Source organism: Ambystoma mexicanum, chromosome 3q (genome assembly GCF_040938575.1).
Source record: "Ambystoma mexicanum isolate Mex_15411 chromosome 3q, UKY_AmexF1_1, whole genome shotgun sequence".
NCBI lineage: Eukaryota > Metazoa > Chordata > Amphibia > Caudata > Ambystomatidae > Ambystoma > Ambystoma mexicanum.
Window position 1 is genome coordinate 107,879,712 of NC_090926.1, and position 72,089 is coordinate 107,951,800.

Here is a 72,089-nt window from a genome sequence, read left to right on the forward strand (position 1 = left end):
CCTCACATGAGATGGAATAACCAGACAACAGTAGCGGGAGGTTGTGTGTGGAACGCCTAGAAAAACCACCGAACCACCCCCGCGCCAAAGGAAGACAACAAAGGAAGAACCGCTCATCCTGGTAGAAGTCAACGCGTTGCTTCTCAAGAATGCCATCGAGATTGTGCCGTCCAACGAGGTACACAAGGGTATTTATTCAACATATAAGCATGCGCCCAGTGTTAGACTTGCGCCCTGCAAACACTTATGTAAAGCCAAGAAGATTCTGCATGACAACGCTACAAGAGTGCTAAAGCGGGGGGATTACATGGTAACATTGGATATGAAAGATGCCCATTTTAATATTTCAATGTTCCCAGCGCACAGAAAACTCTTGCAGTTCAAAGTAGCTAACCAGCACTACCGGTTAAAGGTGCTACCCTTCGGAATAGCTTCAGATCCAAGGGTATTCACCAAGGTGGTGGCGGCGCACCTGCACAGGGAGGCAATCCCAGTGTACCCCTACCCCGACAACTGGCTGATCACAGGAGAAACAACCCATCTTTGCAAACCAAACACGCAAAGAACCATAAACCTTCCCTTTCAATTGGGCTTCTCGATAAACGAGAAAAAGTCAAGTCTTGTACCAAACACAACAAAACAGATCCCAGGAGATGTATTAGATGCAAGAACAGGCTTAGCCTTTCCATCCATGAAGAGTGCAGAACATGCTTTGGTAAATAACCCAGTATCAAGCTGGTCTCCAGATAAGCATATGCAAAGCAATGCATTTGCTAGGCATGATGGCATTGTGCATATATCTAGTCCCACACGCATGTCTGCGCATGCGACCGATGCCGGAGTGGTTGATGAGACAGTGCTCTCAGGCAAGCAGTCAGTGGGACGATCTAGTGGTCGTTTCGCCAAAACTAGTTCAAAACCTACGCTGGTGGACAAGAGAACCTGTTAACGGGAAAACCCTGCCACGATCGGTAAGTGCAAGCGATCGTTGCGACAGACGCTTCACTCTCCGGGTGGTGGGCTCATTACCCTCACCACACAGCACATGGTCTGTGGACTCTCATCACAGCACAGAACCAGATCAACCTGCTGGAACTACTAGCAGTATTCAAAGCACTTTAAGCATTCGAGGCGCAGCTGACAAACCAGTCAGTTCGAATTCTAACACAGCACAACTGAGATTTTTCTACATCAACAAACATGGGGGCACACCCTCCAAGTCTGTCCAAGTTGGCACAGAAAATATGGAAATGGGCACTCATATGGGGGATATCGGCACCACACCAGAACCATCATCAACTGTAAAAAACCTAGGGGTCCTGATGGATAACAATCTCACTCTAGAGACACAAGTAAACTCGGTAATGAAGAAATGTTTCTTCCTCCTGCGAGCAGCAAAAAGGATCCTACCGTTCCTGTTGTTCGCCAACAAAACACTTACCATCATCGCTCTGATCATGTCCAGAGCAGACTATGCCAACAGCCTATACCTCGGCATGACCGAACGACTTCTAAAAAAACTGCAACGCATACAAAATGCAGCAGCCAGACTCCTCCTCAAGCTACCCCGAAGAGAACACATCACACCCGCGCTAAAAATACTACACTGGCTACCACTAAAACAACTAATAAAGTTCAAGTCCATGTGCATCACGCACAGAGCAATACACAAACAAGGCACAGATCTAGCACATACGCCTGGAACCAAAACCCTACAACAACAAAAAAAACTCGGAGGATCCTCTTTCTCCCACCAGGCACCCAAAACCTGGAATGACCTACCTAAGAATATACGGAACACAACAAACCACCTAGCATTCAGGAAACTCCTCAAATCATGGCTCTTCGCAGGTTAACCACAACAGAGACGCACCAGAATGCGCAGACATTAAAACAACGATGAAAATAACTCCAATCCCGGCCACTCTCAATCTGGACAAAAACTCAAACCAAAGAACTAACCACTCGACAGAACATAAGATATCATGGAAAATAGCCACAAAAGGAAGGCTCCAGAGACTGAACACATACTTAGACCCAGACGAAAGCCCTCAAGTGACTCACCCACTCGCACGTACCGGACGCACCATATCCAGACTGGCAGACACATTTAGATAGAATTGAGAATATTAGCATGGCCACACTTGGATGGAATTGTGGACATTGCCCTGCGTCGCATCTAGAGTTGACTTTGAATGCTAGCATGCCCGCCCTTAGATAGAATTGTGAATATTAGCATGTCCACATTTAGACAGAATTGAGAATATCATCCTGATCGCATCTAGATAGGACCATGAATGTTGGTATGCCCGCACCTAGGTGAAAGCTGAATGCCAACATACCCAACCTAGATAGATTTGTGAAATATTAGTCTGCGTCGCATCTAGATAGGACTTTGAATGTTAGCATGCCCGCACCTATGCGAAACCTGAAGACTAGCACAGGCCACACCTAGAATTGTGGACATTGGACTGCATCGCATCTAGATGGGATTGATTGAAGGATAGCAAGCCCGCGCGTAGATGAAACTTGAATGTTGACGTGTGCCACATTTGGAATTGTGAACACCAGCCTGCGTAGCATCCAGATAGGGTTGCGAATGATAGCATGCCCACACCTGGACAGATTTCTAGACGCTAGCTGGCGCCGCATCTGGATGGGACTGTGAATGTTGGCGTGCCCACACCCAGATAGAATTCTAAGCATTGGCCCGCGCCGCATCCAGATAGAGTTGTGGGGGTCAACTGCTGCCACACTGAGACAGAACTTCAAATGCTAGCATGCCAAAGGTCAGGTAACCCACTAACCAATATAAGCTCAAACTCTGCATACTTATCTCACTCAAAAAAACTCACACAACCATCTCTCGCACAACACGCCGCACGCACTTCACAAGACTGCAACAACACATAACCCTGACCAACAGCACACGCGGCCTGTCACCGATCCAACACCCGCACCAAAGCTCAGCATCTGGTGTATACCGAGTTGAAGCTGCCAACAGAACACAACTCCTCTCACTATCCTACTCCCTCTTCACCTTACTAACCCACCCCACCTTATCATTTACAGATCCGCCAGAAAGCCTGGGGACCAATTCCGTTGGTGACAGTGCGCGGTACAAATACCTTTAACATTTAACATTTAACATTTAAAACGGTGATTTGCGTGCCATTCTGCCCGCAAATCCCTGTTTTACAAGCAAATAATTCCCGGAATCAGGGCCACAAAGTAAATCACATGGTTCAATTTAAGCTGTCTTTAGTATAAAGGTGTGATTCATCACCTGATCGTAGTCATGGTTTGATTCAGCCATGTATCTTATTGTTGTACATATTGGGAATGCAAGTCGCATTTCCACTAAATATGCAACATACAATAAGCTATGGAAATCAATGGCTGTTTTTCAGTTAAGGAAAATGATTTTACTTTGTACAGAGCCTATATTTCGGAGAGGTTTGAATACCATGCTAGTAATATGAACAGTGCAGAAAAACAATACTGAATCTCCATGGATACACATTTCACACACTTGAAAGCAGCCTGCTTGATAAAAGACTGCGTGACTGCAGGTGAGAATTTCACTGTAAGGGTTAAATGGGCCCTTATTCCTCTTCTGACAGTCCTGCTTTTTCTGCTCCAGGACAAAGAAAATGTGAAGGGGTATTCCCGCCCTGTCAGGTAATAAGTGACACTAAGGTTGCTAGTGATGGAGGGGCTTAACCCATCGCCAGATGTACCTGGGCACAAGGGGCAACTCCAGTGCCCGTCCGGTTAGTCTGCGGGGTGTAATACCGGCAACATGGCTGCTTAGTTGCGCTTCAGTACTACTAGCAGCCAGCTGGGGATGTCTCTAGCATTGAAGAGGGAGGTCCACATGTAGGCTGTGCTGAGCTCCTGTCGGCCTTCTTTCTGCAACCGAAAGGTGTATGTGGGTCGGGGCCCCAGGAGCCGGGTCCTACCAGGGTTTGAAATTAAGCCTCGATATGGACCCTTGCCTGGGCACCCTGCCAAGAGCATAATCCTCCCTCCCTCTCCCGATGAGCTGCGACAGTTTAACACCTCAATGTGAAAGATTTCGTTTTTTACTCATGTCCCCAATTTAATGACAGTTAGACGAGTGCAACGAGTGTATTGTTAGTGGTAGAACTAAACATCAGCCCCACTTCCTTGCTTGTCAAATTGAGATTCTGGACAAATCGCTTTATTTTCTGGGAAGTGGAGAAATGATATACTAGGGTGTGACCCTGGGCAGATCCCTTTCAATGGTGTAATCATAGGTAAAACCAGTGTATGCAGTGATCCTGGGGAACTCGCTTTTTATATTTAGAGATGCAGGTGAAATCACTTTATATTTAGTGATATGAGAAAATGATTTCATGGAAGTGTTTTATAATGACGCAATCCCATAGGAAAATGTTCCATGAATCAGGCCCGTTATATCGTGTGTTCCTTGACAGACTATTCAGTGACTTATCTGTTTTCGGTGCTATTACCTTGTTGTACTTACCTCGGTGCAGCTTTGATGGTGGACTCATCAATAACATTACAAAAATCATCAAACGAAATGTAAAAGCACCCAACACTATTTCCAGCACTTCTTTCTATAAATTATATATGATCTAAATCGTGTAGTTTTGTCTGTGAACCTTGGCACGTTAATTAAAAACAAGCTTTTGCTCTAATTGATATTGCATGGCTTGCCATACGCTCATTTCCAAGCCAGTCTCTGTGGCACAGTTAGTGAATGTTGTGGCTCGTACCTGAAAGGTTGGGGTTTCAAACCAATCCTGCAACTTCAAATTTCTGAAAGTGTTGTGAAAATAATTACAATTATAATTGTTGTCGCCAGCCCTTTGCCCAAAACCAGGACAGGATTTTTAAATTAGGGGCCGGGGGGAGACATAAGGCCCAATTCCAGACCTGTCCCGGTTTTGCCTGGCCTGGTCACCCTATGTATGAGCAACTCATACATTGCAAGAGCAGGTGCAGTTCAGTATTCTGGCGTCTCCTTTCGATGGAATGCCATCATTCTTTGACCCGCTTCCGGATCACCACAATCCTATCTAGGCCGTCTCGCTGGACTTGTCAACATCTACCAGAAGCTTGGCAGTCGATTTTCTGCAAGATGTTGTAGTCACAGGAACAGAAGCAGCATGTTAGCTTTTGAGGCAATGCTGGCAGCTGGCCCCGCATTACTTCGGTAATGGTGGCATGTCGGGGCACCGCTCAAAAAAGAGGTAAGCCCAGAAAATCAGGAAAGTAACTGCCAAGCAGAGAAAATAAGATGGCAGTAGCATATGAATGAATTAATGATAAAACATGGATATTCCTTAATACCACAGTCTACCTTCAGACTCCCCGTTTTAAGCGACACCCATTTCTTAATCCACAAGGCGTCCAGGCTCGTTAACCATGCCTTTCCTTGCCACCTCGCAGCCTCTGGGCATGCCTTCAATCCCAGGAAATGCAATCATGGCATTAGGGTGTTGCATCAAAGGAGTTTGAACAGTGCATTGTTTAATGAGTATGTTTGCTAAATCATTCTGGCATAGGAGTGTGTGTCTGTTTGAGCAGCATGTTAAAGGATACGGAGGCACGTGTGAATGGGACAAAACCCGTGTCACATGTAATGAAGTATCCAATGTCAATTTCTCTAGTAGTCAATGGCATTTGAATGAATTCATTATCTTGTAGAATTTGATTGATTGCACATCCAGAGTCCCATCATTCTACTTCAGTGGTGTGCAAGCTTTGGCTTGCATTCATGTGTGTTTTGTACTGCAACTACCATCAGTCCTAGCCAGCATAGCTAAAGACAGGTCGCAGAACTTAGCTTTGCACTGCGCATTTAAACCAGCTAGAGGACCCCGTTATTTTAGTGTTTTGGAAAGGGTCCATCATGGATTTATAACTAAGGTTGCAACAGACCAGACTAATATGAAAGTTGTGTCTTCTCTACTGAGGAGAAAGAGAGCATATTTATGCAGTCTTCTCTCATAATTGGATTACTTTGTAAAATGCGGCAATGGCATTTGTCAATCATTTTATCTGAACTAAGGCGTTTTGTACTCTGTTTGGTTATAAATATATTTGTTGGCTCTACGATGTATTATGCCTTTTTTTTCCAATCGTAAGGCTACATTCCGTGTCATTGATGTATGCATTCAAGGTTTGTTGCATGTTGGGAAGACCTGTAGACAGATGGCCCGATTCATGGAATAATCTGTGCTGAAAAAAATGGCACTTGCGTGCGAAATCGCGCACAAGTCCCTGTATGTCGATTCATGGAACACAATGTGCGTGGCTTACCCAGGACTTTCAAGTAATCCTACCCAGTCCACCATGTCATTGCGACCTGATGAAAGCCTTGCGCGAGACTCCAAGAGAAGGGCCGGCCAAGCCTGCGCAGCCACCTAAAAAGGGGGCATAACACGTGGAATGAGGAAGAACAAGCGAAAATGTGGGCATTACGAGGGACGTTCCACTGTCAAACAATCGCACCGCCCATATGTGCACAAAACAAACGTATTCATGGAACTGAACAGGGAATGCTGGCGTGCGAAAAAGCATGCGCAAATCCAGAAACACCTATGCCATGTGAAAACAGGTGTAAACATCAATGAACATACTAACAAAGCCACGATGAATGCACCATTTGTTGCAGCAGTCATCTGGGACCCCCAAGGAGGAGGAGGATGTTCAGGGCCCAGATCTTCCACCCAAGGACCAGCCTTTTTGGGATGCCTGATGACCAGGTCTTTGGCAGGTATAGGTTCCCCCCGACCCTCCATATCATCCTCGACCTGGTCACAGAGTGGGAAGATGACCTCACATCACCCACCATGTGCTCCCAAGCACTGAGCCCCTTGCAAAAGATGCTCACAGTTCTGCATTTTTTGGCTGCTGGCTCATTCCAGCGCACCACCGCCATAGTAGGCGGCATCTTCCAGGCCACGCAGTCACGCTGCTTACAAGCGGTGTTGGAAATCCTAACTGCCCGTCATTCTGTCTGCTGGCATATCTATATGCCCAGAACACCAGCAGAAAGGCAAGCAGTGATCCAAGATTTGTATGGGGTGGCGCACTTCCCAAAGGTTCTAGGTGCCAGTGATTGCACCCATGTTGCGCTACATCGACCTCAAGCAACAGAGCACATCTACTGCAACCGGAAACATTGGCACTGCATCAATGTTCAGGTTGTGTGTGATGCCAAGGGCATCATTACTTAAGTATATGCCAACTATCCTGGCAGCAGACATGATAGTTACATCTTCAGGATGTCCCCACTACACCGGGCCCTGGAAGCTGGAAAGCATGGCAACACATGGCTCATTGTTGAGTATGAACAGCCATGCACATGCGTGCATGTTGCACACAGACCAATAGACACTGTCAACATATGTCAGTGACAGCCATTTTCACCTCTACGGTGGACAGTGCCTACCCTCTGAGCACATACATGATGACGCCAATACGCAACCCCAACACACCTGCCAAGGTAAGGTACAACAATGCCCATATTGCGACTCGCAGCATAGTGGAGTGCACCTTTGGAGTGCTCAAGTTATGTTTCTGCCCCCTTGACCACTCTGGTCGTGTGTTGATATATGCACCACCAGTAGTCTGCAGGATCATTGTGGCAGCATGTATCCTGCACAATGTTGTAACACGGCGTGGCCGTCCAGTGGACATGGTGGTGGCATCCCATCCACACCCACAAGCACAACGCTTGTGTATGACTGGGCAAAGGGCACATGGAGAGACTGCACATGCCCAGCTTGTGCAATCTTATTTCACCTAAAATCCTTCCCCTGTGGCGTGCACACGATCCCACCAAATCCTAGGTGCCATTCAATGATGACAATGGGCCAATCCACTGTGCCCACAAAACCTGAGAAAGTGCCCTTGGAAGTGCAAATTTGTGTGCATCCCTTACAACTAAAAAGACATTTATGTGTGTGTTTCCAAAAGTAACACATTTAAAAGGGAGGACACCACTACCAACCATTGATTGAAATCACCCTTTGTCACCAAAAACATCCCATATCACTAAAGAAGATACCTATCAAATGGGTAGGCAGCGATAAATCCAGAAACAACGTGTCTGAGCTGCAAGCCGTACATGGACCAAAAATGAACATGGACACAAAATACAACAAGCACAATGGCATGTAGCTGCACACATGTCCTAGAATGTGCATGATGCACACAAACATGTCCCTATTGTGGGGCGTAGAAAAGCAGTGCAGTATCTATCAGCAGGTTACTCAATTATGCACATGACCACAATAAACCCCATACATTAATTTTTTGCAAGAGGTTATTTACAATTGTGACAAAGAGGGCGACACACCAGAATTGCCACATCCAGACATGCAGCAGCTAAAGTACCCATTCCATAACGATCAAGATAAAAGTACATCTTTCCTGTCCCCTTGGGGGGCGCAGCCAATTATTGTTTCCTTGGCGTGCCTAGAATTCAGTATCTGACAAATTCCCTGGGAGCAAGAAGCACCCGGTGGACATATGATGTTTGGAGTAAGCGCTCGCTTTGCGTCTTTTAATTACCAACACCCACAAGCCCCGTGGCTCATTTATCTCGTGTACACAATCATAATAATTAAAACATAAACATTAGGGCGGGGTGAAGGACATATGCAATGGTTTTCCCTGGCTAATGCCACAAAACCACTCCTAAAGTTAAGCCAAATGACCTAGTCATTTGGTTAATTACCAGCATACAGCTTTCGTGCATTGCTTTTGCCGTCTAATCTTCTGACAATAGTTCTGAATCGTGGAATTAATTTGCGTGTGAAACAGGGATTGTGTGCCATTCTGCCCGTAAATCCCTGTTTGACAAATGGGGATTTGCCGGCGTTTTAGACACAAATACTTCCATGGATCTGGGTGAACCAAATAGACTGCCGGAGGGTGTTTACACCTATTAGCAGCAATAAATCTGCCTTGCGGGACCCTTGATGTGCTAGCCCGCCCTTATGTTTATGTGTTTATTATCTACTGTTCCTTTCCTCGCACTTACCTTTCCATCTCTTTCCGTGATGGCGGAAAGAACAGGAATCATTGCTGATTACTTTTTGTTAAGGTCTTTTGCATAAATACTGACCCCCCCCCCATCCCCCTCAGTTGGGTCTTCTTTTTCTTTCTTCGCATTTATTGAACGTTGTTTAAATTGTGTATCTGATTGATTTGTCCCTTGGACCATAATAAACACTCACTGGTTTAACAGAATTTCTTTCGTTTTTGTTCGGTGCTGGATGCCAACTTTAGCACCACTTCACATATTTCTTATACGGTGTTCAGTGTTACCTTAGAACTTTACCCAGCGGGATATCACTGATACCCTCACGTATTGTTCAGAATCAAGAATCAGTAGTAATGAATGAATCCCCTGAAATAGAAATGTTTATTTGTGGAAGGGGTGCTTAGAAAAATCTCCCACGTTCACCAACAACACACCCCTCCCTATCGCCTCCCCCTACCACCGTCGCTAGTGGTATCCCCCAGTTAATAATTTCCATTTCCGGCCCTGCTCCTATCCAAGTTTTTATTTTTAAAGCGCTCACAAAGCACGCGGGCATCGAGGCACTGTTACAAGAATTGTTTTTTTCATTTGTTTTTTTGTTGTGTCATTTTTTTTTGTCTTAGTTGCATATTTATAACGCGCTTAAATTCCCAGAGGTTTCTAAGCGCAGGCCCAGGGACCGAACCTGTGTTGCTTCGTGTCGTCTTGCTTCCAAGGCGAGCACGTTGCCGCTGAGCTATCCTCCCGGGACAGTTGTTGTAATCATGTTTCCTTATGAATGGGAACAAATTGGCAAATCGTAAATTCTGGCAATGATGATGATAGAAAAGGAAAGAGGGCTCTTACCCCACCATTCTGAAACAATCCCAGCCTGCAGCTCTTGCCTGTGATGTTATCTCATCCACCCGGTGCAAAGATTGGAATGGGGGTGCTTTATGGAGACGGTAAGGCTGGTATGAAGGATACCCCTCGCTACACCCTACCACAGAAATAGACAGAGAACTGGTGGCAACTGAGTGACGGTCACAAGGAAAGCGAGCCCACAGGTATTTGCCAGCCCCAGAAGTTACAGTCAGTCAGTTACTCACACCTGCTGGTGAGGGGGTGGAAGAAATGTCAGCATTCTGTGCCCTGATTGTCCCAAGCACGAGTCCTGCATTGTTTTGAAGTGGGCATCGCTGATTTGGTGCAAAAGCGTAGACGGTAATTTGCCCTTAATGGTAAAGCGTTTGTCCTATTCTGGTTTGCGGAAATATTCCACCCGTCAAATTATTGGTGATTTTCCAAAAATGCAGACAGTTGAGCGGGCATAATGGGGGCTTGCAGGTTGGCCTGGTGTGTCTCATTTGGAATGCTGACTTTTAGGACATCTACGAGCGCAAGTTGTACAGGTAAGTCTGTGAGTGCAACACTCATTGGAAGGCTCACGTATTGCCATAATACAATCTGAACAGACAGAATAATAGCAACAAGTTAATTGTGATGTGAAAAACACAAGTAATTTATTAACGAGTGTGAAGAGTGAATTGGTTACCATCACTGGAAGGTTCACCATGGAATTCCCGGGGGAGAATCTTACCAACAAAGTAACAGCGACTGCGGCATTCTTAATAGTAAAGTTTGATCTGTATGGAGCATCCTCTCCTAGCCTGCTCCATCATTCCGACACCAAGACACCAACCTGATGCATAGTTACCAGTCTGTGACTTGTTAGACAGGCAAATATTCAACCATGAAAGGAGTGCATCGGGTGCCAATGCACTACCGACCAACAATGGTCCAAAAGAGGGTCTTGCAGGGGTTTCATTTGCACAATTTCTATATATTGGACTGCTTGTTCGTATATGGGTGGGTATGCAGGAGTGGATCAAGGTTGTAGGGGGTTGGCATGGTGAGAGGAAAGAGGCGTAAGCGCAGGACCCCGCCCATTGAAAGAAAGAAGAACATCATTATATGGCAACAGTGAAATTGCCACAACAAAGGAGACCACATTAAAGAATTGTAGAGCTGAAGCCACATATAACCTCAAAAGAGAGCTTGCTCCCTAGTGGCAGCCCCCCTGTCTTCGAGCAGGCCGCCGACCCTAACATCGGGTGCATTCATGTATACGTGACTACCATGGCACTAAGTGCCCAACAAGAGGATGCGATGAGCTACGGCCCTTTGCATAATCTTGACCCTCCGTTAGGGTGACCAGATTAAAAAAAAAACGGGACAGGCCATAAACACAGAAGTAGGACTAAAGTAAATACAAATAGAACTGTAGTCATACTTCTATGTCGCTGGCTTGTTGTGGGGAGCGCGGAGGAGGGCGTCGGGGAGGGGAAGGGCAAGGAAATGTGGGCATGAAAGCCTTTTCACACCCCCATTCACGCAGGAAGAGTCGTGCCGGGACCCGATTTCGGGATTTCGAAATTGGGTCCCGGCAAAAACCGGGACCGTAGCCACTCACCCTTGCAAACCCAGGGCAGGGTTTGTAAAATTATAAAACTACCGGGACCCCGGGCAATTTCCTGGGACTGTCCTAGGAAAACCGGAAAACCGGGACGTCTGGTCACCCTATCCTCCGTCCCTGTGAAAATGAGGATTCCCTAGATGTTGACCGTAGGAGTGTTTACTTTAAGTGAATTATGGCAAGTACATCTAGTCTTTTTCATGTCCCAGCTGCCATATGTCAAGCCACTAGTTATAGCATGGTCTATATGGAAAGCAGGGCCTTTGCCATGGACTGGTGACGGCAGACGAGTCGTTCATATGTTAGTCATATGATGGACAAGTAACTGCGAGCCTTTCAGAGGTGTTGGCTAAAGGCAAAACATCCCAGTTTCCTTAGGGGTCAGCTTCTATGTGGCCGCATGGCATATTCATAAATACTGCCTATTTCACCACTACCATCAAAATTGTCATCGCCCCCTTTGTGTTTACACACAAGCTACCATATAAATAACGTCACACACAGAACTGCCCAGCTGTCTGCCTCCTGCAGACCACTGCAGCAGGCTGCACCTGCGCAGGAGGGCGCTGCTGCGTTCTAGTAGGAGGAGGACCCCGGTCAGCCTCTAGAATATTCCGCCATGTTCCTCACCAGAGCACACCATCTTCTCACTCTCGCAATACAGGCAGTCCAAGCAAACCCGTGACAATTCTGGAAGCCCCTTGAAAGGATTATATTCGCGGTGTTGCCCTATAGGAGCTTATTTATCCAGTAATGCAACCAAGCAACCCTAACGCGCAGCACCTGGCTCGTGTTGCCTGCAAGGGACCTCACATGGTTCTGAACATGTATTTCAGAAGCTCCGCCTGCCTCTTCCGTAAGTCAAATAATTGGTTATTTATAAAGCGCTTACTACCGAGAGGTCTCTATGCGCGGACCCGGGGATCGAACCTGTGTTCAGCGAGAACACAGCTCTGCAAATGCACCTCAAGCACTGTGACGAAGCCCCTAAATGCGAGTCCTCGCTCGGCTCTGCCAATACACCTCAGACCCACGCAAACAGCGTTGCTGTTGTTCCAGTATGGCGGCCCCCTGCGATTTCTTCCGGGGTGCAGCTGAGCCCTAACCTGTCACAAGAACACTTTAGCACACGAGACGTCGGCCAGGCTGCGCGCAGGAGAGCGCTGCGCTCGTCTCTCCATCTGCTGGTGGCCTTTCCCATACGGGGCTGCCATTTATGAACGCCGTATTATTGCTCCATGAAATGATGATCCAGTGCTCCGAGAGCAGGCGGGCTTCATGTATAAAACATGGCCGGCCTCGCCGTGAACGCCTCGCGCCGCGCCGTCCTCCGCGCGCAGGCTCATGCATAATGCATCAGCTCGCGCGCGCTCTCCGCAAGAGGAGTTGTAAAAGAAGCAAGCGCCCGCCGATTTATCATCGCGGAATGTACACTCAACGTTTCCAAACGGCGGTGTTTCTTGTCCAAGGAGCTGATCAGCCTGGTAATGACAGCCTGGGCTAACTCTGCAGGGGACACGAGGGCCACCAGCCTGCCTGGAAGAGGCAACCGATTCCGAGAAGGAGACTCAATGCAAGATAAAACGGTGTCAAGGCAAGAAGAGAGTCACCTTCGATAAGTGTCTCCGGGAACAATAGATCAAGTCCCCAACAGATCGCCGCCTGCAGGAACCATTCACCTCCTAGTATATTATAGGGTCCTTAGGAATCAAGAGATCATCTCCAGTACATGGCAGCCTCCCAGAGTCGTTTCTAATGATCACTTCCAGTATAGGCTGCAGCGAGAATAAGATTGTTACACTTGTCGTACTGAGTAAAGCAGATGATCAAAACCTATAATATCCATACAAACGGGTTTCTGATAGGTTACATTATCAAAACGTACATTAAACAAATATATATTTTTTTCTACCAGAATGTAATCATTCCAAGGAGGACAGTTGGGTTCACTGCTTGTAATCTTGGGAAATACCCCCGGGGAGAAAGGAGAATCTGACAAATAGCACCAGTGATGTTGATGGCTACTTTGCATAAAATTAAAGAGCCTATTGGAAATACATGGACAACTAGAGATTTTTCAATCACAAGTACATAATGAACATTGGGTTTGGTGCTTACTTCATTTATTTGCAACACTCTCTCTAACATTAAATGTTAGTAACCATGAACTATATATAAGCATGAACACAGTCCAAAGATGTGGATGTCAGTAAAACATTCCTGATAGATCTATTCATTGAGGTTCTAGGACCGTCGTGCTTCTTGTTTCTAGGGAATTAAAAAGGACCGGGCGTGCCTGAGTGTGAGTATGCCCACTGCCCCGATCACAGACATACTTAGATAAATATATGAAGAGGGTTCGTCTTTATTATAAAGGCTAGAGGCATGAAGGTTTATTACATATACATTATTGCACTCTTTCTGAAGAAACACTGCCTGTCTCATCAGAGCTACACCCTCAATGGCGTGCTGGGAGGATGTGGCACTGGCATACACCCTCAAAGGTGCGCTGGGAGGATGTGACAAAGACATACACCCTCAATGGCGTGGTGGGAGGATGTGACACTGGCATAAACCCTCAATGGCGTGCTCTGGGGATGTGACACTGGCATACACCCTCAATGGTGCGCTCGGAGGATGTGACAGTGGCATACACCCTCAATGGTGCGCTGGGAGGATGTGACACTGGCATAAACCCTCAATGGCGTGCTGGGAGGATGTGACACTGGCATACACCCTCAATGGCGCGCTCGGAGAATGTGACACTGGCATACACCATCAATTGCGCGCTCAGGGGATGTGACACTGGCATAAACCCTCAATGGCGCGCTCGGAGGATGTGAGAGTGGCATGTTGGCTGGATAATCTTGACGTCTAGGAAAGCATCCCACTGTCTCTAAAAACTGTTTGCTGACCCCCAACTATGAGTGACCGCTTTCGAGGCACTGATGAAACAGAGATTAGTGTCTTTCTTTCTAGAAATTGAACATAAGTGTCTCCTGGCTTAATTCCCTGATCTTCTTGTTCTTGGAGGCGAATTCGTTCTTGAAACACCTGGGAAAAACAGTATCTGCTTCATTTATTGATTAGTGAACCAGTTCTTTACATTCTTCGGATACAAACTCTTTTTCTTTCCTGGACACTTGGATATCTTAATTGTAGAAACATGTCTTTGTTGAGCAGATTAGAGCATACTAGGGCACTGCTGCCACATTCCAGGACACTCTGCAGGATGTCCAGATGAAGTCCTCATTCATAGATGGACTGGCCTCTCTTTGCTGATGAATCCTTTATCACTAGAGTGCATTCCTTGAACGGGCGATGTTTGTGGGCATTGACCCCACAGATTGGAACTATACGTTCTTTATCCTTCATTTCCAAACACCGTACAGCCTTTCTACAACTACTTACTTAATTACTGAGAAAAAGAGAGAAAGAGAGGGGAAGGAAGGAAGGAAGGAAGGAAGGAAGGAAGGAAGGAAGGAAGGAAGGAAGGAAGGAAGGAAGGAAGGAAGGAAGGAAGGAAGGAAGGAAGGAAGGAAGGAAGGAAGGAAGGAAGGAAGGAAGGAAGGAAGGAAGGAAGGAAGGAAGGAAGGAAGGAAGGAAGGAAGGAAGGAAGGAAGGAAGGAAGGGAGGGAGGGAGGGAGGGAGGGAGGGAGGGAGGGAGGGAGGGAGGGAGGGAGGGAGGGAGGGAAGGAAGGAAGGAAGGAAGGAAGGAAGGAAGGAAGGAAGGAAGGAGGGAGGGAGGGAGGGAGGGAGGGAGGGAGGGAAGGAAGGAAGGAAGGAAGGAAGGAAGGAAGGAAGGAAGGAAGGAAGGAAGGAAGGAAGGAAGGAAGGAAGGAAGGAAGGAAGGAAGGAAGGAAGGAAGGAAGGAAGGAAGGAAGGAAGGAAGGAAGGAAGGAAGGAAGGAAGGAAGGAAGGAAGGAAGGAAGGAAGGAAGCTGTATGTATGATATGCTGGGTACAGGTAGTACAAATATAAAGTCAGCTGTCAAAGTGAGCAGGAACGGGAGGCGCCTTTTAATAGATCCAATACTTTTTACAACCCTTTTCACCATCAAGAAGTGTTTTTTTTTTTTTTAAGTTAAAGTACACCTCTTCCTTTTACCGAAATCTGGTTCACCGTGCACTCACCAGGCCTGGATACCATCTCAGTCTGGATGGATTCTAGTTGTCTTGATGTTAGCCAGGCGGGTGGAGAAGGTCCTGCTAACACTAAGAATGAATATCTCCTCACACTCCACCTGCTCTTGTATTTCTGGAAAACGCGTGAAGTTGTCCTCTCAGGTAAATGCTTACACGCCGAGAGCTTTTCCCTCCAGGAAGGGGCGAGGACGCTGCCGGGGCTCCCCAGGACTGTCGCTGGGCTCGGGGATGGTGCACACGTGTGGGAGTCAGGTGCCAAGCATGCGGGCAGCACCCCCCACAACCTCCCAAGGACTCTGGCCAGGCCGCGTTAGAGCTTTTCCCCCCACAGTTAATTAACGTCCATGCCATTTGCAAGGGATGCTATTTTAATATCAGGTAGCTGTGTGCAATTTGTCCTTTTATGAAACTGGACATGTGTGCAGTTGTAGACGGCACCTTGGTCACTAGTCGCTTGGACTATTTTATGCACTTCTGCGAGTTGCTTTAATGAAACATATTAGAAGACTTCAGGTTTCACAAAACTGTTTTCTATGCATAAGAAAAGTGATCATGTCTAAGCTGTTTGCAAGAACCTGCTGCAGCTTCCGGTCGAGTAGAGAAATGAGTTTCAGATTCTCACAGAAGCTTCAAATGCATCCCAGGGGCTGCTCCTGCCTCTCTAAAAAATAACATCACACAATTTATCGCAGGAGGAACCTTTGGTCCACGTAGGACCACAGACTCATTATCATAGGCCCCTGTCAGACCAGAGGAAACACAAAGACGTTCAGTCTTTGGAATAAGTTACCCAATTCTGTTCATGATAGCACAATATTTTCTGTTTTCAGGCCCCTGTTGAAGTAGCACCTGTTCAGATAGTTGTTAACCGTGGTTCAAGCAGTCTTAAGACCAGCAAGTAGAGGCCACTGATTTTACAAAGGTGATATATAAATGTTACAACTGAGGACCACCTATTGCCATTCCACCTCCTTGGTTGTGAACTTGCCCCAGCTGCAACCCTTTGAAACATGCATTGCACCTTGCCGCCCTCCTGCCTACCTCATAACCCACTGGGTCACAGTTCCACTACTTTGTTTGGTAGCCTTCCACCACTGTATAAAGTTCTGTAAAAAGTAGCAGGTAGAAGCCGAAAAGGTTATATGAAAATAATAACCACATGGGGGAGGCCATTAGCCAGAATCACGATATCTGGAGTGTCTCCATTTCCGGTGCATGTGCTGCTGGTGAACGCATCTGAACCTTCCCATCGTTATCTAGTAGTAGCCACTATCCTTTGTAGGCCAGGTTACATTGTTGGGTACAAGCTACACATGGCTTCACTGTTAGGCGCAATGTTACATGCTATGTCCTCTAAAGGCTTTGGGTCCGATCCATGGAAATATTTGCACGGAAAATAGGGTACTTGGGCGCCAAACTGCATGAGTAATCCCGTTCATCGATTCATGGAATCGAATGCACAGGATATTCCCTGGACTTGAGTGGATTTCGTGCATGCTCGGCATGGCTCTGCCAGCCGCCCTAGTGCCTTGGTGGGACTCCACCAAGAGTGTGGGCGAAGCCTGCACAGAGGGCCGAGTAGGGGGTGGAACTCGGAAAATGAGGAAGCACAAGGGATTAAAGTGGGCGTTATGAGGGACGGGCCGCAGGAAGTCCATAGCACGCCCACAAATGTGCATGGAAAAAGCGTATCCATGGATGTGACCGAGCAACCTCTCGCTTGCAAAATGTCCACGGAACTCCCTCAATCTTTCCGAAGGCAGGCATAAGGACATTTGCGCATAGTATTTGCAGCACAGAGGTGAGTTTGCATGTCAGAATTAGGGGTTAGTGCATGCAGATGGAGTTCCGATCGGACTTAAGGGTGCGTGTATGCTGCGCAGTGAGGTGCTGGGGCGGTTTGCAGGGGTTCGCACACAGATTTTCTGAGGTTTACCCAATTTACTAAGTGTCATACGCATCTTGTCGGGGTGCCGTCAACAGTTGAGATGCAGGCTGGCTTGCGGGGGACCCCATGCACTGTTTGAAGGGTGCGTGCATCCGCACCAGGGTGAGCGTGCAAATGTAGCTGTTCTGGCTGTTTATGCTTTGCATGGGGGGCGTGTCCGGGGCGTTCCGGGAGCGACTTGCAAATACCATTACTTTTTGCCTAGTAAATGTCATGAATCCGCAGCGCGCGCATTTTTTCTCAGCATGTCGTTCTTGGCACCTCCCAATTGAGGGACAAATGCGTACTTTTCCATTAATCGGGCCACTGGTCTCTTTTATGGCTATGTTCTTTGGCTCAATGACACATGGCAGCTGCTCTTAAGGCCGGGTCACTTTCTGAGGCTACAATGTTCGGCACGAGCCACCTGCGGCTCTCCTGGAGCCGGTTCGGTTTAGGTTATACTGTTTGGCACATGGTCACTGGCTTCTCTGGACTTTAGAGCTGGATGTGGCACAGTGGCACATATTGGCTACATGAGCATTTTTTTAAAATGTAAAGGGTTAAGCACAAAGGAGGGTGGCCTCGACTTTTAAGAGTTTGGAATAAGGAGAGTGAAAATCCCACCCCTGAGTTTAATGGCAAAGCTACTCAGCCCGGTGATAAAGCGTGGAAGAAATGAGTCTCAGTGAGGAGAGAAACACAGTGTTATCCCTGCAAGAACAGTGTGCAGTGAAATATGTGCAGGGTCTGGCATGGATTTATGCTGCCCCCGCTGCCACTTTGCACCCCCCCCAACCAATAATGAGGCCGGATTTGATTTTTTTAGAACCAAAATGGGGCCCCGAGAGGCCCTGTAACAGAGATGCCCTTAAAAGCTCATTGCAGTATTGTGGGATGGGCACAAAATCCGGGTTCATTCAATTGTAGGTGTGGTCTAGAATAAAGGTAAGCCAGACATCTTTTGCAATGTGTTTACTGTTAAGAGAAGGTATCGCAGTGCACTTCATTGCTTAATAGTAATCCACGTCGTGCTTAAAACGGTAACTAATGCATCCATGGGCAACACAACAGAACAGCACAGAATGTATAGCGTGGGGTCAAGATCACAAGACAGCGCTGCACATCTTCACCTCCCAGCACTGATTCCAGCACTCACCATGGCCAGGGCGAGTAAATCTCCCAGCGCTGATTCCAGCACTCACCATGACCAGAATCGGTAGACCTCCCAGTTCTGATTCCAGCACTCACCATGATCAGAACAGGTAAACCTCCCAGTGCTGATTCCAGCACTCACCATGGCCAGGGCGAGTAAATCTCCCACCGCTGATTCCAGTACTCACCATGACCAGAACAGGTAAACCTCCCAGTTCTTATTCCAGCACTCACCATGACCAGGGTGAGTAAATCTCCCTGCGCTGATCCCAGCACTCACCCTGACCAGGGTGAGTACATCTCTGAGTGCTGATTGCAGCACTTACCATGACCAGAATGGGTAGACCTCCCTGTTCTGATTCCAGCACTCACCATGATCAGAACAGGTAAAACTCTGAGTGCTGATTCCAGCATTCACCATGGCCAGAACAGGTAAACCTCCCAGTGCTGATTCCAGCACTCACCATGACCAAAACAGGTAAACCGCCCGGTGCTGATTCCAGCACTCACCATGACCAGGGCGAGTAAATCTCCCAGTGCTGATTCCAGCATTCACCATGACCAGAATGGGTAGACCTCCCAGTGCTAATTCCAGCACTCACCATGACCAGAATGGGTAGACCTCCCAGTGGTGATTCCAGCACTCACCATGACCAGGGTGGCTAAAGGTCAGCGCTCCAGAGAAATTCTCTGTGGGGCTCCGGAAAGCCATTAAAAGGGGGCTGTAAACTCTGCATCACTCTGACAGCACTCACCTCAATCCCTGCTGGTTTCAGCTATTCGGCGGTGAGGCCCAAGCCTGGGGCCCGTAGCAAGCGGGGCCCATTGCCGTGGTTGGAGCAAGAGGCACATGTAAAGAGTCAGTGTGTGTGTGGCAGGGTGTAGATAAAACAGGAGGGGGTGCAAGCGGGCTACTGGTAGCACTTGCGAGCAGGACACTTGTGAGAGGGCCAGGCACACAACGCCATTGAGCTAACCAGGCTCAGCCCCCCCCAAAATGTGAATTAAGGGGAGGGGCTTCCACACTTTCTTTTTGTTAGACAAAGAGGGCAGGGAAGCCTTTCCTGAAACTGGCGGCATTAAAGTTTTGCTGTGTTTTTGCAGAAAAATGTATTTGCACAAACAAAGTAAAACTTTAAAGCTGCTAGTTTTAGGAAAGGCTTCCCTCACCCCTCAGCCTAACAAAAATCAAATGCACACATCACCCCCCTCGCCATTGGATGCGAGCCGACATATAACAACGTTATGTGTTCTTTCACATCCGAGGGGGGGAGGGGGGCTGATGTGCGGACTTGCTTTTTGTTAAGCAGAGAGATGAGGGAAGCATTGTTGCATGTTAGCTCATTATGTATGCATGTGTGCAAGGAGTGTGTTTATGTAATGTGTGTGTGTGCATGGTATGTTTAAATGAGTACGTGAAGGGGTTGGGTGTGTGTGGGTGTGGGTGTGGGTGTGTGTGTGGGTGTATGTTTATGTGTAATGCTGGGCTGAGGAGCACATTTTGGTGGGTAGGAGTTGGGGGGGCGGCCTGGTGGTGGGTGGGAGAGGGACGGGTGCGGAGGGGGGATTTCAGTAAACATGCCATTTTAGTGGGCATCCATGATAAATTAGGCATGATCCATGTTATGTGGCTAGAATGACATTTTGGTGCAGCCAGTCTAGCCATTTATTTCTGTGGGTTGACCTTTTTTCCTGGGCATCTCTTTTAAAGTAAGCATGATAAGTGTTATTACGTGTCTAGACTGACCCATGTTGTGCAGCCACTTTGGGCATGTTTTCTTATTGTGATATAGCATTTTTAATGGCAAAGTCACCAGAAGAATGTCTTTATGTGGGGATTACTGGTATTATGCCTAAAGTAAACATGAATATATGGGAACATTGGCATATTTTGGTGCAGCCAAATGGAAATATCTGGGCTTCCAGTGAAACTCTTGTAAGCACTGGCTACTTCTTTGCTCAATAGCTTCCTAGAGGAGTCCTCTTTCTTTGCCCTAATCCAATCTGGTTTCCACCCAGGTAGCTGCACAGAGACTGTGCTTGTTTTGGTAGTTGATGACCTTGCACGCCTTTACGATCAGGGTGGTGTTGGGGCACTGATTTTACTTGATTTGTCAGGCCCTTTAGACACCATTGATTATTCTATTCTGTGTGGTCGTCTAGGCGTGGCAGGCATCTTCGGCCCTGTGCTGCCCTGGTTTGGATCCTTCTTGGCTGATCGGGATCCATCACTTTCTCTTTCTCCTTATCAATCTACCCAGCTGCCCTCACGTGTGGGGTGGCTCAGGAATCAACCCTCTCCCCTGGCGTGTTCAACGTCTATATTCAGCCTCTTGCCAAACTCATCCAATCCCTTGGCTTCCGGTGTTACTCATATGCTGACGTCACGCAGATTGCTGTGCGTCTAGATCTCTCTCTATCTGGCTCTGTCCCTCCGATAAGGCTTTTTCTGGAAGCTGTGGGAAGTTGGATGAGTGACAATTGGCTGAAGTTGAATGTGGACAAGACTGAGGTATTGGTGGGTGTCGCCTGCCGTCTGCCATTCCGCTACATCTTTCTGGAGTTCAGCTTTTTTGGCCTTCTTTGCTTGGGCCCTTCCCTATCGCGGTTCCAGTGGTCAAATACTTTGGATATAAGATCTCACCTTCTTGATCCGCCAAGCCCAAGAAGTCAATGCTGTCTGTCATTCGTGCCACTATAAATTATAAACTCTTTGTACGGTTCTCCCCCATCTGCCAGTCCATATCCGCGCTTAGAAACCACTCGCTGGCATTAAGAGTGTTATAAAATAACAATTATAATGATAAGTGCACTCCTGTGGTAGCCTCTTTGGCTTTTGGCACTATGGACTACTCCAACTCTCTTTTTCTAGGTCAGCCAGCACATTTAATTCAGCGTCTGCAAATTTTGCAGAATTCTGCCGCTAGAGCTACCGGGCTCATGGCTCTCGCCATTGGCTTCCCGTACTCAGTCGTATCCATATTGAATCCATGTGTATTGTTAATCGCGCCTTTTATGGTAAGAGCCAGGGTTGGATTGACCCCTCGGCCTTTCGGCCCATTGCCAGCCCGAAACCTTCCCTGGGGAGTGGGGGCTGGTGTCTGGACATCCCTGGGCCGGCTAGGAAGAAAAAAAAATGGAAAAGGAAAATATTTTTTTTCAAATTTATTTTCCACATTTTTTCAAAAAGCCTTTCATCCTTCTTAAGTCGATAAATGAGTACCAACAGAGGTTGGGTGATATTGTATGCATATTTGTTCTATAAAAAAGAGCTTAAGTGTAAGTGCTATACAATAACATATTATCATTTGGCCTTGGACATCTGCTTGGATTCACAGTCATTTAGTGTACTTAGGAACAATGCCATTTGATGCCACTTCCTGTATTGTCAAGGGGTGAAAGGTCGTGTTTCATAGCTTACCGGGATGTGACTTTGGTGTGGGGTCAAATGACATAACTTCCGGTGATGTCATCAGAGGTCAAGGGTCGTGAGGCGAGGTGTGGGCCACTTTTTTTAGGCGAGGGGTGGGCCACTATTTGTTGGGTGACCAGGCCTATTTCTTGTCCCAGTCCAACCCAGGTGAGAGTGCTAATATCTTCATTCAAAGTCCTATCCATATGTTCCTTTTCGAGCTCTGCCCTCTCAAGACGCTCTTCTTGTTAAACGCCCTCCCCCCGCCCCCCCCTTCCGGCTACCTCTGCCCCCCGAAGTTTGGTTTCGGCCCTGGAGATAGCCGTCAACAGATAATTTATCAGAATGGCACGTAGGGTGCATTTGTTAGATGGGTTTGGGCGGGGTACATAAAAGACGAGTGTGCGCAGCTCACTTTTTTTTATAGTGGGGTGCGGACGGAGTGCAAGACTTTCCTATCTAGATAACACGCGCGGGTGGTCGAGAACCCACATCTGCTGCGTGTGAACGTGATTGCAACAGCTAATGGGGAAGGCGCTTGTCCGGAGGCTGCCGGCGCCACTTGGCGGCTGTTTAGAGTACTGCAGGTACCTCCTGCTCATCATCACACGGTGCAAGGTTCTCAGTGTGAAGACTGGACACGCAGACATCTCGGTACCGGTTGCACGTTTCATTGAGGAAAGAATAGATGCAGCAGGTGACAGTGCGGGCAAGTCCACGTGCGCTCACTTACTCGCGCTTGGAGCAAGGCTGGCCGAACTAAAGGTTCCTCGTTCAGGACCACATGTCGAATGTGCACGGACCAATACGGATGGTATGAAAGAGCTGAGTCATTGCTTTGAACCACCTTTGCTCTTTGCACATCACAGAAATCAAAGCACACGGCACTCGGATTCAAGAAAGCAAAAGCTAAACACAAGTTATAAGTCGTTCAGTAGTGCCTCTTCCATTTCCACTACTTCTGCGTGCTTGAACGTGCAAATGTATATTTGTTCTGTTATTCTCGTCGTGCAAAGCAGGAAGCTGCACACCCGTGACAAAGAATGACTCGGATCAGCGGCTATCCTGCCGGCCCCTTGGAATGTGCCCTCATTCCCCTCAACTCTTGTTTATAGCGCGCACTGCACACCACGTCCTTCTCTGGAGTGTTCTGAGCCGCCCGTCCCTAGCTTTACAGCTCAGAACACTGGGCATGCTGCTGCTTCATCGGCCAACATGAACGACGTGGAAATAAACAGCACAGCTCCGTTGCAGCAATTCAAAATGACATGCGCTGAAAAGTAGACCCAGCGTGTGCACGACTTATGGTAACTGCATATTCCGCCAAAAAGAATCGTGAATGATAAAAGAGTGATTGCTCAGAAAATTGGGCATAAGTTCGTACTAATGCAAGGTTCAGGGCCGGCCTTAGTGGCAGCAGCGAATTGGCGCTCTGTCCCCTCGCCGCGCGCCCCTGGTAAACAGGGCCCGGGGGGGGTGGGGGGAGCAGGATGCACCACATTTTTTTATTTACCCCCCCTGCTAAGGCTCGGAGCAAGGAGGTAATCACTGGAATAGGACGCTCATGCTAATGTATGAGCGTCCTATTCCAATGCAAACCGGCTCGCTCCCGCGTCGGAGTGGGGAGGTAATCATCTGAATAGTTTGTTGATGCAGCACCGCAGACGCATTTAATAGCAAAAGGGCGTATGCCAAGCCTTCTCCAACTACGCCAGCTCGGGGCAGCCCTTGGAAAACTCCCCCGAGCTGGTGTGGCATGAAGCAACAGGCACCCTGAGGGCGGCATGGTGCCCCGGGTGGTCGTCCGTCCGGCCCGCCCTGCCCTAAGGCCGGCCCTGGCTAGGTTACATGGAATTCAGTATCTCCTCCCAGCATCAGTATCAGGCACCAATGGTCCTACCTTGCTGTGTTGTGACATCCTTCAATTTCACTTCCTGTGTTGTTGCATATTTTGTATGCTAATTATTCCTACCAATTATTTTTTAGTACTTGAGACGGTATCAGGTAATAATATTGCCATATATATGGTTGCCGTAAATAATATCGCCGCAAAAATGTCGTGGCGATATTATTTGGTTGACCATATATATGGGGACGGGGCAAAAAAAACAAAAAATGTAAAAAAAAATAAAAAAATAAAATGTGGGGTTTGCAGGGGTGTCCCCCGCATGTTCCATGCAATAACGACGCCACAAAAAAAAATTTCGGCGAGATTTTTGCATGGCGAGATTTTTGTGGCGACATTATTACATGAAACCCTTGAGACTTGTGGCTCAAGCTAAGGAATATTTCATGGCAAATGCTATGCCTGGTACATTCCCGTACTGCGCACTCTGGCATATAATGCAACCAGACACGTGCTCATACACCGCACCTGTGCAGCTGTAGATGCTGTTGTTATGTTGATCAGCATTTGAATTGTGCACATCTCCTACTGGGGTGCTGCCACACTGTTGGCTTGTGTTGAGCCTGTAGGTGGAGCCTGATGTCTGACTGGAAGTGTGCATTGCTGCAATGCACCCTGTGTGTATTATGTAGGGCAGGGCTCAAGTCGAGGGACCACTCGGTTGGACAGCATCCACCCACTTTTTTGAGACGGTGGACGCCGTCCTCCCCGAGTGTTTAAGAAAAACAAATATTAACAACAGTGCTTTGGGCGAGACGCCTCCCGTCTCTGAAACAAGACACTTGCCACAAGACCGCGGCAATGCACAAGGCCACAGAATCGTAAGAGGAGGCGGTGGACAATGTCTCATATTGACATTTTACCATACAGGAAACGTTTTTTACAGGTTCTCAGATTTAAAAGGTGCATGCATGTTATACTTGAGCAGCAAGATGATATGAACATCTGTTCGATTGGCAAATGCTTTTTTGTCGTGTGTGGTTTTCAATCGTAAAAGACACACCTGAATGAAATTTGCTTATTTAATTTTGATGTCGCACAATGTCATTTCCCACTGCGCGTCCAAGTCCCCACACTTTCTTTTTTTTTTAGGACTCCAGTCCTGATGTTGGTTGTTGTGTGTTAGGGCCAGAGAGGCGCTGCACTCATGATACAGAGTTCTTCTTGCTGAGTCTAATGCACAACAGTCCAGGTGTGAAAGATGTTAGGCGCATGATAGGATGGAAGCGCACAGTGCGAGGTGAGTGCATCCTGAAGTATAAGGCCCAATACAGGAGGATTTCTTGTACATGGCAATGTATGTGGAATGCAGCCTGAAAACAACAGTGTATGGAAGTTAACTACTGTAAAAGAGGCCATCATGGTGTTACAGCCACTAGTGTGGCCTACCTACCAGCTACCGTTAGCCTGAATAATAGGAAGTTTATTTTCATTTTTTATTTTATTGTTCATCGCACGAACCTAGCTCAAGATCAGCGGAGGCTTGGCATTTTATGCAGTAGCGCAGTACTATAGGGGGAGGGAGAGAGGGATTTCTATGCGTCCAAGGTTAAGGGGTGAAGCTCAGCTCCAGACTTCAGCTCTGGGTCATGTCACACTCAAAGCCAGGGGAGGAACTGGGCCAGAACAAGATGGAGCTGCACTCTGACAAAAAAAACTGTCTTGCCAGGGCACCATTCCGTGTAGACACGAGGGCCTATAACTGAATGAAAATGTTACAGGCAGAGGAAATACTGTGGCTCTGTCCCATGTCCCATTCAGAAAGAAAGCTGCATCTCTGATGCACACTGCATTCAGAGTGAACACTGCAGCTCCAAGCCATCTTGTAGCCAGGATGAATGTGGAGTCTCTGATCCCTCTTACAGTCAGGATCCATCTTACAATCAGGATGAATGTGGAGTCTCAGATCCATCTTGCAGTGAGGATGAATATGGAGTCTCTGATCCATTTTACAATCAAATGAATGTGGAGTTTCTGATCCATCTTGTAGTCAGGATCAATCTGAAGTTTCTGGTCCATCTTACAATCAGGATGGCTGTGAAGTCTCTGATTCATGTTACATTGAGGATGAATGTGAAGTGTCTGATCCATCTTGCAGTGAGGGTGAATGTGGAGTCTCTGATCCATCTTACAATCAGGATGAATGTGGAGTTTCTGATCCATCTTACAATCAGGATGACTCTGAAGTCTCTGATCCATCTTACAGTCAGGATGAATGTGGAGTCTCAGATCCATCTTGCAGTGAGGACGAATATGGAGTCTCTGATCCATTTTACAATCAGGATGAATGTGGAGTTTCTGATCCATCTTACAATCAGGATGACTCTGAAGTCTCTGATCCATCTTACAGTCAGGATGAATGTGGAGTCTCAGATCCATCTTGCAGTGAGGACGAATATGAAGTCTCTGATCCATCTTACAATCAGGATGAATGTGAAGTCTCAGATCCATCTTACAATCAAATGAATGTGGAGTTTCTGATCCATCTTATAGTCAGGATGAATCTGAAGTCTCTGGTCCATCTTACAATCAGGATGGATGTGAAGTATCTGATTCATGTTACATTGAGGATGAATGTGAAGTGTCTGATCCATCTTGCAGTGAGGGTGAATGTGGAGTCTCTGATCCATCTTACAATCAGGATGAATGTGGAGTCTCTGATCCATCTTACAGTCAGGATGAATGTGGAGTCTCTGATCCATCTTACAATCAGGACGAATATGGAGTCTCTGATCCATTTTACAATCAGGATGAATGTGGAGTTTCTGATCCATCTTACAATCAGGATGACTCTGAAGTCTCTGATCCATCTTACAATCAGGATGAATGTGAAGTCTCAGATCCATCTTACAATCAAATGAATGTGGAGTCTCTGATCCATCTTACAGTCAGGATAAATGTGGAGTCTCTGATCCATCTTACAATCAGGATGAATCTCAAGTCTCTGATCCATGTTACATTGAGGATGAATGTGAAGTGTCTGATCCATCTTGCAGTGAGGGTGGATGTGGAGTCTCTGATCTATCTTGCAGTGAGGGTGAATGTGGAGTCTCTGATCCAGCTTGCAGTGAGGGTGAATGTGGAGTCTCTGATCTATCTTGCAGTCAGGGTGAATGTGGAGTCTCTGATCCATCTTGCAGTGAGGGTGAATGTGGAGTCTCTGATCTATCTTGCAGTCAGAGTGAATGTGGAGTCTCTGATCCATCTTACAGTCAGGATGAATGTGGAGTCTCTGATCCTTCTTGTGGTGAGGATGAATGTGGAGTCTCTGATCCATCTTACAGTCAGAATGAGTGCTGGTGCTCCTACCTATGTTAGAGGCATCAGAAGCCTTTGCTGGGAGACCACTGTGCTTGACACCCAACATATTACCCCTATTAGCCGCGTGTTCTTGGTGCAATGTGATCTCATGCCCTAGAGTGTGGCCTGCAGAACTGTACCTACTCCGAGTCCACACACTTTAAGTGTCAGGCTAGCGTAGATTTGCATATTACCCCTATTAGCCGCGTGTTCTTGGTGCAATGTGATCTCATGCCCTAGAGTGTGGCCTGCAGAACTGTACCTACTCCGAGTCCACACACTTTAAGTGTCAGGCTAGCGTAGATTTGCCTGTTTGTTCCCCCAAATTGCTAGCAACACCCCCGACTGAGCCCAAACACCCTGCACTTCTAAAACATACAGTTTCAAAGACATGTTTGGACCCGTTGCTTTAAGAGATGTTCCTGACATAGCTAGAAAGCGAGGAACCTCGCTACCCTGTGATGTACGCAAAAACGTAGTTCAACTTGGCGCAGGTCCTCGAAAAGACCACAAGCATGGCGGGAGATGCAATAAACTATTGCAGCAGCCTAAATGATGATCAGGAAATGACATCAGTGGCTACAAAAAAAGAACTGCGATCTATCCACGACTGATGGCTCCTGGCAGCCCAAGGAGAGAGCACGGCTCCTTACCGGAAATACTCTATGCAAAGAAAATAAAGGAGGACCAGAACAAAGCCGATTCTGTCCCGCAGTTGCACACATACATCAAAGCACCTTAAGCACTCCCAGCCTATCTAGACAAGCCACGCCCCAGCCTATAGTACCACTCACGCGCCACCAAGTCTCCAGCTGGGCAGCTACTCTTATTTCCCCTGGTGTCTGTGGCAGGCTTCTTCCAGAGACTGCGCCCTCTCCTCACCCAACGTTTTGCCCAGGGCGGGCCTGCGGGGTGGCAGTTCTACGAGGCAGGGCTTTGGGGCAGACTCCAGCTTCAACCCTGCGATGTACAAGCTCACTGTCTCACCGCAGCTTCGCTATTTACATTTCACAGCCTCGGTGCTTCTTTTCTGGGGGTTTTCATCTCGTTTTGCTTCTAGAATTCTACTTCCCTTTGCCCTCCCCATGTGTAAGGAAGGGGGGCTTATTTCGCAAATAATTGCCCTTATATCACAGCCCCTTTCCTTATCTTCCAGGTGCGATGGTTTACCCCGCTTTAGCGTTGTACTTCTCCTGTATTTCTAGTGAGACCATAGAATCTGGGTGACACAAATGATGCAGACATCCAGTTTTTGGAAACTCACAGACAGTCATTATTTGAAACGTACAAACATTTTTGAAACGATATGAACCCGGGTTTTGGGTGCCAAATCAAGCGCTCAGAAGCGTTTACAGCAATGTGCGTGGAGGGTGAAATTGTGGAACCCCAATGCCGCCTCCCTTGGGCTTTCTGTCACCTGCGGGCCCGATGCATGAACAGTTGTGTCCTGTCCCATCTGAGCGTTCTAGAGGAGGGTCCATGTGTGGCAGCGCCCTCCCTGAGTCAGCCTGGCTGGCAGACCGTCCATCTTCCCTCGCCCAGCGAGCGGCGCGCGCAGGAGGCAGCCCGGCCTTCCAGCCGCGTTCATCCTCCAGACCGAGTCCTCGACGCCCCGCGCCTGATCCAGTCGCAGTGCCGTGCCGCTGCCCCGCCCCCCTCTTGCCGCAGGAAGGAGTCTTTACGATCCCGCAACAGACCTGTTCCGACACCTCCCTCTTTCTGTATCCCGGACCCCACACCACCCTTCCAGCGTTCCGCCTGAGGGCGAGGGCACACACCAAAACAAAACCCCTCAGATAAATAAACAGCTGACGGCGGTAAAAAGAAGGCGTGAGGGGCCATTATCTACTCGATCGCATTCCGCGGGGGTGGAGGGGGTGACGGCGAGAGGCGGCAGCAGACCTAACTTGTGCCCCAAACACTGCACGGCCTCTTCACAACAGTGCCAGACCCCTTCATGCCACCGGGACGCCTCACTCAAGTCCTGGACTTGGCTTTTACATATGTTCGTTGTATTCACTTGTAATTTCCGCAGACTACAAGCCCCAGAATGCAATCTGTGGAGAAAACAAAGCCCAAGACGGTGGGCACGTCTTGTCGATGTTTCTCTTGGGCGATGCCCATACACGAGAACGTGGACACTTTTTGACTTCGATGTAAATGGCGATAGTTCCCTCCCGTCTGAGATCCCAAGGCCGTGAGAAACATCTTCGCTTCAGGAGCCAGGCCACATCACACAAAACCCCGAATCGTTTTTCACTTGTGTTATCCATATACTTGCAGTGGACGAATCCTATTGGTTATTTGCCCTGTCTTTACACAACTGAATGACATTGACTTCAGTGAGACCACACAGTGTCTTTATTAGAATCGGCATTAACCGTGAACATTCGTGAACTTGCATCTACCCATCTTCTTCTTTTCTACTAAAGGCCAGTCCTGATACTATAATAAAAACCACCCGTTATTCTCCATAAAGAATGCCCTAAGCCACGCTTTTTGCAGCGATGTCCTCGCCCACGCCCCGCGTCCTTCCTCTCTCCTTCCTTATCGGTCTGAAATTGAGCCACTGCATTCTGCATTTCTACCACCAGAGGGCAGCCTGCACCGTCCCTGGATTCCTCTGCCCTGAGATGGGAAATTATGCCAGTAGCATATGCCGGGTATAACAGCACTGCTGCCCAGGTGTTTCAGTGTTTCACTCGATCAGTGGTCGCCTCCTAGGTGGGGTTTGGCTTCTGGCAACTAGACTAACAAATACGAGGAAACTATGGAGAGCTTTCCAGCTTTTTAGTTATCGACCCAACAGTGAAATTCATTTACTTTCAAGTTCACAACAGAATGCTTTATGGGAATTCGGCCAAATAGTAGGAAAAGGTAAAATACATCTTGTAAAACATTTGAATTGAAGATTAAAAAATAGACCTGGACTGCAGTGCCTGAACTTGGACCCGGCCGCTTTAGGCGCGTGGAATACATTATGGCCTTGGAGGATAGCTCGGGGATATGATATGATAGGTTATTTTGAAGGCACTTAATGCCCAGAGGTTTCTAAGCGCGGATAACACATTTGTCTTGGAAGCACGACAACACAGAGCAACACAGGTTCGAATCCCGATCCTGTACTTAGAGACGGCTCTGGTTTTAGGTGTGTGATAAAAGATTAATTATTTAATACAGTCTGAAAACCGATGACTGGCCACTTGTTTTACTCACATTGTGGACCAGCCACGGCCTCACACTGGGCACCACTCCATAATCTCACAGCGATGATACGCCACTGATCCCACACTGGGGAGCATTATCTGTCTCGTCACTCACTGGCCTCACACTGGGGACCTGCTACTCATCTCACATCTCTAAGGCCGATCAGCAAATCTCACACTAATGGCTGCAAAAGCGGACCTCTCCCAATCAAATGAGACCTGGATCGTCAATATGCACTATATCTCGAACTCTGATCTACTCGGTATCTTAAAAAGTCGATGTTAAAAAATAAATTAATTACTGTGGCCTATGACAGCGCATACACATTCTATGGCATGTCACAACCAAGGCAAGCGGCGCACAAGCATGGCATCCCAAGTGCATGCCACAAACACGGTGCACCAGAATAAACGCATGCCATGATCCGGGCAAACCGTAACGGAGGCCGGCCATCACCAAGGCACCCCAGGATCAAGATGGCACAAGAGCAAGGTGCCGCACAAGCAAGGCACAGCACCAACAGGACACACCACAAATAAGGCGCATAACAACCAAGGTACAATGCAATGAGGGCATACCACAATCAGAGCACCTCTCAGAACGGGCTCACCACAAGAAAGGAATCATCAATCTTGGTATGCCACGACCTGGACAGGCCTTGATTGGGGCATACATTGACCAGGACCTAAAAACCATAGAAAGGCAAACAACAACTTAGCTAAACTATTGCAAAGTCACTCCAGAACTAAGCCCCTTCACAATCATATTGAGCCATTACCAACGTATGTGATGACCAAGGAACCCCACAAAGAAAGCACTGAATGCTCTGGCTACACCACACCCAAGGCAAGAAGCCCCAAAACAAGGAACACCACGAACAAGGCACCATAGGCCACCGCACACACTGACCAAGTCACATTCTGAACAAGGCATGTCATTACTAGGCCATGAGCAAGGCATATGCCAACCAAGCACCCCATGATCAAGTCACAGCCCAGCCCGGGGACGCTATGACCAAGAAATACAAGAATCATGGCACTCTGTGACCAATGTACCACGGTATGTTACTTTCAAAACACGCAATGCGATGACGAAGTCAAATCGTAACCCAAGAATGCTACAACCATGGGATGCCATAACTGTGGCGCGTCATGTCGGGAGCGCTTCTTGATAAAGGCTGGCAATCACCAAAGAACCGCTCCTCCAATGCAAGCCCTTACCGGAGTATCCCATAATCGAGATCAACGTGATTCAGACCAGAGCAACCAAGGCACACAATGACTAAATGCACAAAGAACAAATTAGGCTATGGCCTTATACGACACAAGCAAGGCATGCAAAGACCTATCTGCGTCATAACTGAAGCACTACAGGACCGCGGCACCCTACGAAGAAAACCACGCTTAAGACACAGTACAGCCAAGATGTTGCCTAGCCAGGGAGATATACAGCCCAGCCACGAACAGCAGTGTGCAATCATAAAGGCATTCCACTTCTCGGGCATATCACAACCCAGGCATGCCACCATCATGCCACACTATGGCTAATGTGCCCCATAAACCAAGGTGCTCTCCAAACAACATGGAAATCCGAAATGGATTGTTTTATGTCCCAGTCATTCTGCAACCAGCGCGGGACAAAACCAAAATAATGAAACAGCCAAGGCACGCTATGACCAATGCACCAGACTACCAGGATACACCACGACGCAAGCACCCAAAATGCAGACCATGACATGACATGCAAAGCCATGCTGTGCTACACCCAAAGTCTGCTGGAAGAAAGGAATTCAATAATGAAGGCTACACTACTATAGATGCGATCCACAACTAAGTCAGACGAAGACCAACTTATCCCAATTCCAAGGCATGACCAGGGCATCCAAGGATCAAAGCGTATGGAAACCTGAGCACAACACACTCATGCGCAGAGCAGGCATGTGGACATTCAGACACATCAAGGGCAAGTCAGGCTATTCAAAAGAGAGCCCACGAGCAAGGTATGGCAATGTAAAGCCATGCCATGATCAAGGCAAGCCACAGCAAAGACATGCCGGCATCGAGGCAGCATGCAAAGAAAGCAAGGCACACAATGAACAAGGCAATTCAGCAACCTGGATCACTCCACTTCATAACAAGGCATGCCAGACTAAACGCACACCAAGGCATACCACCACAACTGCAGCGCATGACCGAGGCACCCCACAACTAGGGGACTATTTCAAGAAGGCACGCCACAACCAACGCGTGACCCCACCAAAGCATGCCATGACCAAAACATGCTATGAAAAAAAGCATGTCATGATCAAGCCAAGTTACAAGCAAAGCGAACAGTGACGTGTTTTCCCCCTTATTAAGCAACATGTCAATTGCATGCCACGGCATGCCGTGACCAAGGCTTGTATGGGGCCTGAACCCCAGGATTCCCACAACGAGTGCCCCTAATCCACTAACTAGCATCCATTCCTGCTAGGCTGTTGGATGACAATTTGGAGTAAGCTGAACCACTCTTTACACTATGTAGCCAGAGACACCCCGAAAAATGTATTATGGACAGAGAACAGTCGTTGCCCTGAACAATTTGTAGTAGTTGGATGTGCTGCATGCCCGCCAATTGATAAACAAAGTGCTGTAATTGGGCAGGATTTCGCTAGAGTTTGAATCTGGCAAACATTTTCTCCACATGTTCTGAATGCAGGGAAACCAAAAGTCCATGCACAAGCTACCATAATGCACTGCACCTGAGGTGATCAGCTGTTTTGTGTTAGGGTTTGTTTTTAAACTAAGCAAATTCAAGTGCAATTAACGTCAGGTAGCTGCAGAGCCTAGCAGCCAGTGTATAATTCCAAGTGGCGATTGTCTCTTACAATGTGTGAACGGTGGTTAATTTCAAATGGGATGGGATGCGTAAAGCTGCATGACATGTGACACTTTGCAAAAACACAGTGAAAGGAAATGCATCTGATTTTAGCCAGAGTAATTTTTTCAGGCTCCCCATAATCTGCATTCTGGTAATCTGGGCTCCCTTTCAGGGTGCAATAAAGCAAGCTAGAATCATACTTATTTTTAGTCAAATACATTGTCAGGTTGGTTTATTATGTGATTTATGCACGCTTCAAATAATTTCTCTGAAAACAATGTGTTAATGTAGGTATGTGTTTGCTACACTTTTGACAAGCCTGTCACTTGCATGACATGACTCCGCCAACAGCCACACTCCCCACCCTCAGGTGGAATACCAGAGTAATGTTGTTTTTTTCCCCTCCATTTTCAGCACTGGATAAGCAGCCAAGCATTGCATTGTTTGTGGTTTGACAAGGCAATACTTTGCATGTTTATTGATTCTGGGTATTCATTCGTGCGTTGACTGCTGTGTTGTCGTGTGCTGGTCTTGTGTTATATATGTCACGTGTTAAATGGATTATCCACCCCACATACAAATGGCATCGCTCATGCATTGGACGTGGCATTGGCTAACTCCATCTTGAACTTTGACCTTTATTAATGTTAGAACTTAAGAAGCGGAAAGGGACATGTTTTAGAAATATGAAAAGCTTGTGACACATATAAAACTACTGACGGCCAGATGGAAAGGAAAATGCTGGCCCTCCAAGAAGCTCGCAGTCGAGGGCACACTGGTGTGTGATCTGTGCTGTATGGCCACGTGCTGGGGGTATTCTGAGTTGCATGTGGTCAGATGTGACGTGCACTTATGAGCAATACAGTAAATGGAGCATGTGTTGAATTGGCGACATTTACAAAGGCATGTTTTGTCCACGTGTAGTATATGGTTGTGTTACACCTCTAACACGTACCATGATGTCTATCATGTATGTCTTCTTACTTTTACGTGCACTTTATGCAGGCTTGGACTGACCTGTAGGGAAATGCCTGAACGGCATGCGCAAAATGCTGTGGTGGGCCTGTGTTTCTGATCAAAGTGGGCCCGTTGGATGAGTTGCTTTACAGTGTAGCTAGAACTTATGACCAATGTTATAGAACACATGTTCATTAAAATGGACAATTTGCAACACATTTTGCTAAGAAAAAACGTGGGCTACTTAGGCAATATGACCCGAGGAGGGGTGGCGGGCATTAACGGTAGGGTAATGTCCCCAGGGCCATAGTTAGAAGCCCAAGCGATTTAACAAAGCTGTGGGGGCATTAACCTACTGGTAATGCGCCCCCTCCAGGGGTATATTGCCCTCAGTACCCCGGCACATCGTAACAGGGTACTAAGAGCAATGTTTCTGAAAGTTGAGAAACAACGCTATGACTGTTTCTCGACTGGAGAAAAACAAAAAAAAAATGGCCACCCGGGATCGGGGAGAAGGGACTAAACAGTGGCCATTCACAGAAAGAACTCCGGGGCGCGGCTGTGCGCGGAGCCTTCTCGGGCAGGTAAGGCCCATCCGAATGCCAATGAACTTGCTTTTTACAAGCTCGTTGACCCTTGCTGCAGGGTACTTAATGCTCAACAGTCTCTCACAAAAGCGATGCATTTGTAACTGCAGGAAACTTTCATTTGTGCCTCGGCTATTTTTCTCCCCCAGTCCATCCAGGGCCGGCCTTAGGGCCAGCAGCGCCCTGGGCGAATTGGTGCCCCCCCCCCCGCCTTCTCCTGCACGCCCCTGGTCAACGGGGGCAGGGCGGAGGGCGGGTGGGGCCAGGGTCTGCCACTTTATTTATTTTTTTCAACCTCCTCGCTCCGGCGAGGAGGTAATGTTATGAATAGGGTGTACCAGCACCCTACTATTATTAAATGTGCTCCGCAGCCGCGGCCGCACATTTAATAATGAGGCACCTGTCACGCCTTCTGCCACTACACCAGCTTGGGGGAGCCCTTGAAAGGCTCCCCCGAGCTGGCCTGGTTTTATTATTAAAAGTGCCCGCGGCGGAGGGGCGCATTTAATAGCTACAGCTCGCCTACCACACTTTCTACCACTATGCCAGCTTGGGGGAGCCCTTGAGAGACTCCCCTGAGCTGGCGTGGCGGGGTCTAATGGCGCCCCGGGCGGTCGCCTGGCCCGCCCTCCCCTAAGGCCGGGCCTGAATTCACCCCTGACTTTCTGGAGAAACCGCCCTGATACTCTGGCTACAGGCGCCGTGTACTTCCTGACTTGAACGAGCACCCATCCCCGAAAGATATTAGTAACATAGAACCAGCACAAAACGGGGTTATTTAGAGGTCTAATTTTTATCATCTCTGGATTGACTGGTGTCAAGGAAGCATTGCCTCATCTTTCAACCAGTAGGACAATCCGTCAACAGAAACGTTTTACAGCACCGGTACCCGTACTCTCGAGGCTCTGTGCAAGAATAATGGTCAGAGTGATCGACACTTGCATGGTGTTGCAGTCAATGAAAAGCAGTAACGTCCAATAGTGCAGGTCTCACTTTTCAACACCAGGAGGTGCCATTGCACTGCACTTATTTTTTTAGTTCCCAGTGATAAGAAGGCGGAGCTGGTCGAGATGTGAAAGATCTGATTGGTGGGGCACGGAACATTTCGTCTTCTCGCTATCGTAGACACACCCCCGTCTACTTTTAGTGGGCCGGGCATTTTAGGGGTCCGGGAGTCCCAGAGGGCCTTTTTATTTCTTTACGCAAGAAACTCTTCTGCTTAAGTACAACACTTTTTGTGGAATATTTCGTCATAACGTCACATTTGAGAGCATTCGCTTTTCCTTCCGTGGGCAACAAAACACCGGGAAGGGGCTGCTGTCACCTCTGCTCAAGCCTCGCGTGGACCCAGTTGACAGCAGGAGCCCTCCGCAGCCTGGCCTGCACATCGGCCAGGACCCCGCGACAGGCAAGCAGCAGTGAGCGGCGAGCAGCGCTCACATCACCTCTAGAGCTTTGCTGAGATTTGGGCAAGCGTTATCCGACTCTGCGCGAGGAGGCCGCGCGCGCCTGCGGATTAGATAGTTGATGGGAAGCACCCATTTGACCGGGGGCGGGGGGAGGTGAGAGAGGGAGCAGTCTCGGACTGGGAGATGGGGTCGCCTGGACAACCTTACGGAATGGTTTCTCGGGACACTATAAACGCACCAAAAGCAGTTTATGGCGCGCGTGGTTACGTACAGCATGATTTCCACTTTTGTACACGCACCCCTGTAGGACTGTTACGCATGCAGGACACTGACCCGTTACATTTTTCCCTGGGCACTATCTGGGGATTTCCAAGCCCCTCTGCAGCAAAAAACACGCAGCCCACCACCCTAAATTGCACCTTTAGTGACATCAACCGAAGTGACATCCCAGCAAACAACATCAGCAGGAGTGCCATCAGACTGTCGCGCTGTAGGACATCATTGAAGTGAAAATAAAACAAGTGTCCATGGGTAAGCCAAGCGCCAGATATCTTAGTGGTGTGCAGCCTATGAATGGCCGCCATTATTGCACATGCAGTATGCAACTCTATAGTCTAGAAACCCGTGAGAGCATTCACTTCCGGGGCCTCCCAATGTGGCACATAAGACGCACTGAAATTGCGGGATCACACACTTTCGTAGAGTGGTGAAATCAGGATTTGGGACCGGTGTGTGATGTAAGTTAAAAGTTAAAGGTATTTGTACTGCGCACCGTCACCAACGGAATTGGTCCCCAGGCGCTCTGGCGGATCTGTAAAGGATAAGGTGGGATGGGTTAGTAAGGTGAAGAGGGAGTAGGATAGTGAGGGGAGTGGTGTTCTGTTGGCAGCTTCAACTCGGTATACACCCGGTGCTGAGCTTTGGTGCGGGTATTGGATCGGTGTCAGTCCGCGTGTGCTGTTGCTCCGGTTTATGTGTTGTTGCAGTGTTGTGAAGTGCATGCGGCTTGTGCGGGAGATGGTTGTGTGAGTTGTTTGAGTGAGATAAGTATGCAGAGTTTGATCTTATATTTGTTATTAGCTTACCTGACCTTTAGCATGCTAACATTCACAGTTTTGTCTAAGTGTGTCACTTTTTGACCTTCACAATCCCGTCTAGATGCTACACAGGCTAATGTTCACAATTCCAAGTGTGGCACATGCCAACATTCAAGTTTCATCGAAGCGCGGGCATGCTATCCTTCAATCAAAATCCTATCTAAATGCGACACATGCTAATGTTCACAATTCTAAGTGTGGCATATGCTAGCCTGCAGGTTTCACCTAGGTGTAGGCATGCTAACATTCAAAGTCCTATCTAGATGCGGCACAGGCTAATATTCACAATTCTGTCTAAGTGTGGGCATGCTAACATTCAGGTTTCACCTAACTGCGGGCATGCTAACATTCAAAGTCCTATCTAGATGCGGCACAGGCTAATATTCACAGTTCTATCTAAGTGCGGGCATGCTAACTTTCAAAGTCCTATCTTGATGCGACGCAGGCTAATATTCAGAATTCTATCTGAGTGTGGACATGCTAATATTTACAAATCTATCTAAGTGCTGGCATGCTAACATTCAAAGTCCTATCTAGATGCGGCGCAGGCTAATATTCACAATTCTATCTAAGTGCGGGCATGCTAACATTCAAAGTCCTATCCAGATGCGACGCAGGCTAATATTCACAATTCTATCTAAGTGCGGGCATGCTAACATTCAAAGTCCTATCTAGATGCGGCACAGGCTAATATTCACAGTTCTATCTAAGTGCGGGCATGCTAACTTTCAAAGTCCTATCTTGATGCGACGCAGGCTAATATTCAGAATTCTATCTGAGTGTGGACATGCTAATATTTACAAATCTATCTAAGTGCTGGCATGCTAACATTCAAAGTCCTATCTAGATGCGGCGCAGGCTAATATTCAGAATTCTATCTAAGTGCGAGCATGTTAACATTCAAAGTCCTATCTAGATGCGGCGCAGGCCAATATCCACAATTCCATCCAAGTGCAGGCATGCCAACATTCAGGTTTCACCTAAGTGCGGGCATGCTAACATTCAGGTATCACTTAAGTGCAGCGCTTGTTGACCCAGACAAGTATGTTGGTATATAATGCAAGGCAACTTCTACAATCCTGTCATGAATAGGTTCAGTCTGGTAGTCATAAATCTTTCTGAGTATACCTGGTGTGAGTCTATGACAGTCTATGTTATTGGGAGGGAAGATAGAGTGGCAGGGGTTTTCTGGAGTAGAGTGATTGCTCCACTCCCCACCCATGCCACACTCACAGTTCTTGTTGGCGCCTGTTGACTGCTTGCTTCACTGGCTGCCCCTGCGGACACCTGCAGACACATTTTGGAGCCGCCAATGTCGGAGCCGCCCTTGGCCTTGGTAAGTGGGCAAATTATTACCAGATTTAGGTCATATAAGTGTTTAACGTCTCAGGTTAAAAATATTAGATATTTTATTGCAATGCCTTGAAAAGTACACAAATGGCAGAAGAAACGAACCCGACCATCAATAAATTGTTACAGTAGCATGTTGAACAAAAAGGAGATCATAAGGGCTTTAATGTTCCTCATTCTGACCGAACATGACAGTGGCTGCCCGTGGGTATGTGAACCTAAACAATCTCTCTGCGGTTTTAAACTTGTATCCACAAAGAAGTCAACTGCAATGCAGTATGAGTGGCGTTATTTCACACAGCATGCAGCGTTATGCTCCCCTCCCATTTATTACCCCCTACCATTTGCACCTCTTAAGGGACAATAGTCCTTCCACAGGCACTGGGCGCCTTTGCCAGCGACCTCTAAATGCTCTTATTGTAATGCTTGGCGGTCACAACGCAAGACCCATAGATTCCCACTTTTCACAGCGGGCTTGAGGGTCACTTATTCGTTTCCCACACGCTCATGGGCTGCACTCCAAAAATGTGCTTTATTTGCACAGCTCCGCCACCAACCTAAAAGTATAAAATGTACTGCAAACCCACCACATTGAGGACAATGCATTAGTATTAAAAAAGGGCAGGATTCCCTTTTATTTACCTTTTTGTTATAGTGTTTAATAGCATATATAAGTGTATTTGCCCCATTAGCAACGTGGGCGGGGGAGCCAGCCAATTAGGTTGCTAGGAACACGGGCAGACACTACCAGTGAAAACCCGCGCTCCAAGCCACCTGATGGCTGGCTCGCCCACCCGCCTTCTTCCCCCGCCAACCCTGTTTGTTTTGGTTCCCTATCCCATCCCACTTACCTGATTGCGGCGGCGGGGATTACAGCTGCAGCTCCTTTCCCTGTGTCACTGCCATGGAAATGAAAGAGGGGCTCCGTATAGAGCCCCGCCTGCCAATTCCCTGGTGGCCATGTTGGTATAGTATTTTCGCTCAGTGAACGGGGCGCAGCGAGGCATTCCATTCACAGAGAAAAATAACTATTTTTTTAAACCATTAGCACCCGTGTAGCGCACTACACGGGTGCTAATGGCGATATACCCCTTGGTGGCTGGGCCCACCCTCTGCGTAACGGCCGCCACCCTCGTTAAAGGACCCTCGCTTCGCTTGGGCCCTTAACTTGAGCAGCAGGCCGTTACCCACAGGGTGGGCCTGCCACCTCGGGGCATATCAACTTGTTGGTTTGGTATGGTATGCCAGAGGTCTGGGGGTTACTACAAGCTTACCCGTTCAGCTCCCAGGGCGCAACAACCCTCCCCCAGTAACAAACTGAGGATTCAGCCAAGGACAAATTAGAACTGTTGTTTATTACAAAAACAGACAGGGATCATACAGTACATTCAAAACTCTTCACAGTTACCGCTCCCAAGCCCGTGTCAGGCTGTTTTGTTCCAAAGTATCGTCACAACATGGGCCCTTCCCTGAAAAACCTATCACTCTTTCTGGTTGGCTGATCGGAGTGGCAATCCGTATAGATTGCCCCTATGGATCTTACTTGATTTGCTCTCTCATGTCAGGTGGCTGGCCTGCCCCTTCCCAAAGAAACTATCTATTACAGTGTTGCAGGGTCGCAGGATTATCATTGGCCCTTGCTCTCAATCCACCCCTAGATTTCTGTTCCCTGATTGGCTAGGAACTGGTCACCCGAGGCCTGGGACACAACTCTGTTCTCGGCGATCTCTGCACCTCTTCAAGGTGATGAGAATGACTATGTGTTCCTAATGTATCTGTTAGCAGTAGCACTTTTACCTGTGAGAGTGCCCTCAACGTTGCAACGTTTTTAATGATCCCATGTTTCAATTCATGTCTGTGTTGCTGAGAACCCCTCTTTCCACCGCGGGTGAATAACCATTTTCTAGCTGGACTGCATCACGTGGTTGAGGACGACGAAATCCAGCTCTTCTCGTCTACAATTTATGAGGATTTATTCTGTTTATCTGCAAATGGATCCTTGTTGTTTTAGGTTTGGAATGTGTTGCTTGTCTCTGAGCTTGGCAGCGAGCCCGGGCCTTCCTGTTCTGTGCAGCCTGGTTCTGCTTTCACTCATCTCTTGTCCTGCGGCTTATAGACTCATGTGATCCTCGTTATACTTTTACTATGATTTCTACATATCTATTCCATGCTATGTTTTCCATGGGTTAGTCGTATTTGGTCCTAGCACGCTCCTTATGTGATCCTGTAGTTCCATAAGGTTAGTTGCCATAAGCATCGGCAAGCTTGCTCTGCATCTCTTTGTTGCCTTACGTTCAGTGTTTCTGCACTTAGCTAAGGAGACAAATAATAAAAGCTTTTGACAGTATGTATATGTATCTGTCCTCTACCTACAGAACTGTGTAAGCATGTTCTTTGTGTATTCACGTATGTGTTTGTGTAACTTTGTGCATTGCTGCGTGTGTACTTCGTGGCTATGTCGTGGTGTCACTAATGACGTCAGCACAGTGGTTTCCCACCATTGGGCAACATCATCCATCGAGGCATTTGGGTCCATGACCAATGTTGAAGCACCTGTAGCCATAAAGACATTGATTGGATAAGGGTTGAATTGAGAGAATATCTTTCCGAATACGTGTCAGTCACTGGTCCTCCTGTGGGCTGTCCGAATAGTGAGTGACTTTGTGCTTTTGTGACTCTTCGCGCCGTCATGTTCATGGGGGTGAGGAGGGGCTTTCCAGGGACCCTCTCTTCAGCCTCAATTTAGGTGGCATTATACAGACAATCGCCATACCATCGCCCAAGCCATCACAGGATCTAAACTGGACTACTGCATGGCCCTACTCTGCAGCACGACCGAAAAAAATAAACTGGCTACAGGTCACTAAAAACAATGCCCTCCGGGTAGCTCTGGAGTTAAGCAAGTTTGACCGCATCTCTAAGGCTAGGAAATCAGTCCACTGGCTCCCCATCAGAGAAAGGATTACGTTCAAAATCCTCTCAACCACTCACAATAGTTTGTCTAACAAGACTCCACCCTACCTTGCCCAGAAAATCTTTCCTCACACGTCATCCAGACCCCTGAGATCTGCCCAGAGCCATTGTCTGGTGAAACCCAGATTCAGACGGAAAAGAGCAGAGGGCGCCAGCTCCCCGGTCGTGGCAGCTAACCTCTGGAACAACCTACCCTGGCACCTACGCTCTCAACTATTCTTCCACTGCTTCCTGAAACATCTAAAGACCCACTTGTTTAAGTAACTGAATACAACTGTACCTAACATGTCTGTAACCAGCACCTAGCTGTGCCCACATATACAAATGGAAAATAAATAAATAAATACAAATAAAGTTCCTTAATTGAATGTGATTTGTGGTTAGTTTGACAGACAAGCAATTGATTTTATTAGCATCACTCTGCATTGTACTTCTGGGTTACCATTTGATATGTATTCAAAACTGCTGGGATTGCACTTGAGCGCCTTGTGATCTTGTGCAAAACTGTATTGGAAGTGTATGTTCACCAGCAGTGACTTTTTTGATAATATTGGAACATCAGTAATGACGGGGCTATATCTAGTGACGGGGAAAACACAGTTACATGGACTTGCAATTCATCAAATAGTAAACACTTGTATATCAGTAAATGGCTATTTGCAGAAATCCGAAATGAGCATTTTTTCCAACCCAGCCCCACCAATAAATTGTGTGCCTGACCCCAAAGCACTTAAATCGTTTTTTTTGTTGTTTTTTTTTTTTTTAGATGTGACAGCAAGGCTGTACACTTCTGGGCTGCAAAATGAAAGCTGCAAACTGAAGGGAACCTAAGCAAAGCCATTGTACAGAAGCGAAAGGCGCGTTCGTGTAAAAGGCTCATCGCTTCAGTAAGTGATGATGGCCTTTTTCTCAGCGGGTTTCTGGACCCTGTTTGTGGCCTCGAGGGTTTGGTCTTTTATTGTGGGCCGAACCCACGAGTCGCGGGTCAGTGGACATTTCTGCAAAACCCCAGCGGGAGCGCTGTGCTTCCCTGTGATTTGGACTACCGCACATGGAGAAAATGTGCAGTTTGCTGAGCTACTTCACTGTGCAGCTTCCATGTTTGGGCACCAATGTTCCTGCACAAGTATTATATCAAATGCAGTTGCAGCCCATTTACCAAAAAACTCCCTCTTGGGAACTACTCGGGCGGTCACAAAAGGAACAATTTGCCATTTGCATCTGTAGGCCACTATTTCATTGGTACCTGAGTCAATTTTATCCCACAGCCCGACCCTGGTTGGAGGGTACCCAAGGGGCCCAGTGGGTAAATATTAGGATTCGCGTCAGGCCGAGTGAGGGCACCCGCTTCACTCCCCACCTCCTTTTAGGTGAAACAAATAATGTATTTTTTATTTATTTACCTCGCATTTCACAAGAGAAAAGCTGTGCACAGAGGAATTTAGCGTGGTGAGAGGAGGGGTCTTGGTAACAAAAGGTCAATATTTCGGGGAGAGATCAGTAAGGGAGACTATATAAGAGTTTTTTCAGACATTGTAATGCATAGAGCCACGCTGGGGGGGGGGGGAGGGTGGCGGGGGGAGGTCATGTTGCTTCTGCTTAGAGCGCCAGTCATTTAACATGGGTTCCCGTGGAGCCGCCGGCCTGTAGCAGGGCCTAGAAGACGAGGCTTCCACCGGAATCCAATGTTTTTCCACCAACATAAAAATCGCATGCTGTCAGAAACCGCAGGCGAAGTGGGATGGGGAGACAGACACAGCCACAGGCTTTGCTAAGAGTTTGGGGGGGGGGGGCTGTGGGGGCTATAGCCCCATATCTTTTGGTTGTAGGCCCGAATAGAAAAGCTCAGGGACTACAACCAAAAGGCTAGCTAGCCCCCAGTCCTGCCAGTCCCGACATTAGCGCAGCCCCTGATCTTTTCCAGACCCAGCAACACCCCTGGGCACAGCAATGCCGTTCTGTGCTCCCACTCGGCCTGCCAGCGCAAAGGAAATACCCCAGAGCTCAAGAGGTGATCAACCAGGCATAGCACTCATTGGCCTGTTTTTTGGACTCTGGGGGATTGGAAACAATCCCATTGACCGTGGGGGTGAGGGGGGGAGAAGGGAAGGAGCAGGGACACCGATTAAGTTCAAAGAGGTGTGTTAGAGAGCTATTTTGAGGGTGGTCGCAGCACTGAGGGTTGATAGTTCGAGAACCTTCTAGTGGAAGTTGGCAAATGACCTGAATGTTGAGGCCACGCAGAGGAAAGGTTTGTGCTGGGATCACTGTGGGGAGAGGGGGGTGGGTGGGGATGTTTGAGTCACACACCTGCCGTTTTCAGAGGTCACCCTTCACCGCGTGCAGCGCCTGGCCGCTGCCCGGGACATCACCTTGTACTCTTTAGTCATGCCAAGCAGATTCCCTGGCATCGCTGCCGCCGCATCTTCCCTCATTTCCAATTCTCCACAGGGATCGCTTTCCTCCCCGGGCACACAAAACAAATCATTTCTCTCCGCAAGGACATGCCGACCATCTGTGCACAGGGAGATGGGCTCCGTGGCGGCGCGTCTTGCTATGCAGTCAGCAGGTGCTCCGCGATGGCTGTCGCGGGCATTAAGCCGTCTCTTTCACCGGTGCCCCCGACTCAAGGGTACAGAAAAGCGGCTACAGAGATCATTAGAACCCTCTCCCCTGCCCCAGCAGGCACTTATCTAGCCGCCGCCGCCGCCCCATTCCCCTCTTTATTCCCAACTGTCTACATAGGGAAACACATGCTACACGAGTGAACAGTGTTGTTGGGCATGGAACCTGTTCTTTACGGTGGATATTTGAGCCAGTGCAGCAGCCGTAGTTCACTCTCGACATCAGTTACTTTTCAAAACATGAGAATATAAAATACTCCCGTAGGTCGCTATGAAATGAGTGGCAGGTGCATTGAGGAAGAATTGGGGAGTTACACTGTGTAACAGGACCTCTCTACTGGGGTCACTGACAGGAAAGGCCTGACACATTAAAAGGTGGGTGTGTTTATACTAACGCACAGCAATTGGATGCACAGAGGTGCAATTGGCAAATTACTAGTATTTCATATATATTTACACAGGTAGTTCCAAAATACCTAGTCATGGCTTTAGGCCTCATTACGGGTCTGGCGGTAACCCTGCCTGTGCTACCAACGGGTTGCCACCAGACCCGTAATATTTTACTGGCGCCTGACTTCCCGGTGCCACGCACTCATTACGAGTCCGGTGGCTCAGGAAGTTAGGCACTGGCAAATTGCAAGTCCCCATTCCCATCGAGTCGCATAGAACTCTATGGGAGTGGGGACCACGGAAGCACCGGAACCATTGCTAACGGTGCTGGTGCTTCCATGATGGGTCTGCCTACCGTGGCCGCTGCGCCTAGCAGGGTCTGACCTGTCGGGCACAGCGGCCACGGCAGGCAGACTCAGTTTGCCGATCCGGAAACAAGGGTGCCGGTAAGCTTACCGGCACCCTTGTTTTCAGACTGGCAAACTCGTAATGAAGCCCTCTATATATTTTCCTGGGTTATATATATTTCACGGGGATGATGAAATCTCCATACATTACTTTCGATAATTAAGGCTCACCCAATGGGAAGCCTAGAACATCAACATGCTGTGTTTTGATTTTGTCTTCAGATTTCATGAACTCTGCCAGTTGATACATACTCTGGGCTGGACAATGCACGGAACACTAGTCAACCAAGTTAATCAATCTCCTTGGTGTAACCAGTAGCTGGGGACTAGTGTAACCACTCCCCTTTGTTTTATCAGCAGCTACCTTCACAGGAAAGGTAAACAAACATTCTGGCCAAAGCTGACATGCAGTCCCTTCTCCCTTTCCATGACGGCCATTTACACTGAATGGAAGGACTGGACGGTAGGGGAGAAGATGTCGCTGGCTTCAGGTAAGTGAGTTTGTGTAGCAGGGATTGGGTGGTGGGTTGGGTGAGGGTGGTGCTGGGGCTGTGGGGTGGGAGCTTGTACTGGTGTTTGTCAGGGGGCAGGCGAGAGTCGAGCTGTGCCCTAGGGGTCAGAGGGTGGCCTCCCGCTGCTCATGGGGCTTGGAACATAGGCAATAACTTAAGTAAACGGCCTCTACCTCATAATGTCCCAACTGAATTCCTTACTAATTGTGCTGAACTAGTTGTGTCTAATAGATTCTTTAAGTTTAAGGATACTTATTTTTTGCAAACCAAGGGAACAGAGATGGGCTGTACTTTTGCCCCAAACTTGGCAATTATTTTTGTTTTTATTTGAGGAAAACCATGTGCTCAAAGCCACTAATCCTTTTGCCAAACATATCAAGTTGTACCGTCGTTACATAGATGACATCCTGCTGCTTTGGGAAGGAGACTCCGCCACACTGGATTGTTTTATAGTCTGGCTTAATCAGGTGGATGCCAACTTAAAATTCACTTTTGAATTGTCCACCTCCAGGATTGCTTTCCTTGATTTATCCATTTTTGTTGAAGAAGGGTTTTTACAAACAGAGCTGTAAAGAAAACCCACAGAACGCAATACCACCTTGCAATTTGAGAGTCAACACCCTAAAAGCCTATTACGGAATTTGCTGTATGGTATGTTTTTACGGTTACAACGTAATTGTTCCAACATCACTGACTTCAACAAACATGCAGATGTATTACAAGCCAGATTGTTACTTCGGGGTTACCCCAAAAAATGTGTTAAACATTCAAGAAAAAGAGTGCGATACATCAACCGGGATGCCTTACTTACTGCACAACCTAAAAGTACAGAAAGAGAACAGATAGTCGGTGTATCCACATTTTGTAAATACAGTGAGACCATTAAGGGGATCAACTTCAAGAATTGGAGGATTCTGAACTCTGCTGAAATTAAAATACAAAAAACACTCTATCCTTTCAAAAAAGCAAGAGTCTGGCACAGAAGCTCACACGAGCCAACAGATTACCGTTACAACGTAATTTGGTCAGGGATGCTAACCTCCAACCTGTGGTAGATCATTACCCCTGTACGACTTGCATGGCGTGTAGATTCTCCAAAAAGACGACACATTTTGTGAACGAAGGCAGGAGATGGGATTTGCGCGCTTTGACCACTTGCAAAAGCAAGAATGTAGTATACGCGATCCAGTGTCCGTGCCACTTGCTTTACATAGGTAAGACCACCAGAGAGATTCATGTGCGCATCAATGAACATCGTTGAAAGATCAGGATGCGCTCTCTCACTGCCCCATTGGTTTCTCATTTTATTGAGATGGGTCATGATGTAGATTCATTAAGCTGGTTTTGTATTGAAAACATTTCAGCAAGTGGACATGTGGAAACAATCAAACAAACTGGCCTATAAAGAACAGATGTGGATTTTTAATTTAAAAACTCTCCACAAAGGCTTGAACTCCATGGCAACTTGGGAGTTCAATGCCAGATAGATAGTCTCAGCTCTCTATGCCTTGTACCTTCTGGGCATCTTCTCAGCATTTAGCACTTACGTCCACGACTATCTAATCAAGTTGGCCTAGTTTTTCCTTTGCTGGCATATATTAGGCATCATGCCATCTTATATTAATTGCGCTTGTGCTGAGGTGGCTCTCTCTTTTCCATTAGTTTGGGGCATATGTTTAGCATCTAGGTATTATACTTGCTATTTTTGCATCTAATTAAGGCGGGCTTGATTTATAATCTTTTGTCTTCTTCCCAAATCAGCTCTATTTGTTAGCATTCTCTCCTCTTGCCCCCATTTATGGGTAATATTGGCTGGGGCAGCCCCACATGAGTTTTATGCACCACTTGCACTGAATATCCAGCCTTCTTTCTTTGTCTTTTGATACATGCGCATGCATCGGGCCCTTCATGTTCACATGACCAAGTACGGCCACGTTGTGCCGTATTAATCACGTAGTTCACGTGAGTTATAGAGGTCCTCTTAGAGGGCTGTTGCACTACCAGTAGCACAGCACGTCTACTGAGTGTTCCACGCTGGATGCCTCATTTACTGACAGCCGCCATATCTGTGCATGGACTAGCTTCTATGTAAGTACGGCATATTTGTAATTTCTTTGTTTAAGCAGTTAGTATTCTTACATAGTGTTAATAATTTGTAAAAACTATCACAGTACTTTGCCGTGGGGTGCACACTTGCGTATAGACTGGCTCCCATGTAAGTGTGCGGCTTTTGCAATTGCTTTCTTGATGCAGCAGTCAGCATTGTCACATAAATAGCTTTAATACAGTGGTCTGCCGTGGGCGGCTCACTTGATTCAGAGGTTTAAGGGTTACGCCTTGCGTTGGTGTCTGAAGACAGTCAATCTGCATCACTTTTCCGACTGTGCCTGTTTTATGTCATTTGGCTTACACTCTGTATTCGGGCTCGCGGGTCTCTAGTCTGTTTATTATCCATGTTGCCTCTTTGAACTAGTAGTTTGTTAGGTTGGCACATGAGAACATGAGACTCCGGAGGCGAATGTAAATAATTAAACAAAAAGGGCGCCCTCCGTTATGCTGAGGGAGCTTTTATGCATCTCTTGAGCTGTCCAGTTTTAGAGCAGTATTCTTTCTGCTCATTTTAATGTTTATGCTGATTGGCCTATACATATTTTTTGTTTAACAGCACATCAGGCCATTTCATTGCACTAATCATCAAGGTGGCCACCCCAATACATCTATTACTGTAGGGGGCAGCCCATAGCAGCGCCTCTCCAATTGCAGGTGAAATCTGGTCTTTTGTGTTAGGACATTCTTGTCCATTGCAGCATTTTCCTAGGCTCATTGTTTGCCCCAATTGCCTCCCCTTTTTTCCTTTCATCTCCTGTTCCAATGCAGATTTCCTTGTGGTCAGATTCCAGCCTATTGACCCTTTCCTCCATCCTGCTTGTGAATGGCCATATATATGAAGTTAGTTTTGCTTCACAAATTGAGCATGGCTTTTACTTTTTTAGTGGACTGGCTCCTTGTTGGTCACTCAAACCTTTCTGCATTAATGGCCTTTTATGGTGCAACCACTTTGTTTTTTTCAGCACGTCTCTAAGGGTTGGAGTCTCTTGCTCTGATACTGGGGTTGTTTTTTGATTCTTTACTACTTCTCCTGCACACATTTCCATTCAATACTTGGTCTATAAAAGGTGGCACATGCTGGCAACATATATTTCTTCTTGATTTTTTAGTTTAGTTTTTAGATAGGGCACTGCTGCATATTTATGCAGTATTGCTCTTTCTTTGCAGCCTTTCGCTTTGTATCTCCTGATGAAGACGTTGTTCAATATACATTCTACGTCGAAACCGGTTGAGCTTACTCCCTAGGGATGTGATCTACACAACATTTTATTTTCTAGATTCACCCTTGAGATAGATTGTTTTTAATTGTTTCTATTGTTGTTTGTGAAAAAATGTGAAATACTAAAATAATCAGATGGGACGTGAGGAATGTGTACCCCACCACCTACTGCTAATCAATTTTGTCATGTTTTTTAGCTATTCTTGTTTGGTCGAATGTCACTTAGTGTGATGTATGGTTTGAATGTTGCACTATGAATGGTTGTTGTGATGGACTCATTTTAGGCAGTGTTTATGTTTTCTTATGTTGTTGTGTTATGTGATATAATGATGTTATGTAAAATAATATGTAATTAATTTACTTTTCTGCAAATATTTTGTATCATTGTGAATAAAATTTGACACACTTTGGTGATTAATATAGTTTTGCTCTTTGGACATTCCTTCAGATTTGTGATTCATAATAATACTCTGGTCCAGAGTACAGTCTTCCTTCCTGCTTCTTTCTGTTATTGTAATAACTCAAGTAAAGCCTGCATTCTGAGCTTCCTGATTGACTGCGAGGTCCCATGACACCCCCTCTGGGATGATAACACCCAATATTGACTTTATATGAGTTTTTGGGGCCAGATTACAGAAACGTTGCACTGGTGCAAGTGCAGTTGTGTCGTATAAGCATGAGGGCAATTTTTGCCCTAGTGCAAAAAAACTATTGGCGTCATATACAAAAACGTTTGCACAGTGACAAGTGCCATTTTTCATGGTATAAGCACTAAGGTACCCTTGTGCAAAAAGCATGCACCTTGAATGCATTTTTGCCATTCCCTGTTAGCCCTGGTGCAAAAATGCATTTAAAGTGCATGTTTTTTTGCACACTTCTGCTCCCACACTAAGAAAAACACTATTGCGCCGAACCACAATAAAGATTGCACATGCAACTTTCTGAACCTAAAAATGAAGAATTGAATCAGTCAGATATGCAGCTGGACAGCTCAGTGAAATCACATGTATATAATTCACCTATAGCCGATGGGGTATTTGTGTACTCGTATGCCTTCAACCTGCAGGTCAGAAACCGATAGGGCTCACTCAGCCTTTCACCCCTACAAACTCGAAGCATTGAATACCTTTAAATTACTGTTATTACTGAGAATAAAAAAAGATTTCAAGGTAAATCACAATGACACTGCCACTCACCCTGTGACTGATTAGCGCACACGCACCCATACATTTGTGAGGCTACTACACACACTTGCAATCACACATTAAGAAAGACACGATTCAACACAGTAACCCAACTAGGAAACACACAACAGCTTGTCCAGCAACAAAGAAAAAAAACTAGATCGCATTAATTTAAAAAAAGAGTCAAGGTGAAAATCACTCTTCACAATTAGATTTTGCCAATATCACCTCTAGTCGCACTAATAACAATGCATTAACAAAATTCAAACCGAATCCCATATTTTTTGCATTTATATCAGCACACATAAGTCGATTTTGACAGCCTTGCAAGTACTCCTGGGACTTGCCAGCACACCCAAATCATGTTCCAACTTGCCTAAAGTCACCCACACTGGCCCAAACTCATCCCACCCCCTTAGTCACAACACGATGGGTTGTGCAATGCACACTAAATTGCAGCCTCTTAACCAATCACAATCTGGTGCAGGTGGAGAGGCTGCCGGTGTTGTATGGGGGAGGGGTGGTTTTGCACATTTAGTTCTGAGCCCCCATACCATCACAAAAATCCACGAAAATGGCAGTTCGTAAAAAGCGTACGTTCAAAAAGAGGTCAGCGCTCCCCTCTGCAAGAACGAGCACGGCATAATCGCCTGTTCTGTTGGAATGAACCCATTCAAAGTCTGCAGCTGCATGTTTTTGCTCACTGTACCTTTCACAGGTGGGAAATATCCATTTGCATATCAGTCTTTGTCCCGCCCACATGGGCAGTCCAGCACCAAAATACTAGGGCAATCCTCCTCTGAGCAAGAGTACCAACAGCAACCCCAGACTTGTGTTTCGGCTTAGTCAGGCCTCATCAGTGAGGTGGAGCTGTGCCTCTCGCTGCACAAGGGGTCCACGTCTGGAAAAGCCTAAGTAAGTTAGGGTGACGAACCCTCAGTTCCTTTTACATAGAAAAAGAGGTCAGGGCGCCCCTGTGCAAGAGAGAACACGGCATGATAGCCTGTTCCGTGGACACACCCAGAGTCCGCAGCCACATGTTTTATCTCACTGTACCTTTCACAAAGGAGGAATACCCATTTGCATATCAGTCTTTGTCCCGCCCACATGGGCAGTCCAGCACCGAAATACTATGGCAATTCCTTTCTGAACAAGAGTACCAACAGCAACCCCAGACACGTGTTTCAGCTTAGTCAGGCCTCACCAGTGAGGTGGAGCTGTGCCTCTCGGTGCACAAGGGGTCCACGTCTGGAAAAGCCTAAGTAAGTTAGGGTGACAAACCCTGAGTTCCTTTTACATAGAAAAAGAGGTCAGGGCGCCCCTGTGCAAGAAAGAACACGGCCTGATAGCCTGGTCCGTGGACACACCCAGAGTCCGCAGCCACATGTTTTATCTCACTGTACCTTTCACAAAGGAGGAATACCCATTTGCATATCAGTCCTTAATGTAAAAAGCATACATTAAAGTTTTACACAGGGTTTTGACAAACCACATCATTGAAAACGACCCTCCCTAGGCCTTCCGTGTTAGTGCATCAGGTTGTAATACAAAAGTAGGATTGTGGGGCCTGAGGGACTTGATCACACTTGTGTTTGCACTCATTATGCTTCGTGGTGTTAAGTGTGCATGTGCGCCGTTCAGCCACTAGGGGCATACATTATTCATTCTTAACAAGGCTGCCAATATGCCCCATCATTACACGTGTGACACCCTGAGCTTGTCATGACATTTCACTTTGCATGCTAGGACTTTCCCTCCCAAACCTAGAATATGAAAAAACACGACTCCCAGAACCCATCCTAAAAAGCCACCAGCTACTCAAGGTGTCACGCCTGAGATTCTGCTACTTATAACGCAGCAGCAAAACACTGTGTTGCATTCAATTTGGTTTTGTTTTTTTAGTGACGGGTGCATGTGTAAGTTTGATCATGCGCAGTTGAGTGAGCTTAATTGTGATTTTATGACTGTTTGAGCCCAAGTGCACAGATTAAAAGGTGTATAGGTCATTGGGAGGGCATTTCTAGGTTTGGAAAAGATCGGGGGGTGCGCATATGTCGGGACTATGGGCTATCTAGCCTTTTGGTTGTAGCCCCTGAACTTCTATCCGGGGCTACAACCAAAAGACCCGGAGCTATAGTCCCTCTAGCAAAGCCACTGGGATGATTTTTGTAAAACGTTGATATCGAACTAAAATGCTTTAAACCACACATCATTTTGAAATTGTATTTCCTTTTGAAAAGTGTACCCTTGGAGCCGAATTTCACAAGTCCTATGTCCAACTGTCACGTGGTCCCTTTGACTATCCACATTTTTCAAACTCTGATACGGTCACATCTCTTTTAATTCTCAGGGATATAGTTAGCATCGGAGAAATATCATTAAATAAATCAATGACAATTAAGGGTTAGATTTCTAAATCAGCTTTTTCCAAAGTTTAGGTCATGAGACATTTTACAATACAAAATGTGAGTGCATTTCCCTCTGTTGAATTCATCCATACAAGTTCACTCCATTTGACAAAAACAAAGTGTGGCTCCATCAGAATCCAAGAGCCACATTTCATTCATTGCATTTGGTTTGTATTTTCATGTTACAAATGACGGTGTGCTAAATGTTTTTTTAATGGCCAACTTAGGCTTGTAGATATACACAAAAAAACACGTTCAGGACAAATATCTCAAAACTGTCCTCTTCATTTTTTTAAAAAAGATTGTTGCAATCCTCTTAGACTTAACAGAGAACTGGCTCAGAGAACATATATTTCTAAAATGAGAAGTGTTGGGAGTTGAATTTTTAAACCTAATAAACTTTAAAAATAGGCAACAAGAATTTCTGAAATATCTGAACCCACTTGGGCTGAGTGAGAACTTGTGATCTATTTATATACTTACAGGCCCCCACAGATATTTTACCAAAATTCGCATGGCCGACATATGGGAGCATCCCTTCGCTATGAACCTTGAAGCTCTAATTCGCTGAAGGAAAAGGGTACGTGCCCACGGCTTGATGGCCTAGCAAATGTAACCTTAAAGGGAGACCTGTTTTTGTGGGCAAACTTTCTTTTTATTGTTTTTAAGTGTTAACTTCCAAAATAATCCCTGCACCTTGGAAACACTGTATATTGGTCCCAATTTTTAAGAAGCTGAACAGGACTAATCCAGCCAATTATCAACCCATGTCCCTACTAAACTTTTTGTTCCCATTTGGGAACAAAATCTTGCTTCCTGGGCCTTGTCCTCTGGTAAGCTGGGCAAATACCAATCTGGATTTGTGAAAAGGATGGGGACATCTTGAAACTGCTGCTGAAGGAGGAAGCCATCGTGAAAGACAAACCAAACTACGTAGCTTTCATTGACGACATGATGCCATTTGACAGCATAAATTGTTAAAACCTATGCAGCAAACTCTTCACGCGGGCTGTCCCTAGCATTTATTAAATATGATCATCTCTCTTTATTCGTAAAAAAAAAAAAAAACAATTGTCGGCTTAAGCAGGTGTGTGTGCTGGCCATAACTCTTTTTGAAAAAGATTGATACTTTTTTATTTAAGATTAAGATATTGAACAACATGGTACAACAATCAGTAGTATAATAATCATATATAACTTGTCAAATAGCGTGAGCAAGGCATGGTCATTGTACAGTATAAAAGAACATCATCAAAAACAGGAAATACTAATAAGCTATAGATAGAGGGATATCGTTTTATACAGATATCATCAAAAGTAACTACAATGTAGCTACAGGATTAGTACAACAGGCAAGGGGAGAAAGAGGAGACGAAAAGGAATGGAAGGAAGAAGCATTCAATTATATCAACCCTAACAGGCCTACCAGATCCTTCCACGCCGAGAAACAAGTCATACCCAGAGTGAAAAGGGCTAAAGGGGGAGGGGTAAGCTTCCCATCTGTCGCCGCACACCATTGGAACTCCTTGCCAACTGACCTTAGAACACTTGAATCCTACTGGGCATTCTCAAAGCCTTGAAAACCTGGCTCTTGCCTAACCACTATAAGACTTATGTATGATTACCCACTTATTCTATGTTGAAATGTATATTGATCTGAAGCTAAGTAACCAATTGTGTTTACCCCTTTACCTACATGACTACCCCGCATGAATCTGTCGAAATGTAAATTGATCTGACGCTACGTAACAAACGTGTAACTGGATTGCCACAGCGCCCTAATGCCTGAGGGCTTTGATGCTTTACAAATGGAAAAAATAAATAAATATATATCAATTTAAGCAGGCACAACTAACAAAATACTGCACAACATAAGAACATGTTTTAGGAAGAAAAGTTGTCACAGATGTTTCATGAATCATATGTAGACATATGAAAATTAAGGTAATTGCTAAAATAAAACCATTTGGAATTAAGCTTTGCTGACATATTTACACATTGTACCCCTCCTCTGTGCCCCTCTGTATCCTACCCTCTGCTATATATCTATTCTGTTGTTACCTCTGAAAAGTGTTCCGTTATGCATCTGTATTGTTGTAGACCCCTGTAAAGCGCTCCGTTATGCACCTGTATTGTTGTATACCCCTGTAAAGCGCTCCGTTATGCATCTGTATTGTATACCCCTGTAAGGCGCTCCATTATGCATCTGTATTGTTGTATACCCCTACAAAGTGCTCTGTCATGCATCTGTATTGTTGTATACCCCTGTAAAGCGCTCTGTTATGCATCTGTATTGTTGTAAACCCCTGTAAAGCACTCCATTATGCATCTGTATAGCTGTATACCCCTGTAAAGCGCTCCATTATGCATCTGTATTTTTGTATGCCCCTGTAAAGCGCTCCATTATGTATCTGTACCCCTAAAAAGCGCTCTGTTGTTTCTCGAAGCTAGGCCCAGGCTCAATAAATAGCACAGTGATAATAATCTGGCCATACACTCTTCAAGTCTATGAACATGACAAATGTTGTTCCAACAGCTTTTAACAGATACATTTTGAAATTGTTTCCAATTGGCAGTAATTAATTTAATGGCAGTGTCAATGAACAGCAGCAAAAGGAAAACTGAATGAACAACAGTCAGCTGATCAGTCGCTCACAAGCTGTACCCCATACAGGGTTACAATAAGCTTTGCAAAAGTTCATGAAGGTGAACATAGGTTCCGGTATTTTCCAACAAGCTTGATACAGAATGTGAAATCAGAGGCGTGTTTGTATTTAAATAGATGAGTGATTTAATTCTTAAACAGAAATGGAGGCCAGCTGTAGCTGCTACATATCAGGAGCTCCTGTGCCAATGCATTTTGCAGTATCACTACTTCGTCAGGGCTGAGCCCTACATGTAATTCCAAAAAATCATCAAGCAATTATATTCAAAATCCATATAATTATGTCAAAAGGAAGTATTCATTTAGTAAGGAAAATGCAATAAACATAATGTACATACGCCAATTTCAATGCGCAGTAGTGTAGAGAAAGTGAACGGTAGAGAAAGAGAAAAAAAGACAAAACAATGTAATAATGTGCTTGAGTATGCTGCTACACACCAATTTTATGTTGACTCAAAAACAAGTGGTACCTTAGTCTTGTCGACCTCTCCACGAATAGAGAGATTGGGACGTGTCAGAATGCCATATGGAGGTTAAAGGCAAAAACGTACAAACAATAAATTAAATGAAAGGAAGTGATAGAGGAAAACATCTTTAATATGGAAATATGGGATGAAGGATTTCAATCAGGCGATACACCCGGGTCTCAGCCTAGTATGCTGCGCACAACCGAAATGCTTATTTTGTTATATATGTAGGTTCAATATTTGAGAGATACACAACTCATATCACACCCCTTTTCACATACCACGGGTCACGATGGACCAGGAATCAGGCTGGTTGGTAAAGATAATATTTATTTATTTAAAACAATGCACTTAAATTAACCCTTTAGCAACACAGATAGAAAACACCAGAGAATAGAACACGTTTGGCTTGTTTGGAAAGATAGCACTTAAGTTAGGATTTCCCCCTGCAATATTCCTCAACCCACAAATAAGCAATTCTAAATAGATACAAGGAAGCAGCAGGTAATCAGGAATGAGGAATAAGCAACAGAATTTGAATCCAACCTTCCCTCCCCAAACAAGAGAGAAAAACGGATTTGAGTCTTTGCAATGTTAAAATGACACTCAGAAATGTCTGAATAAAACAATGAATGTGCGCAAAAATCCCTAAATCAGTACAATTCTCTTTGGGAGCAACACGGGAAAGTTACAAGCAATAGACTGAGCAAAAGCATACAATTCTAAAATGAATGGAAGGTTTAAAACAATTGATAGTAAAAATAACACGTGTAAAACTTTGCAAAAATGTTGATTCCTGCCTAAAATTAACCAAACAGTTTTCAATAAAAACTGGTAAAATTCACTGATTTGGAGTGTATAATCAATCAAGAATTGAAATGAGGTCTCTAGCTATTAAACTGAGTGAGATATGCAATGTAGAATAAGAGGCGTTTTTAGAAAAAATGGGTGATGAAAACAGAAAAGAAACTCAGTTTGGACAAGAATAGTTTTCCTCTAAGTTTTACTCTATACTAGAGCATTCTGGCTAGAATACCAAAGAGGGACACAGTAAGCTCTAGAGTTTATTCATTACCTCAACCCCAGATCCCCTGCTCCCGCCCTGGCGGAACCAGTCGGATAACTCGAAATAGGATTGATAGTTTAGGATTTACACAAGATAAAAATGACTAAAGAAATGGCGCTTAGCAAGATAAATCAAGGACAGTATTGCAATAAGGATTCTGACAATGTTACAAGTTATTAAGGTAAGGATAGAATGGTTTAGAGATTAGGATAGGACAAGGCAAGGCATGGTATGCTATGGTTTTCTATGATTCCTATTAAACTTACAGTCCACTTTAATGTAGGGTTTTGGACCGTCAAGGGTTCTGGTCACCACACGGATCTGGTCTAACACAGGACATCTGGGCAAATCTGTCAGGACAGGATCAGCTGGGCCGTTCTGGTCACCGGACTGCCCTAGACTGGCACTTCTGGTTACTGCATACTACAGATTAGTGTGGTAGCAGGTTTGCAGCAGGCATGCACTTGTAGCAGCAAGCCAGGCTGGATCAGGTTGCTTCCCTTGGGTTTTTGGAATTTTTTTAGAATTTGAGGCTTAGATGAAAATGGGGTCAGCAATGCATAGGCCTTGGCTTTGCAAAGAAAAACTGGAATCAAGATCAAACGGGATGAAGAGATCAGGAACTGGACACTATGCATGAATTCGGGAAGAAAGTCAGGAATCAGTGTGTACCCTGTGTGCTGTCCGGGGCCCTTATTTATTATGCCAGATGACATCACTAAAGTATATGACCAGGGTAGGCTTACTGCTCCCGCCTCTAATAACAGGATTGGGCAAGGTAGAAGTCTCCTCCTAGCTCTTTGCTGTTTGGATCACAGAAAAAGGATGTCATGTTTATGGGGTGATTTTTACAATGTCTAGAAACCTCCCCTAGCTACTGTAACCAAAATCAAATTTTGCCACAAACACATATTTATGCAGTTGCAACCTCTGAGAAAATCAGATACACAGGTTACATATTTTGTGCGTCATATTTCAATCCAAACCCCAAGCCTGTGGGAACTGGTTTCGCCTTGCTGACACATTTTGGTAATTTTAAAAATTACAGATTTGTCCTAAAATTCTCCAACTTCGTACACAGATGCACTTTTACCCCAGGGATACATGTACAAAATGTTATGTTCGCAACACCAATACTTTCCCCATAATCGGTCATTTTTTTAATAACTTCTGCCCCTTATACAGTAACGAGTTCTACCAAGTTTTCAAAGAAAGAGCATAAAATTAGATTTAGAACTATGAACTTTTCATATTTTTCCTAATTCTTGCTGCAAAGTTAAATGCCTTTAAAGATCAGTTACAAAATAGCCTTTATAGCCAAAAGGAAGTCCATTGTCACTTGATTAGTTTCTTTTCTTTCCCCCAACTACTGTCAATTGTCAGTTTCTTTGAAGCAGGATGAGGGGCCTCTCTCTTGACTGAAGGTTCCATTGCCCCTCACACTTGACAGGTGAGAGTCTCAGCCTGCTATTGTCGCAGCCTGAAGCAAAGACGAATGTCTGATGAGCTTGTGAAATTTCTTTGTCCTGGTGCATTCAAAGTCTTTCAAGCTGACAATTAGCGCTTTCCTGTGCCAGAGGTTTATGAGGTGTCACCCTTTCTCAAGGCTAGCAACTGGCAGAGCAAGTTTTTTTTATAGCTTGCCAACTTAGCCTATGAGTTTTAGCTTCTATTTTCTCATTTTACATCTTGACTTGAACCTGTGGAACCAAAACAGTTTATAGGTGTGCTTTACCAGCAGCAAATCCTTTTACATTGCTAAGTAAGCAGGCCTTCACACAACAATTTACTTTTAAATGGGCGATTTTCTCTCTTCAGTCAGAAAAAGCATATTTTACTATTTCTTTAAATTCGGTTTTCATCTCCAGCAAGTACCCACTTTATGCAGCTATAGTTCTTTTCTTGCGTGCTGGAGTTGTTTTGCAGCATGGTTACATTTAAACAAGCATCTATTTAGAGACTTTCTCTGACAGCGTATTTTTAGATACTTTTGCAAAGAAAATAGATGTGTTTCCCGTGTAAAATGAAAACAAAGCCCCTGGTTGATTTTTCAAAGATACTTTTGACAGGAGCTGTCATTCAAGAATTTGACCCGGTTCTGCTGAGACACAATGGATGATCCTGGGCATTGCAGTGCCTTTTTAATCACAGTGGTTCATAAAGACTGGATGAGTTTAGCGCCAAGCAGCACTTTTAAAGGTTGAAAAAGGTGTCATTTTAAAGAGGCATTTTGGGTTTTCAGCAAAGTAATGCTGCCTCTTTCACTTCACTCCATGTTAAATGTTGCAGAGCACACTGGCACATTCTGACAGTGAGTACTCTGTTCCACCCCACCTGAAATGTGTATGGCAGGGTGGTGCAACCATTTTATGGTTGTTGCAAAAATGCAGTTTAGAGATCCTGGCACGCACAGGAGTCAGCGCGGTCATTTTGCTGTTTCTTGCACCACTGCAGCAAAGTGATGTAGTATAGCACAGCTGAGTGGGTCAATATATCCCACAAGGTTTTGTTAATAAACTGGGATGCTGTGAACCAATGGGCTTCATGTAGCACAGCGAACATCCGTGGGAGACTACGCCAATGTTAGGGGTGGTACAAACCTTTCCATAGCAAATGTGTTTAGCTCAGGAAATAAAGGTGAACAATGTGCTTAGCTAAAAGGCAATAAACTGAGTACATCCTAGCGGGAGGAATAACTCAATCTGCTGCGCTAAGTGTCACAGTAATCCCTGGCTGGTTACATGAGAAGCGTGTGCGCAGAAATAAAGTGGATAAAACACCAGACTGATATTGAGTCTAAAGTTGCGTATGGGAATCCAGGTGTGCGAAATAGGCTGATCATGGTGTGATCAAAAGTTATAAATCTGTAAAATGTATGGTGTAATGGGTAAAAATGGTGGCAAAATGCATGCTGCACTAGAGAAAAATACAATCATAGGAAATAATACATTCATGTACAATCCAACATTGGAAGTTAGAGTACTGTGCTAAATTCAACCGCACACCCAGCATTCAATGTAAGATACCGACCTGCGTTGTTGACTGTCAATGTGCTGTTGAGCTATGGAAATACAGTTAGTTATTATAATTCAGCCGTATAAACCATAAGGTACAGTGTCACATGTTAAGTCTATGGTGCTGTTCTAAGTATAGAAACGATAAGGGATACATAGAATACATGACCTCAAGGGTGATAGGAATAAACTGTAAACATGATCTCTAAGAGGAACAGAGGAACGATGTGAGTCAGTGGATCAAATATAGCAGAGAAAGTTAATTTCTTCGTTCATCCCATGGGGAGTAAGTGACCCCAAGTGGTCTATCCAAAAAGTTTCTCTCCTATCAAGTTTGAGGTTAATGTCCTCATGGGGATTATTAATGCGTACAATACAACTTCCAGAATTTGGAACCTTATTTGGGACAGATTATGTCTCTTTTTGATCCAATGTCTGGCCACTGCAGAGTACATATTGGAATTCCTGATGCACGACCTGTGCTCATTCCATCTGGTTTTTGCTGTGCGTTTTGATTTTCCTATGTAGTATAGGCCACAGGGGCATTTCATTATTGCATAGATAATATTGCTGCTGTCACATGTCCCATAGCTCTTAAATTTGATTTTCTCACCTGTACAGGGATGATTAATCGTATTGCCTTTGCTGATGAAACCACAGTACAACGAAGCCAAGGGAAAGTGCTGGTTTGTTTGGTGATAGGTTCCTTAATGGGTGGTTTTGTTGAGACTAACTCATCCCTGAGGTTTCTGCTCCTTTGGTAGGCAAATAAGTGTTGTACTCTAACATCACATGTAAGAATTGCCAATTCTTTGTGATGATGTTCTTGATGTGATGGCTTTGCAATGAAAACCTGGACACATAGACCAATGGAGAGGTACTCTTGGCTTCTTTCTTTTGCGATTGGAGAGTTTCATGATCAATCTGGTTGATCCTAGTTGTAGCTTTCTCTATGTCGGTACTTTTGTAACCCTGTGCTAGGAATTTTCTGGCCATCTCTGATTGTTCCTTGATATAGTCCTCTGCGTCACTCACTATGCTTTTAACATGGATTTGACTAAAGGGCACATTTTGAATCAAGCTTGGCTGATGAAAACTTAAACGATGAAGCAAGTTGTTTGTGTCAGTGTCCTTCCTATATAGGTTGGTGTTATATCCATTGCTGTTTATTCTGATGTTGACGTCAAGGAAGTGTATCTCAGTAGTAGAGGTTTCATTGGTAAATTGGATTCTTGGATCTATAACATTGAGATAGATGAAAAACCTCTTGAGATCTGTTTCTGTCCCAAACCAGATACCAAAAATATTGTCTATATACCTGATCCATAGGTGGATGTTTTTCTTCCAAGTGATGTGTGACAGTACATGATCTGTTTCAAATTTGAACATGAAACAGTTGGCATAAGTTGGTGCCATGGTAGCCTCCATGGATGTTCCAGAGACTTATAAATAAAACTTGTCTTTTTACTGGAAATATGAGTTTTCAGCAATGAATTGTAATAACACAAGGATGTATTTGTTCTGGGATTTAATCTCTGTTCATCTGAGGAGCATCCATTATATGGCTTCTAATCCAAGATCATGTGGTATGGACATGTAAAGACTCTTTACATCAACTGTGAACAAGATGAAGTTACAATCAAATTTGGTGGACTCAAGAAGTTGTAGAAAATGGGTGGTGTCTCTTATGTATGTATGTGTTCGCTGTATGAGTGGTTGCAAGAAGAAGTCCACATACTTTCCCAGAGCTTGCAAAACACTGTCCATACCGGCTATGATGGGTCTGCCATGGGGTTTATGGGCGTCCTTGTGAATCTTTGGCAAGGTGTAGAAGTTTGGAATTCTGGGATGAGAATTGAGAAGAGATTTGTGTGTATGATGGTTAATCCAGCTACGGTCTTCTGCTTTGTTGATTAATTGTTCCAAGTTCTGTTTGATAAAGCCTGTGGGATCTCCGTCAAGGGGGGGCATACATGTTTGTATTCCCTAACTGTCTCATACATTTTGCATCATAATCTGTGGTATTGAGGATGACAAGGGCCCTGCCCTTGTCCGCAGGACGGATGCTGATCTCTTTGGTGAAATACAGGTTCCTGATCAAATTCATTTCGTGAAGTTTAAGGTTCCTGTGTGACGGGCTTTTGAAGCTGATATTCTTCAGGTCCTTGGTAAATTGTCTTTGGAAGATCTCTACAGAAGGAATGGATATCGGTGGCATGAAGTGGCTCTTGGCTCTAAATTCCTTGAATTCAGTTTCATCCTTTGCTACAGTAATTATTTCCCTGGTATCAATTTCATCAAAAAAAAGTGTAATTTTCATTTTCTTATGAACCGAAAGAGTTCTACATTACTATCAAACAAGGAAGTGCCATAGGTAGGCACAATCCTTAAGCCCTTCTGCAGAGTTTCTTCTTCTGTTGTGGTTAGAGGTCTACGCGAGATATTGATAGCTACATTTTCTTTTGCTGTTGTCTCGTCACTCGTCCTTCTCTTTGATTTCCTCTTGCCAATGCTCTTTCTTTTTGTCTGGCTCCTAAAAAAAACACCAGCAGATGTGCTCATTGTTGTCTCTGTTGTGATGTTGCTGTTGTCACTCAGACCGGCTGCAATGACTTGTCTGTTAGTCGTTTCACGTGTAGACTCTCAGTCAGAACTCGAGGTGTTACTTGAATTGTTCCCGCGTGGATTACTAAGTATGGGTGGACCATATTTATCCATCCATGTGTAGACTTCATCATTGAGGTAGTCATAAGTCCTTCTTACATTTCCTCACTATCTTCTGTTCCAACTCATTTTTATAGTTATCAAGTTTGTTGTTAATCTCTGCCAAAATTCCCTCAAAGTCTTTCTTACCCAGTGTCTCTACTAGTTCTTTCTCAATTTCCGCAATATCCATGTTCAATGTTGTTAAATTCTTAGAAACTTCCTGAATTGTCAAGAGAATAAGACCCAGTGAACATTTGTTCAGAATTGCTTCCCATTTGCAAATGAAATCCTTTCTTTCCTTACATAAGGTCTGGCGTAACTGAACCCTAAGTCCTCTCGGGATTCTTTGATTTTTGTAATACCTGCCTAAAGTGATCGCATGCAGCTTGCGATTGATTTCCTTCCTTATTAGCTACTCCATTTGTTTGATCCGTTTAGATGGATATTTGTTGGAAGTGTTCAATTTACTGACAGAAGCTCTTTGATGAGGCCCACAATGACTTCCACCTCTTTTGTAGTGAAACCTAAGGTTTCTGCACATTTTATGGTCAAACTTTCTTTGTCTTCGAATTACATCTTTTACTATTGATACTTCTCTCGCAAATATGCAAGGTTTGCCTCCACCGGACTGTGTCTCAAAGATAGAAATGTCAAAAAGGAAAGGTGGGCACCACTGAATGAACAGATCATAAAGAATGCCCAGACCCAAGGGAGTATCAGCATTAAGTGCAATGTTGCCTAATAAGATGTTTGTAAAGGATTGGTGTGTTAATTTAAAACATGTTTCTTAACTGTACCCAAAATCTAGACAGAACCTATGAACATTGGAGCAATCAAAAACATATGTTTGAAGGAGCCTGACAAGCTCTTACATGACCAACATAACCCATCAAAACCAGGCATGGGCCTATGCATTTTCATCGGAGTGATGAAAGCTCTAATCAAAAATAAAAATATATTTTGAGTGATGTTGACCGAAGTAGAAGTATGTTTCATTTTGGAACAAATCTGTACCCAAGTCCCCTCATCAAGCACCACCCCCACAATCTGCCTCCCATTGAATTTCAGAAGCCCATTTCATATTTAATGGTCTACTATCCAATAGCAATGTATGCAGTCTAGCAGCTTCAGCGTAGTTAGCCATCACCAGGCATTGTAATCTCAAGGGATCGGGTATTAATTCATTATTGAGAAACAAATCAAAACTATCAAGGGAAGAATTCATTAACCTATTATAGAAAGCAAGGTCTTCCAAAGGAAGAGAGAAACTATCTCTCAGGTCATGAAAAGAGCTCATATTAAAATCCCGAAAAATGTGGTGTATACACTCGATTCCTTTACTTATCCATGGCTTCTGACACAAAGTTCTTCCATTAATAGAGATTGATTTATTATGTCACAAATAGGATGAGAAGCAATGGGAAGGAGATGTTGTACAATGGAAGAAGAACACTTGAAGTGTCCATTTGTGAGGCTTTAATGGGGCTAGAAAATCTAGATGCGAAGTGACCAAAAATATAAAGGAAATCTTTTACATTGATTGGGGAAACCATGTGCTTTTCTACTCTGAGCAAAGCAGGCATGTCATTATTATTGGTGGGAGAGAACCAGACATAAACTTGTTTCAATAAAAAAGCATTGTCATAACAATCGAAATCCGGAAAGAAACCTCCCCCTCCAATAATCAAATGGTGCCTTAAGTTTGCAATTAGCAATTCTTTTTGTTTTCTTTACTCCCCAACGAAAGGTGACCACTGATGAATTAATGGATTTAAAAAAGGTGGAAGGAGAACAGGGATCAATTTCAAATAATAAAGAACAATAGGAGATAAAATAATTTGAATAGTTTCCAAGCATCTCACCAGGACAGATTTAAGGGGGACCAGGGAGATGTCAGTTCTTTAAGACTGTCAAGCAAGAGTCTCATATTCGGTTTGATTGTGCTGCAGACGGATAAGGTAAATTGTATACCTAAATGTTTAAGAGATTGATCACACCATTTGAAAACAAAGGGGTCTATTTCATGCGTTATACAGAAAGAATTAAGGGGCAGGACCTAGAATGTATCCTTATTAAACTTATACCTAGATACAGACAAGAATCGATCCAGTTTGATTAATAAGTTAGTAAGGTTGATTTGATTTTTTTAACGAATAATAACAACATCGTCAGTGTACGCTGCTATTTTGGTCTCATGTTTACCACACTTAACACCAGGAATATGTATATCATTTCTAATAAGTTCTAATAGGGATTCGAGGTGCAAAGCATCCAAAATAGGAGATAATCTGCATCCCTGTCTAGGTCCCCTTTTCAGAGAGAAAAATGACTTTCCATTAATGAAAACCACAGTTCTAGGTTGTCCGAGTAGAGGAGCTTCACCAGGGAGATAAAGCCTTCATTGTAGCCATGCCATTTAGGAGCAAGAAAAGATCATTCCAATCTACATGGTCAAAGGCTTTCTCGGCATCAAATGGGATAGCAGCATAACCATGTCTATCTTTTTTTATCGTTTTTAACAAGATGCATAACATCAAATAATAGTCTAACTATGGATGCAATATTTCTTTCCCTGTTAACCCGACCTGATCTGATTTAACTAATTTGGGTAGGAAGGTTTTAATTCTGTTTTCAAGAATTTTAGCAAAAATCTTCCATTCCACATTGATAAGGGAGATGGGTCTGTAATTTTGAGGGAGGTCTGTGTCTTTCTGTGATTTTGGAAAAATAATTAGTAATGCCCCAGCAAAGTAGCCGGAGGGAAAGCCCTTGTTAGAAAAATGACCAAAGAGTGCTTCAAGTCTAGAAGTTAATACAATTGAAAAATGATTAAAGAATTAAATGGACAGGGCACCTGGACTGGGAGCGTTCCCTTGAAGTAAGTCTTTGATAGCTTGGGTAATCTCTTTTATAGTGATTTTACCTTCTAAGATATGAAGGTCAACATTTTGGTAAGAACTTCTGCCAATATTATCAACAGACTACATTTTGGATGAGGGACATACTGATTCCAGTGAGTAGAGATTCCCATACATGTTTTTTAAGACTTTCAGAATTGTACCAGTATCTGTGACTATATTACCATTTTTGTTTTTAATTAAGCAATAAGCCGCAAACTCGGTGGGCATTGCCATTTCAAGTAGTGCCCAGAGGCCCATAGTTACAGGCCTGAGTGAAGTGACGGCTTTAATACAGGCCGGGGCATTGCCTGAAGAAGTAATGCCTCCCCCCCAATGAGGGGCTTAGTGCTATGAAAGATTCTTTGTGGAAGTTGTGAAAACCCATCAGCGTTTCACAAATAAAAACAAAAAAGGCAACTAAGTGGCTGCCATTGGACAGGGAGAAGGGACTACACATAGTGCCTTCTCCCATTCAAGCAAAAAAAAATAAACAAACAAACAAGATGGCCACCATCAAACAGCGAGAAGGTACTATGTGTTCTCCCTTCTCCCTTTCCATGGCGGCCATTGCCGGGTCGGAGGCACCCTGGGAACACTTATGTTCCTGGCGCAGAAGGGCAGAGAAGCACAGGTAAGTGGGGGGGGTTGTGGAAAAGGGGGTTCCGGTAGGGGAAAGGAGAGCGCACACTTAATGGTGATCCGGCAGGGGAAGATGGTGGCATCCAGCTCTAAAGAGGCTCAAAGCAGGGGCTATACCATGTGGTAAAACCCCCACTCCGAGCATCATTGGCTGTGAGACCTAAGCTACACCCCCGCCAGGTACTAATGTGGGAAATGGAAGCTCTATCTTTCTTAGCTTTGAGATAAGAACCAAGGGGTCGACTGGCTTTGTTGGACGTTTGGTTGATTTTAGACTTATATTTCAGGATATATGATATGATATGATAAGGCATTTATAACGCACCTATACACAAGTGTTTCATGGCACGACAGATGACGCCAGCGGTGTGCTCTGTTAACTTTTTGTTAATTTGGAATTACAAAGATAAAATTTAACAACATGTAAGCTCAATGGGAGATTGATAGTATTGTTTCTCCAGAATGTTTAGCTGCCTGAAAAGATCCCCCAGGTATTTTGTTTTGTTCCTTACACATTTTGCTTACATACACAATGACGTGAGCTCTTAAGGCTGCTTTGAAAGCATCCCAATGATTGACCATTGACACGGCCCCCTCCAAATTATTAGACAAACACTGTTTTTGGAAGGTAAGAAAAGACTGCTCGAAATGCTCATCTTGTGAAAGAGAATTATCACATTTCAACCTATTGGCTTGTTTTTGAATATGTAGAAGGTCAAAAGAGGTAATTACTTCGGCGTGATCCGATATGATAATGTTTGCAATTTGCAATTCAATAATAGCACCAGAAAGGGACCTGGCCATGCATTTATAATCCAAATGAGAGTATCATGGGGAGGGGAACGAAATTTGAATTCATAATCGGTAAAATGAGACAATCTCCAAGTGTCAACTAGTCCAGTCTCCTGCAAACATCATGTGAACGACTTGTAAGAACTATATGTTTTAAACATACATTTAGATCTCCTACCCATGAAGGGGTTGATGATGCTATTAAAATCACCACACACTATAACGTTTGTGAGATTTCACTGAAAGGTTAATCTGCTTGACGGTATCCCAAAACCCATGATCAGGATTAGTTGGTCCATAAATATTCTTGATGGACAAATTCAATCAGTAGTTTCACCCAAACCCATCTGCCTTTATTATCAGATTCTTTCTGAAGGAGTTTATATGATAGGTTCTTGTTAACAAGAATAGAAACCTCATTTGTCTTGCCATCTGCAGGGCTGGAAATCCCTTCTTGGATCCAAAATGCTTTAAGCTGCATAGTCTCAGGCATTGAAAGATGGGTCACTTGTTTACAGGAAATTGATTGCTTACATTTCTTCAGGTGGGATATAATCTTGGGACATTTAATAGGACTGTTGATTCCCTTAACATTCCATGGCACACACTTAAACACCATTATAAACGTTCCAAAATATTATATAGCCAGAATATGCATTTATATAAGCAAAATACAATAGCAAAAATGAAGTAAGCAAACCAATACCAATAAACATTGTCAGTGAATGAAGAAAGTGGGACTTTACCACTGCTCTTAAAAACAGTGAATAATCTGATTGTTATCAGAAGAAGAAGCAACTTTGTTTTTTCTTCTCCCCCCTATAGTTGTGAATGACACAAACTCATCCATAGCTCCATCAATGGGAAATCCGAGATAACCACTCTACACACTATTAAGAAACTAAAGGTTAGTTGAATGGGAATTGAGCCCATGCCAACATAATACAAATGGTATTGGTCAGTTGTTGTTAGAAAAGAAGGTTTTCTTTTTAAATGTAACTTTGTAATTTTTCATTGTAGTATCCAATGCACATGGGTTCATGTGTATGAAGAAACGTGCTATGAGTGCGCGCTCCATCCATAAAGTGTCCTGAGGAAAGCTTCGAAGGAGCCCACAACATAGATTGGTTCATGATGCTGCTCTCTTTGAATCTAGAAACACTAATATGTGTAGACACCAAATAGAGAGGGCCAATGCATGTACATTTATTTGGTACTTGCCTCTCACGTGTGTTACTAACCCCACGAAATTATCAACAAGTAATAGTAGATAGATGACATTCTTGGTCTATGTGTTGAAACATCAATTGGACGTTTTTTGGGTATTATTTTATCTTCTTTAATGTGATGTTTAAATGTGTATATTAATTATGTTTGTATTTAACATTACATTTTTGATCAATACTTTGCTGTGAGCTGTGCTACTTCTACTCATATGGATTCTCCATCTGGCCCGCGGAGAGTGCGGTTCCCTTTCTCCTCTTTTTTTCTTTGATTAATTACAATATGTGTACTTTTTCACTGACCTGTTGTACTACTGCTTAATTAAGTCTATGCAGATTTGTACAGTTTGACTGGGGGACTCCAACAAACTAAGTGTGTAAAAGCAGGGTAGCTATTTGTGGAACTTGTATGTTAGGTACATTCAGGATATTCAGGAGAAATTGCAACTTGAAACTCGGGAGCCGTGAGAAAAGACAGTGGCATTATTTTACCACATTTTATGTCAGGGGTTGCCTGAGCCAGTACAGAGTTAGATGAAGGAACAAGTAGGGATAGAAGCAAAGCCATGGGCTGAGATACTCAAAATGTAGTCATAGGCAACTCGAGAGTCCGCAGTCACACTTTAGCTCACTGTACCTTTCACAGATGGGAAATATTCATTTGCATATCAGTCTTTGTCCCAGCTACATGGGCAGCCCAGCACCAAAATGCTATGGCAATTCTCTGCTGAACAAGAGTACCAACATTAACCCCATACACGTGTTTCAGCTTTGTTGGGCATCATCAGTGAGGTGGAGCTGTGCCTCTCTGTGCACAGTGAGCAAGGGGTCCACGTCTGGATTACCCTGGGAAACTTAGGTTGACTAGTCCTAAGGCCCTTGAAATAATCAAAATGTAGTCATAGGCGCCCCTCTGCGAGAACAAACACGGCCCATTGACCTGTTCTTTGGGAAGGTACCCACTCGAGAGTCTGCAGCTACACTTTAACTCACTGTACCTTTCACAGATGGGAAATATCCATTTGCATGTCAGTCTTTGTCTCGGCCACATAGGCAGTCCAGCACCAAAATGCTATGCCAATTCCCTTTTGAATAAGAGTACCAACAGCAACCCCATACACATGTTTCAGCCGTGTTGGCCATCATCAGTGAGGTGGAGCTGTGCCTCTCTGAGCACAGTGTCAAGGGGCGGTATTGACAAGCGGAGAAGGATTGGGAATGTAGGAAGCAATGGGTGCATCACAAGTGAATAATCTGCGCCTGATGAACGAAGGTGGATATGGATTTACACCACAAGGCAGAGGTATGGGTTATAGAAGAAGAGGAGGCGGATTTCAAAATAATCAAGCTAGGTTTCAAAATAGCCAGAATCAGAATGCTCAGGGAGAATATAACTAAGGAGGGACTAATAGGATAGTTCCTCCAGTATGTTGGAATTGTGGAATGACAGGACATATTGCGTGCGTATGTGGGAGCCAATGGAATGCACACAAAGCACAATTCTCTAGGAGGGCAGGGGCGACAGCTTACCCTCCACCATATAGCACACAGACTAGAGAAGGCTTTGCCCTGGATCACACATCATATCAGACACAAGTGCCACAAGTAAAACAGGTGTTACAGTAGGGACAAGTACAAATTAATCCACCCCAAGGACAGTCGCAACAAGCCCCTATGCAGACACAGCAATATGCAAACACAGGACAAGTATTGACACCCAGAATAGGAAGTGTCACTGTGGTAGGTGGAAATCCTTTCACAGGGACGGGGATGAACCTGAATCCACAATATGACAGCTAACAAGATGACATGATGTGTTCAGCACCATCTGTGACACCAGACCCCCAAGAGGAACCACGATAGGAGGCAAATCCTTTTCTTTTCTTTTTTTTAAAAAAAACCTTTATTTTTTGGTCTTTTTAAACAATTACAAACCATATTACGGAACTGCGCCACATGGTTCCCTATCCCCTCCTCCCCTCAGCAAAAGCATTTGTTTTTGCGTCAAACATGCAATCACTTTGTTTTCAGTGTTCAGTTGAGGATCGGGTCCCGGAGACTCCAAACCCAGAGTTTGTGATTTAGGTATAGTTTTACAGGATTCAGTCCGAAGCTGTCAGCAGGTAACTTATGTAGGGCCCCCAAATGTCTGGTGGCCGTGTATGTAGGGGCAAAGACTTAATGAAGATTGATTCCATTTTGTGGCAGTATGTTACATCTTGCAGCCCTAGTTGCATTGTCGGGGGGTTGCCTCATCTCCAGGCCATTGCAATGTGTCGTCGCGCCAAGATTAGCAGGAGGCCGGCCAGCCTTCTCACTGAGGACTGCAAGTTCCTGGTGCACCCTAGCAGTACCACTTTGGGGCTTTTTTCAAGTTGTGCGCCAATTATTGTTGAAGTCTTGTCAAGCACCTCCACCCAGAATGGTTCAATTGTCGGCATTCCCAGGCCATGTGCAGGAATCATGCCGGGTTGTTCCACATCTCGCACAGGCGGCTGCAATTGACGGCCGTCGTCTGTGTAGTCTGGCTGGTGTATGGTACACTTGATGGATAAAGTTAAAATGGATCAGTTTGTACCTCAAGTTTGAGGACACCTTCTGTGTCTGCCGTAGGATGTACAACCAATCTTCGTCTTCTATCGCATTGTCAAGTGCTCTTTCCCATCTCAGTTTCGGAGAGGGATGTTGGCTTGTGGAGGTCGACAGTAGGTCTTTGTAAATACTGGATACCAGCCTCCCCGTTCCTTGTGTTTGAATCACTCCATGAAGGAGCAGCCATGTGGTTGTTTGAGTAGGAAACAAAGGAAATAGAGACTGAAGTGTGTGTCAGAGACGGAAGTACACGAAGGCGCCCAGGGAAATGTCGGCCCCTCGTTCTCGGGTCTGTTGGATAGTCAGGAAGTTCCAGTCCACAAACCAGTCTTGTAGTGTATCAATCTTTAGCTTGTCAGCCCATTGGAGGTATAGCTTTTCCGACGTGAGAGGTATTCCTGGGATGAATCTGGCAGGCAGGAGGGGGGAGAATCTGACTGTGATGTTGCTTTGTGTGCGCGATCCTTTTCTGTACCTCGTACGTGGTTAATACCACATTCAGGGTCTTTGGTGGCACACAGAGTTTGCCTATGATGGCGGCTTTTAGGAGATTGGGAGATGCCAAGGCTCGCTCGCTCGCTCGTGTGGGTGGACGAGTTGGGAGGTGTACCAGTGGCTTAGGAATTGTGTAATAGCATTCTAAGTCAGGTAGTGCTAAACCTCCTTTTCGCAATGGGTTGGACTAGGATCTTGTGGGCTACTCTCGCTGACTTACTGGCCCATATTAGCTTGAGTACGAGACTGCACAGGTGTTGGAGGCAACCCTGTGTTAGTAGCGGTATGTTTGCAAACAGATAAAGTAGTTTGGGCAGAATGACCATCGTCACTATTGAGATTCGGCATCACAGTGTGAGTGGAAGGCGTTTCCATCTTGAGATTTTATCACTGAGGACCTTGATCACCTTCCTGTAGTTGTCTCGGAACAGGTCTTCATAATTTCTCGACATTATTATTCCTAAATATTTGACACCGGAAGCTTCCCACTTAAACTCAAAGTCGTCCTTGAATTATGCTATTTCAGGGGTTAGGGGGAACACAACTGATTTGCTGTGGTTGATTTTTAATCCGGAGAAAGCACCAAATTTAAGCACCTCTCTCATTACAGGGTTCATGTTTGTTGCCGGGTCGTTGATGAAGAGAGCTACATCGTCAGCGAATGGGATGGGATCAGTTTATGGGACCCAATAGTGAGACCTTTTTCCAGGAGTTTGGCCCGGAGGCTTGCAGCCAGCGGCTCCATTGCGAGTGCAAACAGGAGGGCTGATAGAGGACATCCTTGCCTGGTCCCCCTTTTTAGTTCTATGTGTGCTGTTTTTGACTTCCCCAGGGTGATCCTGGTCATGGGATGCGTGTAGAGGAGTGAGACCATTTTCAGGAAGTGGCGCCC